Source organism: Melopsittacus undulatus, chromosome 1 (genome assembly GCF_012275295.1).
Source record: "Melopsittacus undulatus isolate bMelUnd1 chromosome 1, bMelUnd1.mat.Z, whole genome shotgun sequence".
Lineage (NCBI taxonomy): Eukaryota > Metazoa > Chordata > Aves > Psittaciformes > Psittaculidae > Melopsittacus > Melopsittacus undulatus.
The window spans coordinates 84,663,825-84,728,186 of record NC_047527.1 but is presented as its reverse complement, the minus strand read 5'-3'; the positions used below and the strand labels follow the sequence as shown (position 1 = coordinate 84,728,186).

The 64,362-nt window shown below is 39.7% G+C and overlaps 1 protein-coding gene across 1 annotated transcript; it reads left to right on the top strand.

The window, feature by feature from the left end:
• The first annotated feature begins 34,363 nt into the window (after positions 1-34,363).
• Positions 34,364-56,778, top strand: WRNIP1 (WRN helicase interacting protein 1). Its single transcript, XM_005149992.4, has 7 exons — positions 34,364-34,937; positions 43,713-43,904; positions 44,908-45,152; positions 49,241-49,470; positions 54,522-54,677; positions 55,463-55,542; positions 56,012-56,778. The coding sequence occupies exons 1-7, from the start codon at positions 34,404-34,406 to the stop codon at positions 56,270-56,272; spliced, it is 1,698 nt and encodes a 565-aa protein (XP_005150049.3). The 5' UTR covers positions 34,364-34,403; the 3' UTR covers positions 56,273-56,778.
• Positions 56,779-64,362: the final 7,584 nt, after the last annotated feature.

Sequence of the window (64,362 nt, the reverse complement as noted above, 5' to 3'; positions counted from 1 at the left end):
AAAGGCTGCCTTAGCCAAATGACTGTCACAGGTTGACCGACCACACATAGGTCACACTTGCGCTGTACTTCTTACAGAAATCAACATGTAGTCAGCCAGCTGGTTGGAAAACAGCCAGACTACTACTCTGCTCAAAGGATCAAGAGCTTCTTTTGTGATCCCAGTGTATTACTTCTTTTGCCAACTCCAGTTTCACCATCCTTTAAATGCGGAGCATGAGGGATAATTAAGTAAAGCACAGAGCGAGTTCTAAATATCTAACACACAAAATAACCTTTCAAAATTTCACCTGTTCACTAAATGAAGAATATGAAAGGTCTTCTCTTTATTTTTAGGTGCTGAAGATGTCTTTTGGAGTCAATCACATCTGAAGTTTTCAAGTTTCCAAAAGCATTCTCCCACAGTCATTTATGGCTCAGCATGTGGTCAGTGTTGATAAGGTAATCCAGGAGCTTGTTCTCCAGTTACCACAAGTTAATACAGGAAAAAAGTTCCTAGGTACATTTGTCACCTTATGAGAGCAGTGTGTAACTCTGAGTGAAAGGCAAATTACATCCATGCATGACCATAAAACATGGTTTGAAATCTCTCCTTTATGTAACAGACATTACCAAGAGGTGACCACCATATGTTATTGTGCCCAACATATTCACTGAGTGGACTGAAGGTTAAATGATTTTTAAATAGGAAACAGGATTGGGTGTGTGTGGGGAAATTAAAAATGGGAGTTTTAGGAATCCCTATTTCATGGGTAGAATAATATACAAGACAGCAGTTAAAAAAAAAAAAGAATCCCAAAGCAAAGATCATCATAACAGTTCTAGCAGAGAGCAGTTATATTTGAACCCCTTTGCCGCCTTCTGTTCATCTCTGTTAGAAGCATAAACTAAACCCTCCTGACAGTTTCACATCTGCAGAAGCCCCTGTTAGACATAAATTTCCAGGAGAGGTGTTTGCATGTCTGTAAAATGATCAGATTTGAACAACCATAGGAATTCACAGTGAGCTTCTCCCCTGTCCCTCACACTCCTTACACAAAAAAAAAGAGGTTAGTTAGACCTTGCCACCCATCCAGCTATGATACTTCTCTGGGGGTTTTCACAGGAGAAACCTGTCAGCCACAAGGATTCTTTCCAAAAGGAGCACTATTTTGTAAAAATAAGAAGGTGGGGGGGGAGAGGGGGGGTGGCAGGGAATGTGACGGGATATACAGATAGCAATGGTAAAATCATGTGTTATATTAGTGAACAGTCACATATGTTAAACATTTAGATCTCTCCTAACAGTTGTCCAGGGAAACATAATGTGAAATACCTCAAAAACCAATACTATAAACACTAATAAAAATTTTAAGCTCTGTGAGTTAAGTTCTATTATCAAGTATCATCTGTAAAGTCCTACTGATTTAGTATTATGCCACGACACACAAAAAATGCCAGACACTTTTAAAATGTAGAAAGTAAACTGTAAAACTGCTTCATTAAAAACTCATCAGTATATATTAGTAGTTCTGTTTGAAGCTGAAGTGAACTGGAAGAATGACCTGCTAGTTAGGGGCTAGAAAAGAGGAATAAATGAAAGAAAGTTAACATTAGCTTTCTGTCTGGGCTCAGAAAGCTCTTGCCAGTAACTTCTTCACAGCTGGGAATCTGTGAATGCTGCCTCTTTGGATACTGGAAATAATCTTTCATATTCAGATAACTTTCAAAAGTTCAGTAAGAACGAACTAAGGGATAGTATTCTGTAAAAAATAGTATTATTTTAAGTAGTGAACATTTCTTTCTTTGGGCAGTGGATTATTACCACAGCCACTTTATGAAATTACATAATATTATACGCAAATAATCTGAAATATTTTTAATAATCAAATACCTGGATGTACTTTTTCTAGTAACTGAATCTCATAGCAATTGTAGCTATCATTAATGAAAAAATAAGCCCATATAACAACTTTCTTATTTTAATCTCACAGATTCCTGCCATGATCATTGGATTTGCCCTGCACCGAAACTGCCAAAAAGTCTGTTGAAAAATAAGGGTAAAGCTGCAGCAGTAGTTAACCTTCACAAATTGAAAGCAAAAAAATGCAACCGATCAAAATACTGTAGAAATTCCACATATGCCTAGCATTGCTTAATATTACATTTCAGAATATTAACACTAGACCACCATGGCAGTGACAAAATCAGCCCAAAGACTGACACTAAACACTGGGAGTTTTTGTACAAAGGTGTAACACTTGCACTATACAATATAGTGTTAATCAACTGTGAAATTGGATGGCATTTAATTACCCGTCAAAAGAGTTTGATTTCTTCCATACAATTGCTACTTTTTTGCTGCTGAATTCTTTTAAGAACTACTGGTTTATATTTTAATGACTTAAGATCACTGTAAGATCATCCTTATATATCACTCACTCACTTTTCTGCTGACTTTTCACTTCTTTTTATTCCTTTCAGTGTCTATTTTGTGCCTTATATATCACTGCCCCATATACCTGCAACTTTCATGTTCCTTTTCCTTCCTTAAAAAATAATCCTCTCCAGCAATCTTGACCATCTTCTTGTCTTCAGCATTTACCCTATGGTTCATCTGTTACTCATCCTCTTAATGAAAATTCCAGCATAAACTAAGAAATGGCAGGGAATATAATCTACTTTTATGAAGTTCTACTTCATCATTCTAATACTGCATTTTTCACAAATAACCAAAAATAAAACCCACTTTTTTCTGAAAATCTGATCAAGAGAGATACAGATTTTGTTCTCAGATTAGCCATAGAGATGCACATTTTGTGCCTGGACTGGTCACAAGACCCGGAAGAAAAGTTCCAATAATATCTTTTATATGTGAATGATCAATTGTGCTTTACAGATAAATCATGTCTATATATTTCCCCACTGTGATAGCAGTCAGAAACTGTAGACATCTCTAGCAAAGGCTGTCCCCCTTAATCATTTAGAAGTAAGCTGGTTTTAGGAAGACCTTTATATCATTTACAGAATATTTCCATAGAAATCTCAGTAAGATTCAAATCTCAATAAGCCTCAAACAAGAAACAGTTTTAGATTTGGAGAACAGAAAAGCCACTATCTAAAATATTTGAGGACTGCTATATGCTAGTCACAGAGCAGAGAAATTACTGTACACAGTAGTGCACTAGTGAAAGTTAAAGCATGTCTGCTCTTTCTCTAGTACAAAACAGCTCCCTGGGAAACAATATAAGCTTACAGCTGCTTGGTTCTGAAACAGATTAGAAAGCAAGCATGAAAGCTATGAACCAGATTCAGAAAGTCATGCTGTTTACTGAAAGTTCATAGACGTCCATGATGGTAAAACAGATAAAACTATTCTTTTTCCTCTCCTCTTGTCCCTCCCACCCTTCCCAACCAAAAGGCATCAACATGGATCAGGGAACTTATCCAGAAAGATGCATTTCTACAATCAGCAGTCATATTGGACTGTCACTGTGGGGGCTGAAATAACTGTATGCCTAAGATTAAGTAACATACTGTGTCATAAGTGATACAACTTTATGCCACCCCTGGGGTCTGCCCAAAACACTAGTCTGGAACTCTGCTTAAGGTCAGAAAAGGAAACAACTTTATATAGGACAGGAGCATACAGCAAGAAAACCCTGGCACCGAACTTCATGAGGTAGGGCTAGGGAATTTACTGCTCCACAGGGCTCTCTGCATGCAACTACTCTACGACCTGTTAATTAATTATGAATTCTGACTTCCTTTACTATAATGTCCCTGGTAGCTAAGTATCCTGGAGATCCCCTAGTGATAAATGATGAGAGCAAGTCCCTGAAACAAACTGCAGAGAGATTCCAGTTACAGTTCAGCAATCAATCTGCAGATGCCATGTACTGACCTTTTAGATACATTGTCCCCTTCAAATTTTGAACCTCTCTGCAGGCATTCATATGACCATTTTTTTCAGGAAAAAAATAAAAGTTAATTTATCTGTATATGTCTCTGTAGAAATTATCTAGATCTTTGAAGAGAAAAATCACAGTGGAAAACACTACCTATGTTCTGGGGGCTAATACTCCATGTACTATGGAGCTCTGTATATCTCTTTCATGTGGAAAAGAATATGCACAGGAGAGGTAATCCACTGCAAGCTGCATGGTGCAGCATTTATACAGGCCAAGCCCAACTCACTCACACATGGCTTCCCACTATTAATGGGTTTCTTTGGGTGAGTAAGAACTGCACAGCCACCATAGTCAGCATCTGTCTGCTTAACAGCTGAAGTTCAAAGCACTTCACCATCAAAGTACACAATGTTCTTTCAGTGTGGGTTGGTCCCCACTATCATCATTTCCTGTGGTCAAGATATCACATGAAGAGTACCACCTCTGCTTAGCCACCCCAAATTTACTATATGAAAAACAAAACAAACCTCAAAACCCAGAGTTTCTTACGGCTGAAAAATACTGTGTGATAAATTACCCATTAATAGCCTAAAACTCTATTTCCAGGAAGCCTGTTTAAAGGAAAATTCCTGACTTTCTGAGGCTAAAGCAGAGGTGTCATAACTCTGAAACAGAGCAATGAAAGAAGTACTGTCTCCAGGTGCAGCAGGAGCTGTACCTCATTTCATCTGCTGGGTAGACTGGTTAAAATCTTTGGTTGCAATCCAAAACTTTCTGGCAGCTAGCATCCTGTATTAAAATTTATAAACCACGAAAGGCCTTTTCTTATAAAAAAGTTAATTCAGGATGGATAGGCTAAAAAGACTTGAAAGAGGCAGTCATCAGAAGTGGTTATATGGAAAATTGGATGTAAGTAACACCTTTCGCTCCATCAGGACATACTAAAAATACAGTAAATGTAATTTCAGTGGGAAAGGGAAACTGTATTGATTAAAAGATCTTTAAAAGAGCTGTGGAGAAGAGCCCCAGAGCTGCCTAGCCTGCTGGGAGGTAGAAGTTTTACAAAGGATGTATTATCTTTTCCAGAAGAAACACTGATAGCTCAGCTTCCTTCAAGCTGCAGATCTTACCTACCCATAATATCAAAGCCCTGGTCAGATACAGTGGACATCCTCAGGGGTGGCTGCCTACTCAACAGGCAGTACCAATAGAAAGAGCAGTTGAAATCCATGCGTGCCTTGGGCTGTCAGTCTGTGATCACCCAGCTTTATGAAACTAACCTTTAAAAAGAAAAGGTAATTATCTTTGGGTTTATTATGAAATAACCTATTTTCTTTGCTGTAAGAATACTGCAGAGATAACACTGAGGCTAGTGAAGGCCCAGTATGGCAGCCAGAGGAATGTAGTGCTCTTCTGCAGAATTACTGCTGATTCATTTTCAGTTGTGGTGGGTTTGTTCCTGCTGTCATCTATAAGACCAGCTACAGGAGTGCAGAAGTGGGAAGGAAGGTTTGGGGTTTTCTGTTTGTTTGGGTTTTTTTTAAATACCAGTAAACACTCTCTGTGACTACTATTAGCTTATTTCTCCATCATATCCTCACTACAAAAATTATTTTATCCTGCTTCATTGCTAAGGCACTGCACCCGAACCAGGAGCCCACTCATTCTGTAGGTGAGCCAGGACATCGGTTATTTATCTAGGCAGGCTCTGCTGAAGCAAGCATTTTTTTTACCAGTATGACTGCAACCAGAGTTAGAATTAAGCAGACTAAGTAAGTAAACCAGCAGAAAAAGCTGAATGCAGAAAATACCCTGATCCATCTTTTCTTCTTGAAAGTCTAGTGTCAAAAAAAAATGAAATAATTGGCACATTCATATTCAGCATAAATATCAGAATCCAGGACTGCTTAAAAGAAGGAAAAGCACCACAAGATGCATATACTGGAGACCAGTGTTTTTAGGGAAGAGGTAATTTGAGCTGTTTTTATTTGTAGTGTTGGCTAATTCTGGTGACTACTTGTTGATACTTCAAAAGATCATATCTTTTGCCTGGCAAATTTCCATAGCATACCTTTACGCTTTAGGGATGAAGAATTCAAAGGAAGTTTGTTATATAAAATTTAACTTCTATATGAAAAAGCCCTAAAATCCAGGAAGTATTACTTTTTTTTTTTCCACTTTGATCTGCTTGTTTTATATCAATACAAATAGTTCATTCTGCTCAATTTCATATGACTGAATAAATGGACATGAATAAAGGTCACAGAAATCTTCCTCCCTGTTTTCCTGTCCTGCCCAGGATGCACATACTAATAGCATGGCACTGGTTGATATTCTTCGAGCAGAAATGCCTTTTAGTTACATGTCTTCTTTTGTAGCTGTTTTCTTCCCCCTAGAATGTTAATTCCAAAATTAAACACAGCAAGTTCTCAGACTTCTAGCTGAACTTTGAAAGCCATTGCAATTGTCACCTATTTTTGTCTCCTTTAACTCCCACATATTTCAACTAAATGATCATTCCAGATGCCCAGCCACTGGGCTGTAAAGATTAGCCATATTCAGTGCCAAGCCTTTACAATCATCCTCTGTGGCAATTTTTCAATTTTCAATTACCTGATGAGATGTAAAAAGCACCATGGTACCTGGCAGGACACCACTATATAAACCAAGCTGAGATTCACCCAGTATCTTCTTTAATAAAGCCTTTTTGTTTTAATTTATTAGGCTCTAATAGCTCATCTTGAAAATTCCCAAAACATAAGTCTTGGCTTTAATGCTGTGAGAAATTTCAAATTAATCTATTTACAGGGAAAAAAAATCTGTTTTGTGTGTGCTAAATATATTTGTATCACCACTTACACAAAAGCTGAGGAGAGAACTCTTGCTGACGATTACCTGCCTTTGCTAATTGAATAAAAGTCACTCAGAAGTCATCAACTTCTAAGGAAGGCTCTTATATCAGAGATTTCATAGTCTTTTTGTAGCTACATGCAAGCCTTTGAGTCAAGGGAGGACTTCCCTTGCAGATGCAGGGAGTCTGGGCAGAATTTACCTTGCAGATGCTTCTCTCATCTTCAAAAGCCTGCCGTCACACTGGCAGATGCACCTCTGCACACTTATGTCTTTTCTCCTGTGCTTTCACTTCAGTTTATGACACCCTTCAGGCAGTCGAGAACCAGCAAATCAGCAAACATGCTTTAATGGAGATGAGTGAGTAATACAAGGTAGGATGCACTCAATGGGAAGAATCAGAAGTCCTGAGAAATTGAGTTGTGAATGAACTCCTGTTTAATATACAGAAGGGTCCCAAAAAAGTAGTGTGTGACCAGATACTGTGGGAGAGAAACTCTGATATTGCACATTTTTCATCTTCTCAGTGCTCTTCTTGGGAAGCAGTGTTCCTTAAGGCAGGCCAGGAGTAAAATAACAGCTGCATCATTCTGTAAAGAAGATGAGCTAAGTTTTTATTTCATAGAAATACTTCAGGCAAACTGCTTTCAGAGGTCAGTTTGGGCATCTGATGAGCACAATGACCCAAAAAACACACAGCTGAAATACCGCACTTATAACTGAAACACTATTTCCCTACCTTAATGTGCAAGCTAAGTAAAATCATGTAAGATTTAAAGTTCTCAGCCTTTTAGCCAACTGGCTAAGCAAAATGAGAGCTTCCTTTGGCCAGCCATAGATTCTCTTCTCCCAGACATAAGTTTCTTTTCATAGAAATTTTATCAACATGTAGCGCTGGATAAGGCTGCAGTTTGAATAAACAATAAAGTACACCAGTGTTACAGAAGTTGGCTAAATAAAACAGAGTCTGGCATTACTGACACATTAATATTCCACTGCTGAAACAGTGTGCTGTAGCCTGTAAATGCTGAAGAATCTTTTTTATTATTATTATTACTTGTTTTTTTTTTTTTAATATTTTATTAGCGCTACAGTGCCTGCGGAGAAGCCTCACTTCCCTACCCCATTGTATCTCTTATAAAATTGCAGTCCTACCTCTTAAATCCCTGATTTCATGCAACTACCAGAGTTTTCTCTTTTCTTTTTTTTAACTTCCAGAAAGTGTGATGCAGTCTTTCATTAGACTTTGAAGAACTCCAGTAGTCAGCCTTTTTAGAGTCCAGAATGAAAGCCTTGTGTTAACAGAATGGCTTGCAAATAGCTTTAACTAGCTCACAAGTGACGAAAGCCAGGTATTTTTCCCAGAAAGTACAGAAGAACCAAACCAATGGACTCCATCTGCCTACTCCAGCTCAGCATTTGTATCACTTCTTTGCTCACAGTGTGCTTTCCTGTTGTCAACTGCTCCAAATTAAACTTCATTTACAGTGCACACCTGCAGTCTACTGAAGTGGAGGCTTTAACTCTTTGTTAAGTCAATGCCATGGGATTCAGCACTATTTTTATGAGGAAGATTTTAAGCTAAAGACACCAGAACTGAAGTATGATCCACTTAGGAAGGAACTTTCACACAGGCGGCCAGAGCAGGTGCTAGGCAACCTTTCCTGACAGCAGTCGTGTTTTGGTATGCTTCAACATCTGATATCATTATGTGCATCCAGAAGTCTTTCTGACCACTCTTTCAAAGGTCTTTGGGGAAAAGTTTTGCCTGCTGTTCATACTTACTTGTGAACTTCTGAACTGCCTACTTGAACAGTCAGGTGAAAACAACTGCTGCTATGTTGTAGGAGTGGGAACCTTTCAGAAGCTGAAGAGAAGAGGTCATCCTCTGAACAACTCATGCAGGACCCCAGCTGCATGCACTGGCAAACAAACGTAGTTTCTTGGAGAATCAGGTGGTCAGAGCAAGCACTTCCCTCAGGAGAGCCTCAGTGCTCACCTAGAAACTTGTCCAGCAAAAAGGAAGAGAGGCAAGAGTTTGTACCCTTACCTTTTCCACTTGCCCCATGCAGTTGGCCCAATCACTAAATGGATTCCTTATCTTATCTGAGAACAGAAAACGGGATGACAATATTTAGTCAGCATGGTCTGCCTGCACCTGTAACTTCCCTCTGCTCCTGCTATAGGTTAACTCTAACTTTGCATTGTTAAAATGCAAAGAAAAAGGGAACAGAAATGTTAGGACTCTTATGGCCTTGTACAGATGACCACAGTGAACATCCTGTGTTAGGCAGTGGTATAACATTTAATAAAACTCCATAAATAGGAAAACGTAAGAAAATTCGCATTCCCTAGGAGCCAGATCTTTTGCATTTCTTGATGTGTTTTCAGACTAAACTGCTACATATTTTTTGTATTTTTTTAAAAACAAACAAACAAAGCAACATAATAATGCTTAGAATAAGTTTGCTGTATTTATGTTAATGAAAGATCAGGTCTGGATTCCAGAGTGTCTAGTGACTCTGATTCTAGGACAGGGAAACACGAGAAGAGCAGTCCTGTTATGAAACAAACTCTCCTCTTACCTCAAAGGCCTTCTCCTCTCTTCCCCTGACCTATCCTCATCTGCTCACTTCTTCTATTTACGGAACTCCATTAACGTTACTCGCTCTAATCTGATCACAAGATTTTGGGCTCCATGCAGAAGCTGCCTGGCCAATGTCCATGGCCTCTGCCTTGTGGAAGGGCAGAGTGGAGGATCAAAATGGTCCCTTCTTACTTCACACAGCTGGTAGAAGCTTATTTTATAGGCACTTTTTTACCCTTTTAAATTCTGTCATATCTTTGGGATTACAGATACAACTCACGCCCTATTGCCTATCTGAAGGGAACATATAGGTAGATAAAGCCCTATTGATACTCCTGTGCAGACTTACTCTCCTCCTCAGCAGGACAGTAAGCTATTAGTACTATTACAGTAGTTAAAGCTGGACATAAACACAAGGAAAATGAAGATACAGAACATTTAAACCACACAAATCTCAACTCTAGCCATCTAAAAGATGTTTAGTTCAAGGTAAGAATCCTCTACAGTCAAGGGAGAGAAAAAGTGAGCAATGTCTACAGGACAGTTCAACCCCATGTTACCATGGATGACAAATGGGAGGAAGCATCTCTGGTGGTACTTCTCTCCCTCCTGACTAAAGGAGGAGACCAGCTACAATTAGATACCTAGGTTTACAAGGACTATGGGCAAGGGCTAAGGCTAATCTCACCTTTTGCCCTCACTTAGAAAACTGTTATAACTGTGTGTAGACAACAGTCCATCATCATCACAGAAACCTGAATTACAACTTTCAGCATTGTCAAAATTATGTCTGCCCTCATCCTGGCAAAAGCCAGTCCTGTAACCCTGCTCCTTCTGAACTGTTGGGATAGGTTCCAATTAAGAAAGAACAATAACACGTTCTATTCTCGTCTCAAAACATCAAGCCTTTGATTTTGTGAGTGGATGCAGTGGGTGGTGTTTCTGTCATGACTCCTATCAATGTATCTCTTCTGAATGTTGCTTGGAGAACTGGCATCGGCAGGAATCATGAATTAGACCTTTCCCTAAGGGTATGAAATGCCTGAGGGCTGATCAGAAATCACACATTATTACCTCACTCTGCCTACACAACATGAGCATTGCAAAATGATTATTCCTTTTGAAATATCTGATTTTCACTGTTTGGAAAGGCAATTTTCATGAGCTGGAAAAAATCCATGTTCTTTGGAAAGGTAAGGCAATTTCACATAGAACTCTCACTTTGCAATCAGGCCAGGCTGTTCAATTTCTTGTTAGTCTGCTCAGCTGGTTTTATGGCCTCATAAACCAGTTAATTCCTCTCTCTCTCTCACTTGCTCTCTTTTTTCTTTTTGTATTTTTTAAAGAAACATGCTGTTTCTAACTAATGATTTTGCCTTAATCTCAGTACTCACTGAAAAGTCATACATATGCCTGAAAGTAGTTTCATGGCTCTGGAAAATTGTGATTGCTGTGACAAGATGAATGGGGAATGACTGACTGCCATTTCTCCTGGTGCAATAGGATGAAGACACTCAACGCAGATATTGCACATCAGTTTCAAATGAGAAAGAGCAGATTCTCACACTAATTACTTGTTGTGGAGGTTACTGCCAAAGGATATTGTGAGGACAGTGGGGTAAATGGAGAGATAAAAAGGCACTGGAGAAAATTAAAAAGGATAGCTTCATTGGCAGCAACAGTGAAGATGTAACTGCTGGCCATAGGCTGCTGTACTACTGTCTGAAGCTAAGAGGGTCTCACCAGGAAAGAATCTCACCTCATGTCCCCCAGTTTTAGATACTGCTGATAGCCACCTGCAGCTGGGATGCTATCTGACCTCTAAACACAGAAAATTCACTTAAACACCCCTGATTAATTGCTCATAACCATTTCTTTCTGCCACTAGAACATAGTGGTGATATTCATTACTTTTAGGTCTGTCCTACTTCAGAGCATGGAAGATTTCAGGCTCTTTGGCTTCTCTCCCATCCTTGCACCTGGGAACATTTGGAAGTCTTGTCATGACCTCATTCACCTTTCTGTCTGTGAGATTGATTTCCTGATTGCTGCTTTTTTTTTTTTACCTACATTTTTCATGTGATACTATGGAAAATGAGCTGTGATTACCAGGGGCACAAGTCTCTAGTCCCTGACCAACCCATGATCCAGTGTGAGAATTAAAAATAGTTGTCACTGGAGCTAACCAGAGAATTTTGAAACAAAATACCGGAATGTGCTGGAAAATGATGGCTCATGAAAACAGAAGACTTTGATGGGCGCATGAAGATGTGCTACTTCCAACTAAAATTAACTGGGGAAGAAGGAAAAGCAAAGCTTGCAACCTTACTGGAATAAAGCATTTCTACTTTTCATTTCAGTGCAGATTTTTATATTGCAGCTCTCTCTTCAGGAACACAGAATGATTACAGTGAAACCAAAAACCTTAAGAAATTAGGTAGATTATAAATTTCTTTGCAAATTAATTTCAACCAGCTTGCCTAGTCAAAGGCTCTGTTAGCTTCTGGAACCTAGTGACTGAACTGAATATGTGAAACAGAATCATCTAAATTTGACATAAAAAGACTATTTTATGTGCAGCTGGAGGTTTTTGTTTTAAATGCTAGCCTGTGTTGAACAGAGCACGCTGAGTTAAGGCAGACCATGATACTCTGACAACAGATGTAATTGTTATGATCTGCACAGCTTTTTTTAATATTTCTTCTTTTTTATTCTTCTATTACCCTGTACTACTATTTCTTGCCATTTTCCTTAAAGGATATGGTTTCTTAACATCATGTGTCGGCCACAGTGTCCGCAGAGTACAGCCAAATCCTTGAATTCTTCGGTTTTGCTGTACTAGCTGTTTTGAATTTACTTGAGTGGTAAACATGCCACAATAGGGGACATCACCATATATCAAGTAGCTGTGATCAGGCAGATCAGGTACCAGTAATTTTCCTAACAGAGTTCCAGTGTCAGAGATCAAGCACAGGGGATCAGATATCTGCATTACCACCATCCAGAATCAAGTGTCATGGATCAGGACTATAACTGCAAGGAATGAAGTGTCATGTGTGGCAGAGCAGGAAGCAGATACCACCCTGGACCTTAGTGGTAAGGTCTGTGTCTCTGTACCTTCACCACTGGGCGTTGAGGATTAACACAGCAAAGGCAAAGGTGATTAAATGATTGTTCTCTTAGGGGACCCTAATGCCTTTTTGCCAAATATTGATTTTATCATCTAGGGGTGTCTCTGGGCAAGCAATACCCGCAATACTGTGTGTGCAGTTAATCTTTTCAGACATTGCTAGTCATGTGTTTGACTTATTGTTCAATATACAATTACTTATGAATTTTTTAAGGAAAATATTCTTAATGCATGTAGAGACAAGGGAAAATCCAGGCATATTCCGTCATCCAAGGTGGGATAGATGACACTCTCTAAGGTAGGCATCAGAAGTGCCTTGTACAGTATCATCCACTCCTTGACAATGATTACCTGGAGGCACAAATCTTGTTTCTGCCCTTCTTCATCTTGAGCTGGGAAGTAAGGTTGATGAATGCAAGCAACTTTAATGTTTTGGGGTTTTTTTATGCTGATATACAGTCACAAATCAGTAGATTTTAGGGTAGGATGAGCAGCTTATAATCATGTTCCTAATTAGCTTGCATTAATTCCTTAAGATTATGCTGTGATTACCAAGAATCCCTCAGAAAACAGCTTGTTGTCAAGATGCTGACCACTGCTGAACCAAAAAAGGAAACACCATTGTCCTCAGGAGGCACTCGTGGAAAGACCTGACATGAGTAGGTTCACAGAGAACATGCAAAACTCTGGTTTGAAGCCATGACACATTTTGATAGTGCTTGGCATTAAGTACTTGGTATATGAGCCATCTGTAAATCCCATCTATTATTAGCAGGGATAAAGGAATATGTCTGGAGCCATTTAAGGAGCAGAAACAATTGGAGAGGGGTGGACTTGTTATAGTTAGCATTCATATCACTGAACACCATGTTTAGAAGGTTTCCTAAACTCACAAGACTCATCATCATCTGCAGGTACTTCAGTTTCCAGCTAGCTTTGATATAAATGGTTTATAAACCAGAACAGAGGAGGCAGCTATCGCTATTGCATCATTACATCTTGTGTCACAGGTCTGCACCTTTGTCATTCCAACACCTGCTGTGCTGCTGTCAACTAGTCTCCTTTGAAGCTGCTCTGACACCATCAACATCTCTTCAGAGGTCCACAGCCCCTCAGAGGGGCATGAAACCTGACGTCTGTGTTCCACTGCACAGAAATTACCAGTGAAACCTTACAGGGTAGGCAGCACATGCCTGTCACTGCAAAACCAACCGCGGTTATGTCTATTGCCAGTTCTTCACCTCAAATCCAATGTGAGTCCTGTGCTGGCCTGGAAAATCAAACGAATGGGCTATTATTATACATGTTTATTCCACAGCTATTAGATATATGCACTCAAGTTCCAGGAATTTGCAGGGTTCACACGGAGCAGCCTACTGAGATATTCTCAGGATGTTAACTGGCTCCTTGCCAGCATGGCACCCAAATTCCCTGTCTTTTAGGACTTGAATATTCCCATTTACAAGCATAGTTGCCCTCTTGCAGCCCAGAGTAAGGAAACCAGAAACGTGGTCAAGAAGGATGACACCCTCTATTCTTTTACAAGGACACCAGGATCTTTCATTCCCAGGTACTGTGGTTGTGGAAAAGGTATGAAAAGCCTCTTAAAGGAAATGCAGCAGTACCCAACTGATCCCTTTTGGAAGGATTAATGACAAAGCCAGACCAAGCACAGTTTGCAGAAGACTGTTTCATGCTTTATCTTTCAGTAGGCTGCTCTTCTGTGTTAGCTTGTTTCCAAATTTTAGCCCAACTTACCCCATTCTGACAATCTCTCAAGTACCATCCCAAAGAAAGTCTCTGAGAATTAGAGGCCCATTATAATCAGCAAAACCTGGTTCATAAAGTCAGCAAACAAGACTTCTTTTGCAAATCCTGCACCTGATCTTCATACCTGGTGTGGTTTTTTTTTTTGTTTCTCCATCTAGATATTTCCAGGAAAAGACAACTCCCATTATAAGCTCGTTGTCAACTCAGAATACATATACCCAAGTCATGCACATGTGAATTTACATTCACAGCAGCTGTCTGAAGCCTGATGATTTCTGATCCCTTGTGTGTCTACCACAGAGCACATTTACTTGGTATATGAAGTGTAAAAGAATGAAAATCATCTGGGAAAGGCAAGTGATTCCTGTATCATATTAACCCAAAGAAATTTCCTCCCCACCCCTATAAAACCACAGAATCCAGTTCAATTTTCATTCCTGCGGATAGCTTTCTATTTTCTACAGGGAAAGGTCAGTAATGCTAAGGAACAGAATTAAAGAATGCCAGTCACTTGACAGCAATCAGGCTAATCTGTGCTGCCCACAATAAAGAAGTCAGCATAGGCAAAGATGACTTCTATCAAAATTGCTATGAAGGACTCTAAAGCATGTAGGAATATTCTGCCTTATAGAACATGGAATATCTTCTCTTCAACCCCAGTGCCATATTCCAGCATCACCAATTCTAAAAATGTACTCTTTCATGCTATTTACGAGTCTGGACTAATCAGATGGCTAATTCATATCAGAATCAACCCTTAACATAGAGCACTGAAGAAGCCAGCTTAAGTGAAATGAAAAAAGTCCTCAATGAACAACAGATGAAAGACTTTGTAAATATATGGGAAAGCCAGGCAGGCAGATATGAAAGGAGCTGAAAGGAATTGTGAGCATTGAGGAGACTACAGAAAATAAGATTTCTGAGGGGAGGAAGACCGGAACTGATCTAACACTATTATACCAGGAAACACATAATCAGCAAAGTCTCATATGCATGATGGCTTCAGTATGTTTGTTGTCAACTATTGTCAATCCAAAAAAAAGCAAGAAGATCCTGAGAGCAGAAAGAGCAGAAAGAAGAAAAACCCAAGACTTTCAAAAACATCAACAACAGAAACAAGGTACTAAACATGATAAAGAAATCTGAATGTAATAAGCTTTATAGGGCTGGAACCTGCATCAGCTAAATCCCCTGAAGAGCGACTTTCAGACAAAATCGGGAGCTAGGATATTCTTCCAAAAAGGGTTTTTTCACCACTAGAGGTCACTGTAAACTGTAGTTACTCCTTATGAGTCGCTCAAAAGAAAAAAAACTCAAGTTATCTAGCATCCACATTTTGAGGTGAGACAGAACAGAAACATCACTTGTAGGGTATTTGGAAAATACACATAGCTAACCAGGGAGGACTTCTCTTTGCTGGAGACATACTTCTTCTTGTTTCAACTTATTCCAAGAAAAGCATTTGCAGACTGCGAAGAGTTTAGACGTGTGCCAGCATATACACAGGGACCAGTTTTGCATCTGTAAGCCTGCCTCTCTCACTGGTCTTGCAGAGAGTCTTCCTTAACACGGGCAGGCTAGCAAGAGGTAAGGTGATGGGGACACAATGGGAGACCTACTCCTGAAGCTCATAAAAATCATGGTTTTGGAGTTTTGTTTTGTTTTTTCCCTTAGAAAATGAACATAGGATTATCTGCATTAGGATCTCTAAAAGGAGACAAATGTTTGGCAACACCTCCTAGTAAAAACATAAGCCTGCTAGGCTTAAGGGTTTACATCCTGTGTAATTCATAGATCACAGTTTGTCTGAATGAGATTTTCTTTTCTCTTTTCATTGAATTCAGGTAACTATTATCTTTCAAACAATTTCTAGCCCACCCCACTCAATCAGATAGCAATGCATATACACTATATGCATTACAGACACTAAACTGGTGCTCAGACAGTAAAGGAACATTAGTCAAAGTTCCTGCCTCTGATATTGTAGGAGTCCTACTGATATGAATATCAGAAGGAACAGATGATGTTCACAAAACAGAGGCGCTGGGTCACTTATAGGGAAAATAAGCACGAAAACACCGGAAAAGAATAATGAAATGAGCTCAGCTAGCTCTCAACTGGTTAAGAAAAAAAAAAAAAATCTAACTTCATCAACCAAAGAATGTACATTTCAGGGATAAAACTGAAACTCCTATTTGACCACAATTCTGACAATGAATTAGTGGCAGCTGGAGTAGCTTTATCTGAAAAGCACATTTTATTTACTGAAATTCCACTTTATGATGGGAAAAGGAATCATCCTAATGCAGGATATTTTCTGCTCATTGGAACACCACAGACCAACTCTTGGCTTGTCTCAATCAGAATAACTCCAAAGGAGTTTGGCCTGGTTTGATCTAAATGGAGAACTTCTGTAAAAAGTGAAGCAATCTGCGTCTGTGACAAATAAAGAAGAAATTAAAATGAAGCCAACCTTTTTTTGCTCCTCTGGTTTATCTTTTACCTTTCCCTTTATTCTTTTGCACTCTAACCTATTTCAAGGAATCAGCAACAGAAGCCTTATTGATGGTACAGCAAAACCCTAACAAAAAACAAAACCCTGTGCATTAAAGCATTATACAGGTTAAGCAAAAACTAGCTACAATGACAAGTTGACTGAACAGTAACTTCATTGCTTTGCTGTCCCATTCTCCTTTTGGTTTTATTTACATATAGAATATAAGCTTCTAGAAAGAATTCTTTACTGGATGTATGCTCAGACAACCTCAACACATAATACCTAAGAACCCTGATTTAACAAAGCATTTCAGCACATGCTTAACTTAAAGCATGTGAATAGATTTACTGTAAGTAATGTGTAATCCACATAGTGAAATATCTCCAGCCATATCCTCTAGCATGTCATTTTAGCTCACAGGAAGGTAGAAAATCCCAGCTTTCCACTGGAACAAACAGGACTCACTTATTTACAATTATAATTGACCAACACATAGGAGTACTTCAGATGACTTATGCAGTTCATAAAGGTACACTTCAGTTTCATCTAGTTCTTTCTAACACTCTTGTGGACAACAGTGCAGTACCACAAAGAGCAAACATGCCTTTAGAGGCTGAGAAGGAAAAAAAAAAAACAAACCAGAGAGTGAAAAATGGCTAAACAGATGCTCCAGAGCACTGTTTTATGCTGGTTTTTCTATATAATGCTTATTTAGCATAAATCTCGGTGTTTCATTTGACATTCAAATTAATTCCTACTCCAAACTCATGCTGATAAAACTTGTATATAACACTACAGACATGCACTTCTCTTCTTGACCTTCTTTGCATTCATGGAGCCCTATAAATTGTTATGATTTCCAAGCTAAAGCACAAAATGCAGTTTCTAAAGTCAAATGTAAGTGAAAGCTTTTTTTACTATTTTTAAGAGTCCATTTTTTTTCCTTGGTGTCTGCTAAAGATTTTGGAAAACCATTCAAAGTTCCAGACACTGCATATATTAAGAGTATGATTCCAGATGCAGGAGATCCTGGGAACTATGGTAGACTTGCTGATCTGGAAATAGAGATTAAATCATTATTGCCAACTCATATTCTTTCAATTAAGCTTTCCACTGATTTTGGAGCCCAGAGATAGCTAAGAAGCCAATTTTCTCTGCCACAGTCACATGATGCTGAAATGGAGATGACTGAAGAATTTGTGGGGAGGAAAAATAAGATTTCACACATTCTTGGCAAATGTTAGCTAATAACATAAAGGCTTTCATACAACATATGTCAGAGAACACAATTCCAGATATAAGTAACTGGTCTGATAAGGAAGACATTTCTTTCATTGCAAAGGGTCACACTGCAATTCACAGTATGCCTCAGGCCCCGGCCTGGAAGCTAGAACGTCTGGCTTGCAGCCCTGCTTCTGTCACAGATCCGCTGGGTGACCTTGGGTGCTTCTTTCTATCCCTCTGAGATCCTGCTTCTCTGTCTAGCTCTGTAACAGCCTGCCTGCCTAGACCATCAGGTCTGACAAGACAAATGTCACTCACAGTGTCCATAAATAATCACTAATGCAGCAAAACTTTGTATTGCCTAAGGACACAAGGAGCAAATGCTCATCCTAAGCTGGCCTCCTGAGATATCCAACCATGCATGAAGTTACTACTAATGAAGCAGAGGGACAGCACAGACACAAGCCAGGAATAGTGCAAAGTGGTGTCACATAAGCTTTCTTTATAAGTCACACACTAGCCCTTACAAATATTTTGAATCAATCTGCTGGCAATTGAGGGCAGCTAGAAAATATTTCAGAGGGATTCTTTAAGATCATTAAATAAAATCTGCTTGACTTGTTAAGAATTGTGACCATGAATTCCTAGTTAATGAGTTTTATGCTTGTTCTCTGGAGTAGCTGTCTGATAAACGTAAACATTTTTTAGTAAATGACTTACATTTGAACTTAGAACTTGTATTTGTTGAATAACTTTATTTGAAGATTTCTAATACAGATTTTATTATGTAGCATTATGTGTACAGCACCTTACAGCAAGGAAAGAAAGTGCTGCAAATACTGTGTTTAACAAAACCAGTGATTAACATGACAGAAGAGGTAGTAGTTGTATGTGAAACCAGAGCAATGAGGGGAATATGCCTTCAAATACATGGGAAATTTAAGTATAAATAATACCTTTGCATGTGTCTCTATTTTAACAGACAGTGAGTTATATAAAACTAAAACTGAAGTGTGTACACAACAGAATTTAAAGATACAGATCTTTGATGCAGTGCTGGAAAGCCACAACAGGGAGACAGATCTGCCTTTTAATGGCTAGAATATTGTCTTGAAAGCCCAGCTTAGAGGATTAGAATAGACTGAAATAAAAAATACCTCTTTATAGAAACAGAAGTGAATAGATTTAGTCAATTTGTCTGATTTATTTGTCTTAATCTTTTGAATATCTGAAGGGAGGCTATAGGGATGCTAGGGAGGGACTGTTCATTAGGAACTGTAGTGATAGGACGAAGCATAACAGGTTAAAACTTAAACAGGGGAAGATTAGATTGGATATGAGGAAGTTCTTTACTGTGAGGGTGGTGAGGCACTGGAATGGGTTGCCCAGGGAGGTTGTCAATGCTCCATCCCTGGTGGTGTTCAAGGCCAGGCTGGACAGAGCCTTGGGTGACATGGTTTAGTGTGAGGTGTCCCTGCCCATTGGCAGGGGGATTGGAACTAGATGATCTTAAGGTCCTTTCCAACCCTAACCATCCTATGATTCTATAATATTGTTAGCTTACTCATTGTAGCGGTATTATATGGACTTACATTTAGACTGTCCAACTCTAAATTTAGATTCCCTCACAAGCAAGCTACATTTCCATACCATACATTTTTATTTTTACAGAATAGGTTTCTTATGTAACCATAATAAAGTCCTGTTATGAGCTGGAAGAAATACATAGGATAAGTATAAACATGAGATCTAGGAAGCCTCTGCAATGGTCTCAAATCAGGACCAAGACTCTTTAGGCAATTTCTCCAGATTTAAAACTACTAAACATGGGGCTACTACGAATTTCAGAGAGACAGTAAAAAGTGTTTGGTTTGACAAAAGCAACAAATCTCACAGTGAACAAGTCCTTCAAAATGCAATGATGATATTAAGGGCTGCAGCATCATCAAAGGTCACCAGAAAATCATCCTGTGCCTTCTTGTCTTACTGACAGTAGTTAAAAGGCTGTAATTTTCTCCTACCATCTTCAACTACGGTCACTGTTGAAGAGACAAGGTCAACTGGATAGGCTTATAACTAGACGGGGTCATAGCTGAAATTAAACCTATCTGCCCACATATCTACTCCATCACTGCTTAGTCCAGGCATGGAGTTAGCGAGATCTTGTGTTCCAGTATATCTGCTTAGTTAACCTTGAAGACAGGCAAATGTGGAAAAAATACTATCTCTTTTTAGTACCAATAACAAATTCCTTTACATGTATTATAACAACATCCCGTGTCTTTCTTTAGCACAAGGTCATATTATAGAACCCCATTTTAATTTCTCTCAGGAATTTAATTTCTAAATGTCAATCAAGCACTTAAAGTACTTGAGTGCATAGTATTTAAAAAAATCTCCACTTACATACTATACAATGCATACCTAACAAACAGTTATGTTTTCAGTATCAGCAGTTAAGGGATTTGTTTAACTCAGGAGTGAAGAACAATTTCCAGCAAACACAGATGGACCAAACACCAAGAATTACATTGGATTGTCCATATAAGGGGAGAAATGAAGATCCTCAGCCCCTCAAAACATTCATTATATGTGAGGTTTCTGTTCAAGGTGAGAGAAATGTGACCTCTCCTATGCAATTGCCCTTGTTTGGTATCCTCATGCTGCACTCAGCACTGGAAAGTCACTTCTATTGCACTGTGACTTCTGCTAAACATGTCCACTAGACATTTCACAAGGGTGCCAGAAAAGAAAGATCACAGGGTCAGTCTGAATGTATCTCCCTGCACCTCCGTGTGTATTACAAATTGGCTGGGTAGGTAAGCTGTAACAAGACACCTCTGAATGATCATGACCAAAAGAATTCCTTGTTAAGCCATGCATCTAAGGTCAGAGAAGAGCTTTTAAGGGAAGACAGACAAAGTTCAATATTTTTTACCCCGAAATAAATATCTATGCCTTTGTTGTATCAAAACTGACGTGATTATCATATGTTTCAACAGTCACATATTCCAAAGGTTATGCTTAACCCCTCACCACAGTATTCATAGGATCTAAATGAAAACCAAAGAGAATGAACTGGGGAAGGAAGGAATGGAGTTATGCAAATGACACCAGAAAGATAAAGAAACATCAAGGAGCTGCTAGAGATTTTTGAAATTTTAGAACCTGGACCAAATGGTGTGTAGGACCTTTGTAAAGTAATCAGCATTCATGAAATGGTTGAGATCCACCAGTCTGAGGGTTTGGAGGCATGCCTTCACTCAGATCTCGGCATATAGCTATGTAAAGAGGATACTAGATAGAGAGTCAGCAATTTCATTTCCATATTACAGATGTCTTTGTACAGATGTCACCAACTGAGAGCATGACCTGAGGAGACCTTCGTCCACCTCTATACCCTTTTCTTATTTCATTTCTCCTTATCACTCCAGCCATGTGTCCAAACCTTCACAGGTCTGAGAGGCACAGGACACACACATATCAGCATGCAGAGAAACAAGGGAACTCTAGGAACAGTTCACTTGCAGTTGACAACAATACTTTTCTAGAAAGAGAGGGGAAGGATGTGTCTGAAGTGGACATGCCATGGGGTCCTGAAATGACACAGCAGTCTTGGTCTCAGGCATTGGCTCATTTCCTCCCAAAGATAAGGATTCATATTATCCAGGAGTCCCTGCACAAGCACAGCCCTACTGCCAGTCCCTGGCAAGGACACTTGTCCTACTCTTGAAAGGTTTCTGAGTCTATGACAGCTTTCAATGTATGACGATTTATAAGCTAGCCTGGGAAACTTGCACTTCATGAGAGACCTTTTAACTCAAAAGAATTAACGTAACTTATACGCAGAGCAATAAAAACCCAAATGTCTGACAGATGTTGCCACTTCGTGTTTCCAAAGTGGGTTCATGATGAGTGCAAGAAAACTGGCAAAGAGCTCTGACAGCCACTGACCTATGAAAAATTCAGGAAAATAAATACTTTAGTGCTGATAAGGACTAGAAGGCAATCTCTGGTAGTCTCAACACAGGGTATTTTAAAATCTGCTTTGCAATGGTTATAGTTCTCTTGCTAACAAACAAAATTTAATACACTGGTGTTAGGTCTTAAAAACTGGAAAATAAATCGACAGTAGCAAAATAGTAAGGTACAAAATAAAAATAGGATATTGGAATGAAATAATTTTTTTTTGCCTTAGAAACTACAATTCCCCCAAGAAAAAAAAAAAAAAAGTGCAAAACCCTAGTGAGCTAGGCATATATTAAAACTGGACCTTTTTTCCACCTCATCTGTGAGTGCAGTAGCAGCTTCAGACTGCATCAGAGACAAAATGCGAACCACCAAACATAGAGTTGATGTATTTTATTTGTCAGTGAAACTATAAAGAACAGAGTGCTAGGATGCTTTTTACATATTTATTGTTTATATTCTCTTTACCACTCTTTTTCTCTCTTGCATGAAACACACACTTCTACACTGTTAGCAGTTTCGGTAATTGAATGTGACTGAAGTTCAGATTCAACACAGCTGCATATCACGGATAACATTCTTGCCAGAATGGTAGTGAACAGTTAGCTCTTCATCTTCAAGTTGGCTAAAGAATGTGCTTAACTGACACTACCAAACAACTTAACATGTATAAATACATTTCTAACATTTTTTTACTTTGAGTGTCCCTTTGTTTTTTCCTTTCTTTATAATTATCCATGCATATATGTCATAGAAGCAGAATCAGTATAAATGGAAACAGCATCAAAAACCTTAATAAAATCTGGCTGGTTTGCTTTTATTGAAAAAAAATAGATTTCTGAAAAAACAATTTTTATGATGGATTAGAGGATATTCATATAATGAGCTTCTTAGGTCATCATGTAAGAGTATTCAAAGAATTCTATACTATTTTCTTTTATTTCTTTATGAATCTTATTAATCTTGAGTTCTGCAAGTTCCTCAAAATGTGTGAAAAATTCTAATATATATTCGCACACTAGGTCATGGCTCTTTTGGCTAATAGAACTAGAACAATATGCAAGTTTAACATTGCAGATTTTTCAGATCTCAAACCTTTGACATGAAATCAGTTTTGAGATTCTGTCTGTGGATCTCTTCTTAGAAAGAAAGAAAAATCTCATTTTCAGCAAAAATTAAAATCCTAAGCATTCTGGGAATCTACGTCCTTGGAGCTGCTTTATAACAAGTGTCTTGTTTTCTGCCTTTCTAAACTCACATATTTCTTTAAGCAATGTTTCCAGTTGAGAACTCTCCTAAAAACTCTTCAGTTAAAACATGATGGGTAATCATTGCACTCTATTACTTTCTGGAAAATTACAGCAAGCATACATAGTATTTTTGGCTGTAACATCCAGTGACGTAATAACTAGTGACAGGACTTCTTTGGAGAGATAATGCTAGGTTCACTTGATGACAGCAGGAAAATAAAGAGCCTTACTGGGGATTTCCTAGTCCCACAACAAAAATGACTGGCAACCTTGCTTCCACTGTGGCCAAAAAGGGTAACCTTGACGGAGTCCCTTGTACATCACCCAGCAGAGGTCACTAGAGGATGCAACATCATGTTTTTAGGCAAGACAAAGCACTTCAACAGCAAGAGGAGATATGCACCGTCCTGAAAAGTACATCAGCTGACTCAGATTTACTGCCGGACAGGTTCTCATAAAATAGAGGAATACGTGCCGCTCCGTGAAAGAACATATATGTTTAACTGGCTACATTCGACCGCAAGCAGCACTCATCCAGTTAGACAATATCGATACTGATCTGTGAAATGTATCTATCAAAAAAATATCTACTACCTGTGCATTTCCAGATGCAGGGATCTCTTTCTTTCTTCCACTGCTTAACACAGTCCAAAAGGTGTGCCAGAGATATGAAGCCAAAAAGGAGAAACTACCTGCAATCCAGGCAGCATTTCTTTGCAGGGCTAGATCCATCCTTTTATTTTTAATCAACTGGTTAACTTGGTTCTCCTGCTCTAGCAGATACAATTTGGCAGGCACCCTCAAAACCTTCCCCAGCTCTGTAAGTACCACCTAACTAGACAAGGCTTGAACACCCAGCAGGATCCCTTCTCACACTTCAACACATTCCCTGAACCTATAAGGAAAAGAAGTGATAGCCTTCTGACAAATGTGAAACAGGTGCAGGGATCTACAAGAGATATGTACTGCACGGACTTGAAAGGCAATTACTCTGACATCCCAGAACTTCTCAAATGAAAGCAAACTGTTAGCTCATCCCTCTGCTACCAACTGAGGGATCATCTTTTTTCTGAGGAGTCATCTTTTTTCTTCCCATATAACAGAAATGGGAAAGCAAAAATCACCCAAAAACCAAAATTCAAGACAATCACTTAAAATGTGTCATGGTGCACATAGAGAGAAAGGTTGGTTTGAAATACCATGGCTTGACAGTCTATAGTCCCTTCTGTTCCTGTGCTTGCACTCTACATTGTTCCCATATCCAAACCACCACCATGCAGAAAGCAAGTCCTAGCTGTTCCCCTATCTCATATCCAGTATCTGCTCACCTGTCAACTATCAAGTCCTTGACTGAAAGAATGGAAGTACCACATAGATGTGAGACTTCCAATATCATCAGTATCTCTTTCTTCCCCTAGAATTTCCAGAAACAGATAGACTGTTCCTGCTGAATTTTTCCAAGCAATTCAATGTGTTGCAAATTCTGCATGGAAAATTTCAGCTTGAGCAGCCAAAACCTGGAAAATATTTAAATAACTGAAAACAGGGCCTTTAAATTAGAAATGGCAAGCAACTTTAATAAAAAATCCTTCTACCAGCTGCACTATAAGGAAAGGAAAGCTCTTCTATTTCTAAAGTTAGAAAACTAAAAATTTGAGGAACAAAGCGTATCATGGTATATTGTCTAATATACAGAGAGGTATGTATGAGGATTGTGAAGGACCACTATGTAAGGCTGTAGGTCTATATATAAAGAAGGAATCCTTATCTGTAAGGGTTATACATATCACTGTAAAAGAGGAAGCAAAAAGAAATTGTGCCATTTCTGCTCCGCTTGCGTATTTATCTGATCAGAGGTGAATAAGCAAAGAATTTAAAACACTCCCTCTCGCTCTGGAGAAATGTAAGTACCAGAAATCTTAAGAACTAAAAAGTCACAAATTAAACTACAAAAATCATGACATCATTTGAAACAAAATCACTCTCAAGTCACATTTCAAGTTATTATGTAGTTGTTATGTTGGAGAGGGTGGGCTTATGGTTTTTTTTCAGTCAGAAAAACTTTATACTTCTCTTTTTCTTTCTGAGAAAGATATATATTCCAAGCATGGAAACTGGGAGTATTAAGGAAAACAAAGCTGCCTGAAATCATGCCACATGACAACAGAGTGCCATGAACTTGGAACCTGAAGAATGCACCGCAGAAAGGATATTCTGCAAAGCTACAAGAGGATGAGGCTGGCAACATGATGCCTGATGACAACATTTCAAGTGAGCTGAAAAAGAGGTTTGTTAAGCAAAAAACTGAGCCCAAACCTGGCTGAAGTCCACTCGTATTTTTCTGCCCATAACAAGCCAAACTTTAGACACGGTGCTTCGACTTCAAGGCTGAAGAAAGCCTTGAGGGTTTTGATCATTCATTTTGAAGTCTTCATTAGTTAAGGAGTCTTACTTCAAGCACAGAGAATCTCTTTCAGAATTTTGTTAAACAGGTGTTCTTGATTAAATTTTTAGAACAAGAAATAGGTTTCTGTCAAAATACTTAGATCAATATCTTGAATATTGTTTGGGAGAACAGGAAAGTTATTTTTGGTTAATTATGCAACAGTGATAATTTTTAACCTGTTGAAAATACTGTCATGACTCTGACCTCCCCTTGAAAAAGGAACTTGCAAAGGTATTGTTACCACCATGATCGTTATCAACACAGGCTGCAGAGAAAGTAACTGCTAGAGGAATTGTGCTCAAAGGAGACAAGGCTGACCACATTCTAACTGGAGACACGGAAATAGTGGACAATTACCTATCCCCAGGCCAAGCTTAACTGAACATAAAATACTGAGTATATCCAATAGTTCCAGATGGGCTATGTATTTTATAACTGATCCTTAAACTGCTTTCAGAATATCACCAAAGGGATACTTTAGCATGGAAAATTGTATTTCCAACTCAAGAATCAAAATACCAATAAAATATTTTTTCACCTTAAAAGATATATATATATAATAATAATAATTAGGGAAACATACCTGTCCTGAACTAAATTGTCTCCAGCTGTCTCCAGAGCTTAAAAATGAATTGGCATACCAAATGTCTATTCAAATAAAACTAGCTAGTGGGAGGTTTAATCCTCATTAAAAGAGCAGGACAGAAACCCTGAAACACATCAGCAAGGGAAGAGTAGCTCTGCTTCTTGCCACTTCTGTCCTTTCAAGGAGGGCTGCAAGGGCAGCAGAGCTACTGGAGGCTATTGCTTATAAAATAGTATCTGCAAATAACAAAGTCATATTTTTAGCAAATGTTAGTATTTGCATTTATGTTTTCTAATAATGGGAAAAACTCAATTCTGGTACATAAGACTGTGATTTAACTAATCTAATACATCTCAGCCTATGAACTGAAGTGCAGTAAATTAGCAGAGTACAACTCTGCAAATGTAAGCTAAAATCATAGTAAAAGAAGCATTTAAAGCAATGAGCTTTACCAGTGGATTTTCTTTCCATTTTACAGCAGACTGAATCTGAGCTCTAGCTAAAGGTCCTTTGCAATGCTAACTCCTCCAAAGGAAAGCTTGCTCATGTACAGGCACAGCAAGCATCTCTACTGTCACAGCGTATTGCCCAAAGGAACGTACTGGCACCACATAGCAATAAGGAAAAAAGATGGACAGTAAGCCAAGGTAATGGTAATTTGCCTTGTAGAAGCAAAATGGTAAGACACAGAAACCCTAAGGTTACACTATCAACTAGTAAGAGCTTCAACCACAGGAACTACAGTTGTAGCTGTAGCTCACTAGGTTGTGAGAACTTTAAGAACAGTGGCATTATGTTTACAGAAAGACCCTGAATTTCAAATCTGTTTCCCTGGGTGGTCTTCCAGAGTTCAGAAAGCTTTGAAACTTTGCTTAGGACAAGATTTGTCAAATGTTTATTTAATTTTGATCTCCTGAAAAAGTGGTCATGTAATTATTACCCAACATGAGTGGGTTACTTTTGTTATTAACTAAGTAAACAGGAGCCTAGGAGCTTCTATAGTTCTGAATATTGCTAACTGAAAAAAATCAAGCTGCATGCATCTGAATCATGGAACCAGGGTTTAAAAACAAGTCACTGACTGTGAGGAAGACAACTTTACAGCATTTAAAACTGAACAGTCATTTAGGAGAGGGAGTTTGTGTCCTAATTTCAACAGCAATTCAAAACTGAACAATCTGAATTGCATTCTCGCACCCATCATTATCCAGGTAAGAGCCAGAAGGAAAAGACTGCGGGTGTGCTGACCAACAGCATGCAGCTTTGGCTGAGCCATCAGAAGCAGTCTAGGTGGGGAACATGGAGCTCATTGGGAGGTAATACAGCTGGGCAAATCGTGTGGAGTTTCACTATCAATTTACGTGTGCATAAACTGGTGCTGTTGTCAGAAGAGGTGGTTTCACCTTCTCATACCTGCTTGTCCCTACCCTGTGCTATCCCCTCCCTTGGACCAGAACCGCACAACAGGTCAGGACAGAGTTGGATTTTGATTCCTTTTTTGATTTGTTTCTCTCACATGAAACCCATTCCTATAAAACAGAACATGTTTCACTTGTTCATGCATAATCTGATGCAAAATTTCATGTTTGTTCCTGAAGACAGAACTTAGCCGATATACAAAGGCATGTGTTGCCAACTATACAAAAGAGGGGCAAGAGGACATTCTTAGCAAAACACATGTAACACAGAAAAAGAGCAGTTTTGTCATGAGTTATTTCGACACGCTGTCTCCAAGAGCAAAGTGGTCGTGGTGGAGAGCTGCTGTGGCAAAGAGTGCCATCTAGAGGACAGAGGCACCCCAGCTTCTTGACAATACCAAGACGTACACTAATTACACCGTAAAGTCATTATCCGTCATTGACTGTCAACAATTGCTGGGTTTCCTTTCTGTAGTTGTATTTTAATGGCTCTGAAATACTTTTTTTGTTGTCGTTTAGATGAGATTTTGTTTTTTTTTTTTTTACAGAATATACTGTGATGAAAAATGAAAAATGTTTTACTTATTTTAGAAATAAAAGTTTTTGAGGAGGTGGATAATATTCTTCTTTAATTATAATAAGTTAGTTTCAGACAGCATTATTTTTTTTTTCCAGCAAGTACACACTTTGACTGCTTTCTCTTACATAGTCCCTTCAGTTGTAGCCCACTCTCATGAAGTAAATAGATGTTTTGTCACTGCTTTCAAAGGGAGCAGGACTCCACCCACAGAAATTACATACGGATGCCCACAAGCATACACATGCAAACAGTTACACCTAAGCAAAGTTTACTGCATTTTCTGCCAGCATAATTTTCTTTCCTTCCTTTCCTGATTGTACAATATAAAACTGCTTGTCAGGGAAGCAGACCAACCTGAGGCTTTTTAAAGGAAGGTCTTGGTTTTCCTTTCATAAACATTAACAGCACAGTTAGGGCCCAATTGGGTATCCGACTGAGTAATTCCCAAAAACTTTGTGTGAAAGGTAAGTTCCAAAAAACTTAGTAGACATGTAACTGATGTTTATGTATCTGGAGGCTTCATTCCAGTGAGGTATGTTATCAGAGTTCAATGGGACTGCCTTTCATCTCTGAAGTCTTGCCCCCAGAAGACTGATGAGCTAAAATGGGAACACAGAGCTATTTCTCCAGCTTGCAACTAGCCACCAGCTGTCTGTCTTCCAAGCGTATTCCTTTCTCTTCTCCTGTTCCTCCAGATTCTCCCTGGCTTTTCTTACCAGACTCTTTAACAAAGAGCAATTCCAACCATTAGACTGAAGAAACAAACCATCAATACAATGGGTTAGAGATTTTGCAGAAGTGGAGGGAATCGCACCACCTCAGCTACTACCTGCAATACATCACCAAACTGATACACATTAACACAAAAGCAAAGCAGCTCTCATAGCGTTTTCCCTGACCCTAAAGAGACAAAATTCAGAGGAAGAGAGCTACTTGACAGCAACAACCGTTTTTACTTTCTTACCTGTGCAAGTTGTGATTTTCACACCGGAAGAAAAATATCTTAAAAGAGCCAGTAATGCCCTCCAAACTTCAACAACCCAGATTTATCTATTTTTAATTCTCATTTTCATTGTAACACTAAATGAAACTCTCTAAACTTAACATGTCCCACTTAGATGAGACATGCTATGCTCAGTTTGTTTTAATATATAGATCATTTTATCTACATAGTAAATGTTGTAGTAGCTTACTGGAATAATTTTGTACAAAAGTGACCCAGCAGTTTAAGAAATACCAAAAGTTCAGCTTCCTCAGTTGTGAACGGAAATGAAAACATCATGAAATTTATACTAATGCTCCAGGGTATCATCTGAACACAAAAATATTCAGAATATTTGAAGAACTGCTATACTATATCAGTACAAACAGCCACAGCACCAATTTTTCGAGTCTTTTACTGAATTGCTGTCTAAAGTTAATTTACCATTGCCCTATTGCAAGCAGATTTTCTCAGTTCCTATTTAAATGATGTGTCAATAAAAATACTGGATCCTCGAGACTCTCCCATAGAAAAAGCATAATACAAGAAGATGTGTTGCTATTTCTAAAAAGATTTTGGCTGATGACAGGGTCATTTCCCTGCCAGAGATGACATACTGTGGTGCCCAGCACTGTTCTTACTGGATGCAGGTGTAGCATAGACAACACTTGGCCCTGCAAGAATGACACACAGCACATAGCCATGCCCTACTCCTTAGTTAACAGGGAGCAAAGGACAAAGCTGCCTGACTTCCTCTGGAAAATATGCTCTTTCCATGGGATTTATTCAGTCCCCACTAACTCCAGAGCTGTTAGATAGGACTAACATTTTCAAAACATGAATCCAACAAAATTCCTATTTACCTCCTGATCTTGAAGAGCTGCAGAACCACACAACTTCTTCAAAATTTCTGAATATAAGTCCAGCTATAAATAAACCCCCAGAATAAAAGCATATGTGCTTGTTTTTATGAATCAAAAAAATTAAAAGATGCTGACCAGCCTCCCACAGCTGCAATGCATTTTCACAGATGATAACGAAAAATTTAACTCTACTGGGAAACACATATAGTAAGCTCTTTAAGTAGCATAAAGAAGAAAGGGACAGTGTTTTGAGAAGACAAAATTAATCATGCAATTAGTTAGTTACCTTTTCATCTTCTGTCCCAGGATCTGATTCACTGACTTTTTCTTCCTGGAAGCTAGTTCTCTCCATTTTTTCCATGCTCTGAAAAAAGGCTGTTTTTTCTAGTCGGTTTCTGTTATATTGTGTATTGATCTCTTCCAGCCTGTTGATCTTCAGTAGCTTCATGCTATGCCCAGTTAATGTACTCTCTGTTTTCCTCTCTACCTTAGATGCGTAAACCAGTGAACACTCATAACTTCTGATTTCTCCTCCTTCTTGGCTGTACAAAAGAAAGACAAATAAGAGGTACCAGTGTTATTCATGCATTTTAGCTTAGAAAACCTCTGTAGTTGCTCTAATTTGTATTTCAACTGTCCTTCTTTATACTTTCTGAACCAATACCCCAATACAGAGTTAACAGTGCCAGCTGTTCACAGATGCTGTTCTACCTACTCACCTACATTCAACACTAGATAATTCTAGTAGGCCACAAGACAAATCTAATTTAACTCATTCACTGAAACCTTTTAGCTCTATCAAATCAATACATATTGCTGTAGCTTGCAGACCTTGCTCATGGATCAAGCCCCACCTTTTAACCACTTTGGTGGTTCTCTGTTGCTCAATGTGTTCTCCTTCCCTCTGGTGCAGTTCCAGCAAGTTGACATTTGAGGACCCCATTATTCAGTCCACTAAGACTTTTTATATCAAACAAAGTGATTTAGGCCTGAACACAAGTCCTTCCCTCTCTTCCCACTATCCTATACCACGAGAATAGGTAATTGCCAAAATGATGATTACTCTGAGTCCTCTGTTAAAGGCTGCAAAAGACTGAAGCCTCCAGGTAGGTTCCTTCCTACTGCAGGCCTTCACAATGTGCCTACTACTTTTATGATGTAGAATTATCAAAGTTTGTCTAATGGTAAGATTGTCTAGAAAGTTATTGCAAGTCAAGCTTTTAGTTTTGATTAATTCGCTGTAGAAGGGCTTTTATATTCCACAGCAAGGTGGATTCCCCTGCCCAAGTAACCACTTGGTTACACTTGGAAAATATGTCCTTTTGCACAACTAATTTTAAAAGAGAAACTACTCTAAAATTTCACTTAACAATTCTGTGTAGACTCAGGAAATAAAGGACAAGAATATTTTGTTGTTACTGCAACCCTTCATTCACAGTACTGGAAACCCAGCTACAAAAGCATGGTGCTAATGCTTTAGCTGCATAAAGCTGAATCTGGTCAATTTCATTACACAGTTCTTGTTTTTCATTTTAACTTGCATAAATACCATAAACTATATGGTTTAATTAAGAATGTATAAACAGCCTTACAGTCATTATCAGCACAGAGAAACAGCTTTCAATGTCCAACCAGAGACCCAATTAAATCAGTTATTTTTACCTGAACACCTTCCAACAGAAAATGCTCCTGTGTTTTGACCCCACATCTGTGTACACATGTAACAGATTAGATGTATACCTACATCAGCTAACTGCACTGCCTATAGTTAACCCTCCAAACTCTTCCCATATGCCATCACATGTGATACAGGAGGTGACTTGCTAGTGGTGATGTTTATAGATGATGGACAGCAAAAGAGAGTGCAACCCTGCAGCTTGCAAATGAGTCTTCCAGAAGGAATCCTGAGACCATGTTATTTCAGCCCTACAGCATGCTTTTAATATGAAAGGCAGGGACATCAGCATGGGACTGAAGACATTCATCATGTGGAGAAGTCATGCAACTGGTATGTTAAGATGTCAGGTTTGCTGCTTCCATCCTCTGTCACCAGCTTTCATGCTCTGACATCCTTTTCCATCCCCTTCAGGTGGAAAGACACTTTACAAGATTTTCTTCCCATTTCTCAAGAGCAGGTTCTTGAGTTTTCCTAAATGTACTGACAATTGCACGTGGCATACCTCATGAGCTCAGTATAACCTTTCAGCCATTATTCTACAGAACCTTTGACCTACTCCACATCAAGGGGTGAATCCAAAGCTGTCAGAAAAAAAAGTGTGATGTTTCCAGATGCCTGCCCCCTGTCTCCATGACTCCAGCTACCCAAATCTCACAGGGTTTTAGAACAACCTAGCTCTGAAAGCTACTTCTGGCCTGGCATGACTGCAACCAAGGAAAGTTGATTCAGGCTTTCCATAACTCTTCAAAGAGCACTTCATCCTCTAGGTTATGATCACCAAATGCGGCCATCCATCTAAGGAGAATGACACGTCCTAATGAAAGGACATGTTGTTCCTTCAAGCTGACCAATAGCTCAGTTATCTGGGAAAATATTAATGGGATGGAAAGCCTGAAGGTATTACTGGGCTCTGTTACCAAGCAGAGACAAGGATTGAGTCCAAACATGACTGCCCTCTCCCCCATCATTACCTTAATACATCCCTGAAACAATAAGCTAAACAACAGAAACTTTCTGAGGTACACACAGCAAATCTGTTTGCAAGTGCCTCCTCCACAGTCACAGAGAAGCAAACCCACCCTGGTCACATGTCATTGAGTAATGGGAAGCTATGTCCTTCTACTTTATTAAACGGGAAAAGGAAAAAAAAAAAAGTTCAAATGGGTGTTGATCTGTTTTCCCCAAAGGTGGGTGAAAACCTTCCCCCATCAGTTAGGTTCCCTACCTCTGTCCTGGGACATGCTTTCTTCTGGGCCATCTTCAGCAAGCGAATCTTTCTCTTTAAGCAAAATAGCTTGCTTTATGAAGTACATCTGCAGTTACATCCTCAGAAACCAGAGACACATCATAAAAAGACAGAAACTTGCCCAGCTGTATGCACAAGGGGTATATACGCACAGTCCTACTGCTTTTGCTACCCAGGAGCAGGAAAAATATATATTTTTGCACAATAAAAATATAAAGTAACAAGATTTGTACAATAAAAAATAAACAATGCAGTAAATGTTTATAAAACTGGTCAGAAATGAAAACAGGCAGGCAAATAGTTATCAGCCAAAAAGAACCTACATATAACCCCTTTTTCTTTCATCACCTGTTTTTCGACCACAACCCCTTCACAGCCAGAACTAGGTATACATGACAGGCTGTAAAGCTCTTCACACAAAGCTTGGTCCTTGGACTCCATCTTCACTTCAAATAAAAACTTTCTTTCTGACCCATTGGCTGTTTGCAAAACAGCCATTCTGAAAATTCAAGCCTGAGGACAAGTACCATTAGCCAGTGCCAGACTTGTTTACCTCCTGGTACATCTTGACATTAGTTTGACCTGAATTTTACAAGCTGGAAATAATGATGTCACAGTATATAATTAAAACTAAATATACAGTTTAAGAAAGAAAACAAGTTGTAATGTGGAAAGAATTGCCAGTGGGTCATGTTCAGGTGGTAAATAAGGGTGCAAATGGTACCACTCACTATGCTTTTCTTTCAAATACAACCTGCCCTGCATTCTGTATAATACAAGAGATGTATTTTCTTTATTTAAACAAACCAATTCATTGGTAGATCTTCAACTGAGAATGAAGTTTCCACATTTCAATGAACAAATGACCAGGTGGATCCCTAAATACACAGACCTTAATAATATTGATCAGTGTAACCCTGAAGCAGCTGCACCACACTTCAGGCCATTTGAACCAGGCCAGTGTGGCCACATCCTTCTCCCACCCCTTCCCCAGGCTTGCCTGCACAACCCCATTGAGGCATCGCACTGCTTGGAAACCTGCACACCAGAAAGCCACAGTGACAGCCTCCACTGCCCTAGAATTACAGACCACAGAGACACTGCACATCCCAAACAGATTTTTCAATGTCTTACATCAAGGTGGAAAACCAGTAGCATGGGCTACATATGGGCTAAAAGGCATCTGCCTCTGAGGACCTGGCATAGGCACGCCCTGGCATACAGGGGCAGAGGGTAGCCTCCCCTCAGAACGCCATGTCTGTGGGGACACTGTCCCCTTCCTCCCCTCGAAGTCTGCGGAGCGGGAAGATCGCACCCGCCTCCTCACGCGACTAGGGGCGGGAGCGGGGCCGGGCGGACTACAGCTCCCGAAGGGCTGCGGGAGCTGAAGGCCGGCGGCCTCGCTTCCTGCTCCGGCCCTGCGGCGCACCAGCTCCCGATGGAGGTGGCTGAGGATGAGCAGTTGGTGCGGTGCCCTGTGTGCCTGCGGGAGCTGCCTGGCGCGCACATTAACTCGCACCTAGACTCGTGCTTGCAGGGCGGGGAGGATGAGGTGGAGCCGGGCCCGTCGACAACCTGCAAGCGGCAGCGCTTCACCGCTGCCCCGTCGGGTAGCCAGGTAGAGGGGGAGCCGGAGGAGGCCGGCCAGGCCACCGGCTCGTCCTTCCTTCACAAGGGCCGTGGCGGCGGGCAGAGCCCCGGAGCCCCTAGCAGGAAGAGCTGGACGGGGCGGGAGGAGGCCGCCGCAGTGAAGCCGGAGGATGGAGGCTCGGCGGGTAGCGGGCCGGCGCCGCGCAGAACCCTGGCGCAGAAGCTGGAGGAGAAACCTCTGGCCGAGCGGCTGCGGCCGAGCGCGCTGGGGGATTACGTGGGGCAGGAGCGGGTGTTGGGAGCGCAGACCCTGCTGCGGAGCCTGCTGGAATCACATGAAATCCCCTCCCTCATCCTCTGGGGACCACCGGGCTGCGGCAAGGTGAGTGTCGCCGCCGGGCCCTGCTGCCGCTGCTTGCTCTGCCCGGGCAGGCGGCGACTGGCGACCAGCCACGGGTGCACCCCGCGCAGTGGGTTTGGATGCTTCGGCCCTTCTCTGTTCCATGTGGCGCTCGGGGCTGATGGACTTAAAAAGTGGGACCTGTTTATCTTCGAGCTCGCCTTTTTTTCTTTTTTTTTGCCCTCTGGCTTCTTGGTTTCTTTTGTAATGGCTTAACTGATGCCCACTAGGTTTCACTTAGATTACAAATTACACAACCTACCTCCTGAATGAAATAGAAGTGGCCCTCCCTCACTTGAGCCCCAGTCCCTATAGCTTGCACTTCGTTTGCACAGGCCCCTGTCGGTTTCAGATAACTGAGCTTTTGTAAACTCCAAAACCATTACATAAAACGCAGGCCGTGCTTAGGTAATTTAAAATCAGCATCAAACAGGATCTGTAAAACATTTAGGAAATTGGATGAGATAGGAGCAGGTTACTACAGCACAGTTTGCAAGAGCAAGTTTTGGTTTAGTCACACATTCTGGCCCCTGACAGAAGGCAGTAGTATGGAAGGGAGCTGGTGCTGTGGCCAGGCATGCAGTACCAGGCACACATTCATCTTTAAACATACACATTGAAACTGACGGGTCTTTGCAGGATCTAACTGATGTACTGTCTTGTTCTGCCTCTTTTAAGATGGCAGGAGCAGAATGGTGAACCCCAGAAGGCAGTGTAATTACAGCACAGCAATGAAGGGATCCACAGCTGTGGTGAAGGAAGGACCAAACAAATGCCTCAGGTGTGGTCAGGAGGGAGCACTCAAAGATCTTGCCTTCATATTGTCTTTTTTTCGCTGTGTTTCAGATTGGAGGTGACGGGGGAAGCTAAGCAAGCAAAATACATGGTTGTCTCTGCCAGTCTAATATGTGCACAGTGCTGAGTTTTTCATACTGTGTATATATATATATATGCTATATGTGAGAGCATGTGTGGGATATCTGGGAAGGGTAAGAGAATAACAAATTAATACAGCAGAAAAGTTGAGGACAGCAACACCTTGTACTTCTCTTACTTGAAGATAAAAAGAGACTATATATGGTATTTAATAATAATGACAGCTAATCACAGTTGATAAGGACCAGGTATGAAAATAATCGATAGATGAGTACTGTTAGCAATGATGCAGTGGGTTGTTTGGGCTGGATAACATACACCTGAAAAGAAACAGCTGGTGAACTTAAATAATTGTCACTTCCCTTAAAATAATAAGGTAATATTAGAAAGAAAGACATCAGAGGAAGTAAGGGCTATTCCTAAAAACTCTATGAAGGGCAGGTGGATTGAGAGAAGATAGATGGCCAGAAAGAGAAGTATAATCAAATTGTCTAATAAATTGGAATATAACTTACTGAATGAATAACAGGTACAGGGACCAGCTACTATATTTAGTCATATTCTTCTGCCTTTGCTTTCTTGTTACCTATGTCAACAGTGTGTGCTTGCTCTTTCTTAAAGACCTTTCTCCTTAGGAAAAAAATGCTGTGGTGGTAAAAAAATTGAATTTGGTGTTCTTTGGGTTGTGATCTGATTAACTCATTTTTTTGCTACGGAAATGCTTTTTCATGAGTTTGTGCCAGCTTATAATTGTGGTTTAGGTCTTCTTTAGGTCTTCTTTTGTGACTTTGGATAAGAAGTGATCTGTTTCATGCCTGGGATAACACAGGTTTCACTCTCGTGACCTGTCTTCCTCACCCATATGCCTTATGTAGAGTTATAATTAGTAAGCTCACTTCTCACAGAATTTAAATTCTGCTGCACATCAGTCATCTGATTTGCATCAAGACTGTGCCTTTTGTCCCATCAAGGAACACTTCCATAATTTATCAGTTACATTTTCTCTCTCCGAGTACTTAAGTGTTGGGTAACTCATTCATTCTGAGTTACTCCTTCTCAGCGAACAGTCTTGAAGCTACATGATTTCAGCTAGCTCTTGACAGACTCTCCATTCCTGTCTGAACCAGCAATTCCTGCTGCAAAAGTTGAATTTTCCCTTTCACCTGTACTTATCAGTATTTCTAGGATGATGCTGGAGTATAGTTTCATCTCAGGCCTTCTGTTCTGTAAATCATATTGTCTGTCTTGAGTTAATAGCTGAAAGTTCTTTTACTTGGGTGTTATTTGTTAAATTTCTGTCCTCACAGATTTAACATGCAAGGCAACATAGTTCCCCTAAAGATGGAAGAAGTCTGTGGTTGCCTGCCTGCCTCATTCACTTACTATCATGTATAAGGTGTCTAAGAAGGCATTTCCTGAGGAAGTAACCTGTGAGGATGAACAGATGAAAAGCCTATTTCTCTTCTGATGTGAAGATTCACAAAATGTAGTGCTTGAAAGTTGGAACATCTTGTGAAGGAGAAAGAAATATTCTCACCTCCTCAAGACCTATGACTAGACTGATAGTCAAAATCTACTTTCATTAAGTGCAGTCTTTTTTAATGGGAGAAATATTAAGAAATAATTGCATTTTGCATAGCTTCAAATGTAAAAAGCTCACATGTTAAGTTCCGCCCATCAAGAAAATAGTCTTGTATTACAGAGGAGGTGCTAAAATAGGAATATAAGTAAGTATGTTGGTCTAAATTCAGAAGTGCTGTATAAGATAGTCATAGACTCCTTAAGCCTCTTCACACTCTTGCTACCCATGGAATCGGGTTATTGCAGCCTATCTATGTCTTCTTCCATTTTTACAGCCAAGTGCCATGCTAACCAATCCTTCTTTTGAGAAAGGTAGAGCAGGGTTAAGTAAAAAAGATATAATAGCTGGAGATGGAATTAATTCTTTGGGCTAAATTTCAGATTAATTGATGTGGTACTCATCAGCCTGAACCTTTATAAGAAATAATAGTTCAGCAGATGTTTTCTAAAGAAGAGATTAATCTTGGGTGTTAAACTGCTATAAATGCAGGATTTCATGTTGTAGGTTAAGAGTATTTTTGGAGAATTTTTATCATGAAAACAATAAAGCAGAAGTATCCGAGTAAAAATATGTGTGCTTTGTACTGGTCTGCCCAAACTGATTTCATTCTCAGCTGCACTTCGATATTCAAGAAGCACAATCACAATTTTAAAGGCAAAATCAGGGTACTTCTGTTGTAGATTTATTTTCTTCTAAGTTTTCATCTGTATTGAATCTTCTTATTTTAAGGGAGCATGATCTTTACTTTTAATTTGTTATTCTGATTTCTTAGGAAGCCGAAGTGTTCTAAGTGAAAAGGTTTTGACTCTGCTTTTGTTTTTTACTTTTGTCACTATTAAGTGTTGAACACAAGAACATATTTTCTGCTTTCAAGAAGCTGACTAGACACAGGCCAGAAGAAACACTGCCTCAAAGAGATGCCATGGTTATTAGCTTAGGAACAGTTACCTTGTTCATCCTGACTATGCAGGTTTTTAAAAGCCTGTATGAATCCTAGTGTAATCTGAGTAAGCCATACTGTGATTTATGACGCCTTAATACAGGGATTTAGATTTTTGCTTGTCTGTTGTGGGACACCAATTTTAGTAAAGAGTTAGCAGAGGGGACACAGCGAAACTTGAGCACTGAATAATTTTGCTGACACAGATATGGTTTAAGACTTATAAACCTGAACATTCTGTATTTAAAGACTGTAAACATTCCCTTTTACATTTGCTGTTTATCAAGAAAAACATGTAGGCAGCAACCTACAAAAGATAAGTCAAAGAATATTCATGCATACTTTCCTGGGGTCTGCTCTGCAGTCTAGCACTAAGGTAAAATATGCCATGGTTGATATGAGTGTACAACATTAAAACACCCAGTAGATGGTCTGCAGTTGCTGTGAAGTCTCCACTGAGTTTATATTTTATTTCTAGGACACCTTTGTATTTCTTTTGTCTTTTATTGAAGACTTGCTATATGACACATTGAAACACAGGCAGCAAATCCAACTTTATATTTTTTTCTTGCATATTTATTATCAGCTGTTCCCTCCAGAGTTTTGCATTTTGCTGATTCAAGAGATAACCTAAATAGATATTTGATTACTTGAATATATTTCATCTGCTCTTACTCATATAGCTTGGGGCCTGATTTGAACTATTTGAAATAATGAGTTCCTCTCTGATTACCATGAGATTTTTAACTGAGAATGCATAATGTCTTTACAGTAGTATAGAGTGAAACTCCAGAACAACTCTGAAAAATGGGATTGTCTTTGCAGTTGCCTGGGAGCAGTCTTCGAATACAGTATCCTTGATTTTGTTTATGCCAATCTAAATCAAGAATACAGTAGCTCTGTGGGAGCAGAAAAGTGTGAGGACAGCTACAATTGTACTTACAAAGTAGTTAGAATAAAAAGAGGTAAATCTAGATGCAGCAAACAGAGGTACTGCTCCCTTTCAGTTAACGTTATGCAATGACCTTGCATCTGTTTATGCTTGGTTGAACTTAGATTCTGCAAGTGCAGTAAACCACATGCTGTTGCTGTTGTTCAGTGACACCTTATTCCTCCAGTAGTCTCCCAGTGGGCTATTTGGGGTGTGAGGAACCAAACAGGATGGGTAAGAATAGCATCTGCCCTTATATAAATGCCAACTGCTGCCACATTTGATTGTGTTTATCTCTATAGACAGTGTCCCTGGGCCTCATCCGTCATCTATCCTGACAGTTTCCTTTAGACACAGTGTGTCTCTGATGTAGTGTGGTAGCTTGAAGTCAGCTCAGCAGTGTTGGGTAAGACAGACTCCAGCTTTTTAAGCTGCGTCCTGAGAACTGCTCCCCTGACTGGCATCCAAGGATGATGGTGCTGTTGGAGCTCACTGAAGGCCATGAGATAGAGAGTGGCCTTTGCCAACTACTTGTCAGCCACAGTATGGCCCTAATGCCCTCAAAGGGAGGATTGAGGTTGAGAAGAGGCAACAACATGTAACTAAAGATACAGAAATCCTGGCCAGAATAAAGGAAGAGGGAAAAGCACAGGGAAAGTCATGGTCAGAGGGCAGCAGAAGAAAGCAGGATGCCAGTTCACAGCTCTGATAATGTAATTTAGGTGCTACAAGTCTTTAGATATAGCTAGCTTATTGGGCTTGTGTTTTGCACTAGGCTAACAGTTTTTATCAACCCTGCCACAAACGTAATTTACACTGTGGCTTGCTCTGGAACAAACCAGAAGAGCTGCTTGCTGGGGAAGCTTGATGCCAGCTATATTATCCTGCTCAGGACTAACCCATGTTGAGCTGCAGTCTATGTGCTAGTGCAGATCTGTGTCAGTTCTGGTTTGGTCACCTAAATGTAGCAGACCATACAACCTTCCAGACTTGTTGGGAGAAGCATGTATGTTGGAAGGGCCCACCCAGGTGCCAGGACAGCTTTTACGTCACTGTGTTCCTGTGAAGTGTGGCATGAACATCAACTCATGAAAAGGCTGTGAGAGGTGAAAAGGGTTGTGAGCTTGGACCAGAATGACTGTGAGCTGTCCTGTGCACTTTGCAGGAGCTCTCTGACATGACTGCTGAGCACAGTATAGATGCAAGCTAAGAGACCATGCATTTTCTGTGACTGATATCTACAATGGCAATTTTGCTAAATTTATTTAAGAATGAATAAGGCATGTCTTCATGAACAGGCAACCACAGATAGATCCCTAAACCTGGTCTACCTGATCTTCCACCAGAGTGAGGTAAGGACCTCAGTTTTCACAGTCAGCTTCTTACTGGAGTCTTTTTGACTGTGATCTGACCATATGCACTAATGTCTTCCCAATTTTTTCAGTTCCACTTTCTGAAGACAGCTGGGCAATACAGCTGTTTATTTCTGGAAGGGGCTTTGGTGAGCTGATGCAGTTTAATTGCCTGGTAAAGAGGTGCAAAAATGAAAAAAACACCTTACAGTTAATGTTAATCATTGAACATCAGAATCAGAAAGACAGGCTTAGTTTATACTTGCTTTTTACTGTTTTCTTCCAGGCATTCGTGTGAGGTTGCACTGACTAGTGGTAACACAGAGAATAGGGAAATATGTTACACTCAAAATGGCTTAATCAGGGGAACTTGTGGATATACAGAAAATTCTTGTCTCCTAGCACAAACATCCAACTAAACACAACAACAAATTGATCGATTTATCACTCTGACAGCAGGAGGTGCTTGGAGCCAAGCAGATTTTGTGAGTTACTGTGATTTCATCCACAACTGGTATCAAAGCCTGGAAGAGCTGGGAGCATAGTTGCTGGGAGTGGGCTGGTATTTTGTTTGGCAGGGTTTTACATATAATGGACAGTCTGCAGCCTTTGGGAAAGAATATTCTTATTCAGGCTGGTGTGAAGAAGTTTGCAGGATGGTGGAGGAGAGTATTGGTAGTTAAAGTGTTTGTGTAATGGATCTGAAAATAAGTGACTACAGGCTCAGTTCATTGGTGAGTAATGGTTCATGAGTTTCTTGGTGGATGTGTTTCCACATTTCAGAACACCCTTATTCCATATCAGATTTTCAGTTTTCTTATCCCTCAAATACAATGCCCCTGAATTTAGGGAGAGAAACTAGGGATTTAGCATGCAGGTTGCGGTTCTGTGCTAGTACTTTCCTGCTTAGGCTACCCTGCTTAAGTCTCCACTGGGTTATATGTTCCCTAGGTTGTAACCTGATAGTAACAAAAAGGGAGAAAACAGCATAGCATGTTACTGAATTTTGCTTAAAGTGGTAGGAGAAAAAACAGCATTAAAAAAAATGGAGTGTATGAAAAATAAAAAGCTTTCAGAGGACTAGGGAAAGTTCAGCCTGAATGGGATGGGCAGTTGACCGAGAAGTTTGCTGAGTGGGAGAGGTACATGCTGGTTGGGAGCTATACAGCAGTTTTCAAGTAGGTTTTTGGTCTAATAGTAATTTTCAAACAAACCTCTTAGCTTTTTTTTTCTTTTTTTTTTCCTAAATTAGGATTAGAAATACGGACTTCTGTGCATATGTTTAAAAACCATTCCTGGCTGCCTTTTTGAAACAGTAAATCCATCTGTGACCTGGCGAATGAGGGCCAGGATGCAGTATGAGCTACCAGTTCTGGCGGAGCTACAAGAATAGTCACTTGATTATTCACCACCACTTTTAGAGAAGTAAGAAGTACATTTTTCCTTTTTCATCCTCAGATTTGATGTATTGGGGGTTTCCATGCTTTCAGTAATTTTTAAGGCATGGGTGCATTCTGAATCAAGGCCCTTTTGTAAGGAAACACCAACTTTGGTTTTATTTTGATAGTTTAGTTTCAAAAATAATTTCACTTCTGATTTTCACTTTCCCAGATCTTCCTGATTTCTGTAGGCTTTGCTGCAAATGCTTTCCAACATGTCTTTCCAGTCATGTCTTCCTAGCAATATATGGAAGGGAAGTACTGGTGCTCTGAGCTCCAGGGGATGAAAGAGGATCTAACACAGGATGCGAGTCTTGTATTGGGATGTGAAGTGGCACCTGTTCTGAACACAATCAGGAAGCCCTTGCTAAAGCTAAAGGAAGAATAAATAGTGACACATCCTCCCCCTTAGCCTGCCTTTCCCCATCTTGGGCTGGGTGCCATTCCAGGGATGAGGAGATACATTAAAGAGACAGCAGTGTTGCAGACACCACTGGTAGCTATGTAGTAGGTGGTTGCTTCTGCAGCCTCCCTGCAAGAGGATCAGGTTAGCAGCACCTGCTGCTTTAACTGCAGTACTTGGAATATCTTCTGAAGTGGTTTGTCAGCACCTGTCCCTCTCCTCATCTGCTGAGGCTCTCCTGTCTTCAGTCTTCCAGGGCGGCTCCTTTAGAGTGAGCTTAGTGGCAAAATGTCCTGTTTTTCTCTAGCAGTACTTTCCAATGGAGATGTGCTCTGCTTGGGACATGCAGATATGCCTGCCTTTACTCAGGTTTTGAAGGAAAATTTAAAAATTACACCTGTGAAGTGTTCAGGTATAGTAAACCTGCCTGGGAGGCAGTATGCAAGGTTTCTTCTCTGCTTTGGTGGGCTTAGTGAAATTCTCTACAGATAAATATTTGCAAAAGTTATCTTTAAGGAAAGAAAACAAACACAGCTGCTCACTAAAACTTGCCAGTGGTTTAAGTTAGCTGCCTTTTACTTCCCTAGGCCAGCATTTGATTACTGTTGATACTTTAGAGAGTTATATTTTCTTAAGTGTACATATAATTTTTCAGTACTAACATTCTCATGCTTTTGTAAAGAATTGCTGTTTGATTCATTTCATTTTTATCTGCAGTGGAGATAGGAGAGGCTTTAGTTAACAACACTGTGGCTTTTGATTTCTTAAATGTGGTTGCACTGTAAACTCTTCTACAGGTGTCTCGGGGTAGTCCAGATCTTTATCTGTTAACACGTTATGTAGACATATTATGTAGACATACATGCAGAATATCTGCACAGTGAATTACAGTCAGCCTGTCTTCTGTGACAGAAATGTAGTTGGCAAAGATTTCTTCTTCCATGGTAAAGGAGACAGCTGTCATTGCTGGCCTTTTCAGTATTGAAACTGAATAGGTTTGGTACGTAAAACTGCAGGCATTAGAAATGCAGCAGTGGAATTGGCAGCTACCTCTAGCAGGAAGTTTTTAAGTCTTCTGTGTTCTAGAATGGTATGAACTAAAATACTTTATAAACTGTGAATGCTATCTCTTATGTCCAGAATATATAGCTTTGTTTTTCACATACTTCCTTCAGATGAGTACTTTCTGTGTCCAAAAAGATTTTTACAGAGCTTTGTCCTGTTGCTGTTTCAGACTACACTGGCACACATCATAGCCAACAGCAGCAGAAAGAACGGCACGTGGTTCGTGACACTGTCAGCCACCAGTGCCAGGACAACTGATATTCGAGATGTCATCAGCCAAGCTCAGAATGAAAAAAAACTCTTCAAAAGAAAAACCATCCTCTTTATTGATGAGATCCATCGTTTCAATAAATCTCAGCAGGTATTGTACTACACCGCTTTTTGAAAAAAGCCTTTGCCAACACTGCTGTAAAATTTTCTCCCTTTACCTTAATATGAAAGCTCACTTTGGGCTTTTGATTTTAATGTGAACTATTTTAGTAGATGAACTGGGGAGAAACATAAAAATTAAGTTCCATAAGTAACTCCCAGTCTGTGTTTAATTATAGTGATTCAAAGGTTTACATGAAAGGCTGAGCTACTCTTATAGTCGACTTATGTGCCAGGCTTTACATGAAGTTTTTCTGAAATTTTATTTCTGCAAAGTCATGTTAGTAATGTTTTCTGCACACCTCTTCATTTCAGCCTCCACTGTGGGGGTAGCACTTTGCATTACTTTTTAAAAAGGTCTGGAATGTGAATGTGCTGTTGTGGGTATGTGTTTTAATGTTGTTCCCTCTTCTCCGTGAGAAAAAAGGAGGCATGGCATGGTACTTCAGGATAACCCATTGCTGCAGCCGTCACTTCGGTGTTTATTTCCTTTTTCCTTTCCTAAGTTTTCTTTAGTCATACCATGGAAAGCTTGAATTCTGTATTAAAAGTTACAGTTATTGAGCTATACTGCAACATTCCTATACTTTTCTGAGCCATGCTGTAGGATTATGTAGGGAGCTGTAGCCCTAAAGGTGAAGTAGCCCTATTATTTGTTATATTTGATAAGACAATTTCACCATATCCTGTTTGTCAAGCAATAAACCAAAGTCACAAAAATAAACTAAAAATTTGCAGTTTTTTATGTGTTTTCTGGTAGAGTCATTCTCAGTACAAGTGTGAGTTATTAAGGTGAACAGCCTGTAATGTGCTGTGTGTATGAAATTAAATCATTTAGATAGCTGAGCTGATGAGCTGCCTTGTCAGTGAGGTTATTTGTCATACCAACAGGGAACCCAAAGACTCAAGACACAAAAAATGTAGCCTACTCACATGGTATGTTTCAGATTGTCATTGATGGAGATCAGCTTTTTCTGCTTCCCTCCCATCCTCAGGACACTTTCCTTCCTCACGTTGAGCGTGGGACGTTGACTCTGATAGGAGCGACCACTGAAAACCCTTCTTTCCAAGTCAACGCAGCTCTTCTGAGTCGATGCCGGGTGATTGTCCTGGAGAAGCTCTCAGTTGAAGCGATTGAGGCGATTCTGATGCGGGCTGTCAGGTCCTTAGGGGTCCAGATTTTGGGCCAGGGTGATCAGCACAGCAGCTCTGCGACTGGCAGCAGCAGTGAGAGCTCAGAGTGAGTACTTTATGGGCTGCAGGGTGTTAATGCACACAGCCTGAGGAATTGACTGCCTGCCAGGGAGAGAATGAAGCAGTTGGGGGTGGGAAGAGAAACCCTAGCCACTTCTGATAGTAAAGAAAAAAAACAGCAGCATATGGTAGGGGCAGGGGGTGACAGGAGAGAGAGAATTCAAAGCACTGGCTCTCTCCATCCAAAACATAATCTCACCGTCTGGATTAGGAGAGAGTTGTATACTTGGATATGTAGCTCCTGACTCACCCTCCTAGGATATTTAAATCTGTTCTGCTGCTGAGGAAGCCTCTAACTATTTATTTTTCATGTTCTAATTGGGTTACTTTTTGCTGCTGGTTGTAAAAGTGTCACATTGCTATTAAGTGGTGGATGGGGCATCCCCTTTTAATTTAATGTAGAAGTTCCTGACAAAAGTTTGTTGTTTCCTGAGAATGCTTTTTTTTTAATAAGATTAAGAAGGATTCTACTGTTCTTCAGCTGCAGAAGTCCTGTGGCATGTTTCATGGTATACCGTGAGGAGAGGGGGCTGTTGCTGTTGAGGTGTTAGACTGTTTTAAGGTAGACTTTGTTTTTCTCAGTTCCTTGCTGCCCAAACCAGATAAAGTCATGTTAAACATTTGGGAGAGTTCTAGAAAAAGCAAGGTCCAGATTTGTCTGTAAAGGATGTTATCGTCCTTCTGAAATGGCTAGCTGCCAAGTAAGAATAATGCTTGGTACTGTGCTATTTTCATGCAAGTTGTTACACTTCCTTGATGTTGTCGCTTGCCTGTACTCCTGGTAATTTAGTGTATTGACATGGTGGTAATTGGGTGGGTGCTCCATATGAAATAAGTGAGAGGGAATCAACTTTATCACAGAATGGAAGCCCTAAGAGTTGCTAACCTGAACGCTGAGGTCAGGGCAGGGAAGGAAAGCTATTCAGTTTATATTTTTAGGGTACACTGTCTCATGGTTTACTCATTTGTAGCTTTTACATACCGCATTAATGTGAATTTTAGAAGAGAGACCAGTACTGCGTGTCAGCCTTAATGTAATGGCACAGCTGTGGTTGTGGCTACACCCTAACTGAGGTTCGGAGACTTTCCTTTCTGTACAGGATTAGAGTACAAGGCATAGTTTCAGCTGCAGTTGTTTGGGTTTGGGTTTCGCTAGACTCTTAGTATCTTTAACCTTCCGTTAGCTATGGATGATTTAAACAGCCCAGTGTGGTGCTTCATCAAACTGAAAGAAATACAGCAGTTACACTGTCAGGCTGTCACAGTTTCAGAAATCTATCCATGGAGAGAGAGGGCCCCACTCCAATGGATAACATGGGAGACAACCATTTAAAAATAAAAATGTGGTTGTTCAGAATTTGGAGTGTTTGTTGCTGTTGTGTAAGTCTCTTTGCTGCCCATAATTCTGGTCTGTAGTTGATCTATATTGTTGCTGGTAAATTTGTCTTTTTATAAGCCATTCTGTCCCTTGCTGTGCTTCTGGTTTCGAACTCTTTATTAATTCCTTGCTTTACTGTACATACCATTTCTGTTCCTTCATTTCCCCTCCACCTACTACTCTGCAGGAGCAGCTGTGTCTTGCTTTTTACCTCTTTACCTCCCTGCCTCTATGAAGGGGTGCTTTCATTACATGCAGACAGGTAACAGTGTCCTGAGGAATGAAAGTCACCAATTACAGTTGAACTGGTTGTTCACTATGCTTACCTTTGTTCCAGAGTTAGAAAGTGGCATGTCCACTTTAAAAGTACTGCATAGATACAACCAAAATGCCCAAGAGATGTGTACATTGAATTTTGTGTTTCATTTAATGTATGAGTCTCCCACCCCAAACCATGGAAGTGTCATATGAAGTTGTGGATGTACTGCTTGGCTTCAGTTTATCACTGCAGTATCACATCACTTGTCTGATATGATGGCTGATCTAGATGAGATTTTGAAGAGGATAATTCTTTGTGGTCTCTTCTGTTACCTTGAGGAATAGGTGGGGGTGAATCTTCTATAGTCTCTACAGACATCTTCTGTGCTCGAAGAGAATGCAGCTATCACTGAGTGACTCAATAGGTTTCATCTTCGCTGCACTCCATGCACACACAACAGTTATCAAAAGGAAAGTGTATTCTACCCAAATCTCTTTCCTTACATGTTCTTGGTGGCTTTTTCTTATCCCAGTTTTCCACCATTGCCACAGGTCTCTGATAAGGTTAGGTCACCTGGCTTCTGTTTCATCCTGCTGTGGTCTTTTCTTGCTGGAAAGCTAAAATAGAACCAGCAGGTGATACCTGCTTTGTATGTTGTGTCTTTGTATGTCATCATGCTCCTAAAGCTTCTCTGACAGCTTTTTGCATTAGTCACTTGATTTTATTAGCATAAAATGCACTTTTTGTTGTATTTTCATCAACCTTACTGCCAGCAAATTGTGCTTTTTAAAGCCTGCAGCAGATTACGCTGAAAGGTGGGGGAATGTGAAAGGAAGAAACATACCTGTGAAGAAGTAAGGAAAAGTCAATGTTAAATACACTTTATATTGCTGAAACTTTGCTTGTGCTTTCTGAAGTTTTACATTCAGTAATAGCACAAACTGTACCAGCTGTACACTGATACACTACACTTGTACTGTGGCTGTGATGGAGGAAATAAAATTATTCTGTTCTTGGCTTTTTATTTTCATCATTCAAGTGCTGCCTTCAAGAGTGGGATATCTAATTCAAGTTGGACAGTAAACTGAATGGTGGATTAAAGTATTTGAAGTTAGATAGCACAGAAGGTGCACAACTAAGGGAAATGAAAGGATCCCTAGTTTCCTGTTGGCAAGCCCAAATATCATGCAGTTCACCTTGTTAGTAGCTGTATTACAAGTACTGACAGGTTTTGAATTCATTATTTTGTAAATCACAATGTTAAAGATGGGCTTCTTTTGGGTGTTGACTGTTCAGTACCTTTATGAAAATCATTCGGTTTTTGGAACATCTATCCAATTTCCTTGCAGGAAATAGAGTTGCTGAGATGAGAGGCAACATTCAAAAACAGTGCTGTAAGGTAGTGAACCATGTGTATCATACTGCAGTATTTCAGATGTAGAACTGTATTTACCTGTAGAAGTGTTGCAGTCTGTTGAGTGAATGTGTGAGAATAATTGTACTGAGAAAGTAAAAAAGTACTGATTTATATGTGAAAAAGAAACAATGGGTACTTTATCTCATGTTCTGCTCTTTATTCTTAAATCTCTCATTATACAGGTTCTCCTTGCTTGGACTTCCTTCTATTTACTCTCTGATATTGCTCACACTTTCTTGTCACTGGTTCAAATACTGCAGTGTTATACAGGTTTTCTGGGTACTTCATCATAGATTTCATGTTGGTTCTTGGCACATAACGCTCTTGAGGGTTTGGAGATAAGAAGGAACTGGTAGAAAGATTTATTATCCTGTAGTAGTTGTTTTCCATTCCTTAAGCTCAAGCGAGTGATGGATCACATGGCATCCCATGTGCCTTGTTTATGTTTTTGTCTCCAAGTATCACCAGTTACAAGTACCAACATTGAACACTGGCATCCAGTGGGTGTTCAGTGTTAATTTTGGAGAGTCCTAGATTGAAACTGAGGAGACAGGAATACAACTCAACTTTCTTGCCCTGCTTCTAATTGTCAAATAAATGGTAAAAGTGCTTCAAGGCCTCAGCACAGTACCTGACTTTTAGTGCTCTCAACTCTTCCCCTTCACTTGCTGAGTGCAGTTGTGGGTATCAGTGTATGGAAGCCTCAAGGACATGGTGTTCTGGAAAAAGCAAACAAAGGGCATATTCCTTGCAGATGAAGCCTTCACTCTGTCCTGCTGTATCCAGACTGTTTGGTCTGTGTGCAGCATTATTTGGTTTTGTTCCCTGCTTATGGAGGTATTAGTAGCAGGATGTCTGTGTGTAGTGCCTGCCAGGTTTTTAAAAATAGCCTTTGCTTTCTTTGTTGTCTTCTTTCATTGCATATAGAGAAATCCTGTGCCTATCTGTAGTGCAGAGGTGTGAATGTTGCTCCGTGATTTTCAAGGAATGTAATAACAGTGTATGGTTATTTTGTTGCAGACTCCCAGTGTACATAGAGGAGAAGGCTCTAAAAACCCTACCCTACCTGTGCGACGGTGATGCAAGGACTGGACTGAATGGACTCCAGTTAGCAGTTCAGGCCAGATTAGCAATGGGGAAGACCACTCCTCTGAATATTCCCAAAGGTGGTTCTACAGATGGCATTCTGATAACAGAAGAGGATGTAAAGGAAGGGCTACAGCAATCTCACATCCTGTATGACCGAGCAGGTGAGTACCTGATACAGTTTCTGATGTGCAGCGTTCTCAAGAACTGATAATCTCTGTAATTCCTGTTTCTTCTCCCCCTTTCATACTAGCTCCTCTAATGAAATAGTGATTGTACTGAAATTTGGACTAGAAATTACTTTTTCCTTTATGGTGTGGCAGGCTTACCCAGAAATTCCTTCTGAACAGGGTTTCCCCTTGCTATTTAGGAAATGTGAGTTGGCTGAAAGACCTTTTCTGCCCAGCAAATGATTGCATGTGAAATTATTTGTTCTTCAGGGTTATTAGAATATTATCTTCAAGGGTTGCAGTGCAAAGAATAAGAAGTACTTGGATGAGGTGATTTGTTCTTGGAGGGCTGGAAATCTTCCATTGTACTTTGAAAGTCTCGGAAGTGCTTACATTTCCAACAGTGCTATGTGAAAACCTGAGCAGTTTGTTTTTAGAGTTGCTTTTTAAGGTAGTGAATTTTCTGACTTGCTTAAGGCAGGTTACATAAATGTAGCTGCATTTAAAGCTTCCTAATGTGATAACCACTCCTGCTAAATAGTGACTCAGCAATGTTAGGCATCAAAATAGTTGGCCACTATGTCATTTTGTGTGAGAGTGTTAAAAATTGGAGAGTGAATTTTAGAGAGTACATGAATCCACTTGAATGCATATGCTAATTCTTCAACAATACATGAATCACCATCAGTGTAGTATCAAATGATTATGCCAAGCACTATTTGGAGAACTGATTGACTTCTGTTCTGCCACTGTATCTGATATGCTTTATTAACTGTCACTACTCAAAATCCATGCTAAGACATTTCTCAAGGTTGGTTGTAACACATATGTCTTTGCAGCCCTCTTGCAACAAAGAGGAAATGATGGCTCATTTTCAGGAAAGTCAGCTGGGCAGATACTGGTATGATGGCAGCTGAGAAGCTGAGAGTAGGCAGGGGGAGGGAGAAGAAGAATTTTATGGGGTCTGTGGCAGGAAGAATTCTGATTAGGAGGAAGTGGAAAATCTGACCAGTTTATTGGTGCGAGTCCCATCATGCACATGTCCCTTGTGAGCTTGCTGTCGCCTTGTGGCCGCTGTTAACACAGAATTCTTGGCTGTGTCTGTTGCTTCCAGTCCTCCTACCACTCTTTGCTCTGCTAGAGACGGGACAGAGTGTCTCTTTCTGAGGCTTATAGCAAGTGTAGGTAGTATGTGTGAGTTCTTTCTCCATAACAGAAATCCTTCAAGTTCTGTGTAGTATGTTTTGGGTTTGGGTTTTTTTGTCAGAGTTTTTCAGAGAGGGGTGAGAGCAGTGACAGTTCTGTTTTTCTTGATTGTCTTGAATGCCAGAGAGCCTGCCACAGATATTGGCACATTAACAGGTTGCCCCGGTACATGCCTTTACAAAATTTCTCACTTCCCTGGAGTAGGCATGTCTTGAATGACAGATTTTTGTCGATACCAGGGATAGCTGTTTGTCATTTTATGTACAGAGGTCTTCTGGATAGAGGCTACTGTATAAATAAAGATATCTTTGTATTGTGTTTTAGCTACTACTTTTTGAATCATCATTGTGGTGGTGGAGTTTACAGTCCTCTAATATAAAATGTTTCAACATGAAAAAACAGGAACGTGACGCTGTCTAATCGTGATAGGAGCAGCATACATTTGAATGTAGTGTGTTCACGTAGAAAGCACCAAATAATTGCTTAGTGTTTAATCAGGAGTGTGTAAATATGGAATTTTGATTTTTATATAATTATTTTTTGAAACAGTCTTTAAAAGTTGCCAGGTAAGCGTAGCTGGGCATTCTTTTATGTACTTCACCAAGTAGTCTGGGAAGGAAATGATTTGTAATCCAGTCAATAGGCTGTTGTTCTGATCTGCGTGTAAACACCTAAAGACAAGATCCTTCTGCAGATAATCTATGCATTTTAGCTGAAAGGACAAAGAAACAGCTCTAGTCAAATTTCACTGCCAGCAATGGCCTACAGCCCTCGCAGTGTGAGAGGAAACAAACTCTTCATATTTTAGCTTTTAATTGCAATTTTAAAAAATTTAAATTTTGGAGAAGGTTAAAGTTTATATTAAAGTTTAACTGCAAATGGACAACAAATAGGCTTTTAAGATAGAGCTGTGTTGTCTCTTCTTCCTCTTATGTATAAAATTAGATAACACTGATTTTATCGAAAATACCAAAGATAAATATCAAAATAACTGTAGGATTTTGTCCTGCTGGCTGTGCAGTAACATAACTTCAGTTATGGTAAGCATATCTTACCACTTATGGTAAAGACTGGGAATATGTTAAGGTGAGGTCAGTTTGTTCTGTAATTTGGAACATGTTTGTTGCTTCCACTTCTATGGAGGAGGAAAGGGAAGGTGTCTCATACCATTATATTTTTTGCCAGCTTTATTGTTTTCTGCAAAAGTCTTTTTATCCATGTCATCGCTTTAGTCTTTCTTCCAAGGCTTTCTTCTGTCTTTTGTCGATAAGCAGTTGATGTTTACTTTTGGCTAAGACAGAAACAATGAAATGGGGATGTGATTTTACTTTTGCCCACTACCTGATAAATACGGATTGCTTAAGGAGTCCAGATATTAATTATGGTCAGTGAATGAGGCCTTTTCCCCATCTTCTACCAGTAAGACTTTAGAGAAATCAGTATCTTAAATTAACTGGAGAACCCTTTGTGAGTGTGTAAAGCAATTTAGAGGGATAAATCAACAAAATTTATGCATTACACACAAGAAAATCCTGTCCTCCACAAAGCCTCTTGTGTACTGTCTTGTTTCTCTTCAGAAAGGTATTTGCCTCTGTGGAAGCTGCATAGAGTAAATGTATTTTGAGTCCAAAAATTCATTAGAGTTTTAATTTCAAGAGGCATCTGGGATGCAGAACAGCAGTTATAGATAAGCTTGCATGTGTCTGTCTCTCCACTGAATCAATAAGGCCAAAATCTGTGTTGGCTAACCAGCCTGAGAAACAGAGCTAGTAAGTAAAGGTCTCTAAAAAGTTCTACTTTTTTTTCACTGCTTCTGGTATCTCACATAGAATATAAGTAATAGTTTACATTTATTTTTTTTAAAAATCATAAAACATCTTTGTCCAATGCATGTAACTGTTTTGTCTTTAATCAAAATTGCATTTAAGGTAAAATTGCAGTTTTGTTGAAGTCCTACTCAACAAAAGTATTTTGTTGTGTAAATATTGTCATTATGTTGATGACTTGGTCACCAACGTTAGGTTTGTGAGAAAAGGAGATAAAGGGAGAAAGCTGTCCCCTTCTGCAGCTTACATACTCTGAAGTCCCCTGCAGATTTATCTCTAGACCCAACCTATCTGCTGGATTTCCTTAGCCTCTTCAGCTGGTTTCCCCAAATATGACACTTTACAGTAGCCCAGACAGCATATAAAAGCACTCCAGAAAAAAAAACTCTAGGTGAGTGCAATCTCTGGAGATATTTAAAGGCCATCTTCCCTACTTTTAAGAGACCAGGAGACGCCTCTTCCAAGAGGATGATGTGAGTTCAGCTGCTTGGGTTTATTGGTACTAACTCAAGTGTTATGACGGAGCACAGACATGCTGTTTGTGTTGGCACGAGTAATGACTGCATACCACACGGCTCTTTGTGTGGAGTCCTAGCAAAAATAGCTGTCTGCCAGCCTGCATACACCAGCAGCGCATGTGTTGAATTCCCAACAGAACCACACTGCAGCGTGAACGTGATGCAGCAAGATGGACCCAGTTTCTGACCTGAGAAGCGGAGGTCTTGCTGGCTGTCAAAGGAGCAGTTGCAGTGGTATCTGGGCTTTGGTTTTCAAACTCATGCATGCAGCCTTTTATTCTGCAGGGTTTACAAGTGACAGTGATGTGTTCTCTTTCTTCCCTCAGGCTGTAAATCCTTTTAGCCATAGGAAGAAGAGAAATATTAACAGATGGCTGTGCATGCAGCCAGTTGCCTTTATAAGACATGCTTAGCTGTGAGCCAAGGAATGCCAGGCACTTTAAAAAATAAAAAAGGCAGCATATGTGGAAAGTTTAATAATATTGCAGCAAAATACTCTTAGGAGTTTGATTAAGAGAAATGCATAAGAATCAAAACCAGCTGAAGAGAGAAAAATTACAAGCAGGAAGGGTCTCGTTCAGTATTTGTAATGTTGACAACCTGTTGACTGTAGCCCTGAAAGATCTGTGGAATGGCTTTGTTTCTCCTTGGAGTCCCTATCAGATTTTACATTAAAAAAAATAAATATATATATATATATATTCCTTGTAATCTGTTCAGTCTTTCCACTCCTTATTAGCAGTCTGGCATTTCAGGTTTTGTTTGTTTCAGCTGCTTACAGTTTCCAGGACCCTTCTTGGGGAGAGGTGCCTACAACTGAACTTGATGTTTCTTAGGGGTTTGCCAGGGCTGTGTGCTGCAGTGCTGTTCCTTCAAATTGTGTAATGTGCCACCATTGTATATCCACAGCAACATTTCATGTTTTCCCTTTATAATACAGCAAACTCATGTTTGATTTACTACACTCCTTACTTTTGAGTTTTAGTTGATGTGAAATTAGTTTTTCTGAAATACCACTGCTGTATAGTACTGAATTTCTGTGATTCTTCTGTTGTCTTCTTAGAGCTGTGTGCCATGTCCAAAAGCAACAGTCAGTGGTTTGTATGTGCTCGTACTTTACTCTGTCAGTTAGGAAATGTTTATACAGTCATCTTCCTAACTGCTTAAAATACCTGTATTTTTTCTTTTGGAGAAAGGGTATCAGGATACTAAAATGAAATTGTTTTCCTTGCAGTGTTTAAGAAAAACACCCTCCTTTTCATCTGCAGTTGCTTTATTATGCTTATGTGGTTAGTGAAATGATCTGTATGGCAAAGCATGAAGGTGTTGAAAACATTAAATGAACACCATAATCATGTATGCCCAAAAACAATTTGAAAAAGGAGGTTATGTTTTCCTGTTGTGATCCAGTAAAATACATTCTGTTCCCTTGAATGCCTTTCACTTAATTTTCTCCTAATGGTTTTCTGCATCTCTTCTCTCCCATTCTAAACAGGAGAAGAACAGTACAATTGCATCTCTGCCCTGCATCATTCTCTGAGAGGCTCAGATGAAAATGCTTCCCTTTACTGGCTTGGTCGAATGCTTGAAGGTGGTGAGGATCCACTCTATGTGGCAAGGAGGCTGGTGAGGTTTGCAAGTGAAGATATAGGTCAGTTTTCACAGTATTTCATGTTGGAATATTATGTTGAGTGAAGATCTCTCTGGCTTCTGGTTTTCAAAAACTGGCTTTTGAAAATAGTATCTAACAAAAACATTGTATGTTCAGAGACCTACCTACGTGTGAAAAAAATATTTTTGAGGTCAGGTTTTGGCAATGTATTAATATGGTTTCTTCTAAGCTCTGGTATTTATTATTCTGGTCACCAGTAAACTTGTGTCATAGGGTATGTGTACTTCAGGGATATCTGGGGTTTTTTTTAATGGCTCTGGAGGGTGAATGCCTACCCTGAATTGCAAATCTCAGATTTGATAACTGGCTCCATAGTTGTAAAGGCATCTTGACACCAACTTACCCAAAATAAGACATGCAGCAACACTTTTAGCATGTATGTCATGAGTGAAGAGTTATGAGGTCTAGGGAAGTTGCATCTAGTTGTGTAATAAAATATAGCGATATTTCCCCATTTCTTTCTCAGTTCCAAAAAGTGAATCACACACGGGCAGCTACTGCTCAGGCTGCCACCATGTGGCGACAGATTCAGTCTGCAAATCATACCCATGACTTAGACCTTTCTTTTTTGGAGGAGGAGGGAGAGGGTGGAAAGAAAAAGGAAGGCTGTGGATGGAGTGAGTATATCTTATGTACTACAAAGTATTGTAGAGAAGTTCCAACATCTGAGAAACAAACTTCGAAATGTGCATCTTACAGAAGTTAAAAAAAGGAGAGAGTTTTAAACTGACTTTAAGGCACTTTTGTCTGAATCATTTTTGTAGGGCTGGCAGATCCTCTGGCTTTAACACAAGCAGTTGCTGCTTATCAAGGTTGTCACTTTATTGGAATGCCAGAATGTGAGGTAAAGGCTTCATTAATTCACTGATTTAAAAGTACTGCAAACTGTAAAACTTATATGTAATTATAGAAAGAAATAGAGATTATAAGGACAAGGTGAATTTAATTGCCAGATCATTCAGCATGCCCCTTTTTTGCTGAGAATGTTGTAGCTCTTAAAATAGATGTTCTAGTTTGAAATAAAATTCACTGCATATTTCTTGTTAAAATGTTAACTAATGTCATTTTGCTCTGTCCATTTTTTTCTTTGTTATAAATAAAATAATCTGATATTCTAAAGTTGCTGTTATTTTCCAGTAGTGAAAATCATTAAGGGCTGTATTATTAAATAATAATAATCAAACTACAGTAGCAGGCAGAGATCAATTTAAACACATAATCCCTGTCATGCTACACAAACAACCTAAATAACAAATCTATTCCCAAGCAGCTTAAGAAAAGACACTTAACAATTTACCTTTTCTTGTTTCCAGGTGATTCTAGCACAGTGTGTAGTGTACTTTGCCAGAGCACCCAAGTCTATAGAGGTGTACAGGGCATATAACAAAGTCAAAGAATGTCTGAGAATGCACACGGGACCTCTGCCACCTGTTCCACTGCACCTGAGAAATGCCCCAACAACGCTCATGGAGAATTTGGGCAAAGGCTGTAAATACAACCCCGCATACAAGGAACCTGTAGAGCAAGACTTTCTACCAGAGGAGTTAAAAGGAACAGACTTCTTCAAGGAATGAAGAACATGACCATCTTGCTCAGAATGGGTTTTGATTATATGACTCATACCTCTGTATCGGGATGGAAATTCCCCTTACAGTCTCAGCCATGTATTATTGTGGTTGAAAGTATTAAGCCACTAAGCCTTTCAGATACTTTCTTATCCTTCTGGTTTTACTGCTGTTATTCTTTAGGTGTTTTGTAAAGAATTGCAGTTAGGCAACAGAGAGTACAAAAAAAGCTTTATCAGTACAGTGCTGTCTCCCTCTTATTCAAAGAAAATGGAGAAAAAGAAAGGCTTGTGGCTTTGGCTCTTGCTGTTAGATGAGAGGGGTATCATTGTGCTGCTTTTTAAAGTCAGTATCTGCTTCAGATTTTGTGAATGTTTATTTTCTGGAAAAGTAGTGAATTGTATCCCCTCTGCTAAGATACAGCAAACAAAATATAATTACAGTGTAATTCTTGTTCTTGTGATGTTCCAGAGATAAGTTTTGTACAAAATTGATTAAACCAGTAAAGTTGTTAAACATAGTGTCTATGCATTTGTTTAAATATTTGTATGACAGTGTTGTGGTTTTGAAAGTTTAATGTTCCTTTATCATCCCTACCTTCCAGAGCAATTTTAAATTATTTTGGAAGTAGAATAGTCATGAAAGCAGCTGAATTATGTTAGTTTTTGAACTTACATTTTTTATTGTGTGCTGACATTTTAGGAAGTGCTTTCGCAAAGGAAGTTCTTGTTAGTGAAACACACTTTCAGTTATGCATTGGGAATTCTATTACCTTTGAATTGGAAGGCTGAGAAACAAATTGATGTGTTGCTGTAATGGAGAGTTTGGCTTCCTCTTCCTACTGAAAATGTATCCCCATCCAAGATAGCTGCTGACTGAACATTTCACCAAGCAGAATGTACAGTCATGGCACTGTCCCTCATGCTGACAACATTCCTTCACTTAAGTGGCAATTATTTTTCTTCACCTCAGTCCTCCTTAAGTGTGCTGTGGTCCAGTGTGCTGAAAAGCCAGTAACTGCTAAAACAGCCTGTGGCTGTGCTAACTAGCAGTTGGGAAGCAGAAGAGGACTATGTTTGGCTAGAATTACAGCAGATAATTAGTGGAGAAGATATTTGTTAATGACATGCTGGACAGCCACTGGGGCAACTGTCCACACTTGTCATATAGTGGCCACTATAAGGATGTGTGTCTTGGCTGCAAATTGCTACCTACACAGTAGAGCATTGCAGTTACGGCTGGATTTGCTTGGTAACTACTCAGGATTTGCTTGCTTCGTGTCTTATACACATTTTTACTGGGTCTGTACTGGTTAGCTGATGGACTGCAAGGATTCCTGTCCTGATCCTGCTTAGTTTATGAAATGCGATGAGGCCAAAAGTTATGCTTTATGTATAGCATCTGATCTTTGCTGATCAGCTGAGAATGCCACATACCTGCTAAAAGAAGAAGGTGGCTGTGCTGACTTCCCTGAGAAGTGTGAGAAGGTTACTAACTCTCCTCCAAAAGGACTACATCCCGGATTTATTTTTTTCTTTACAGTATTGAATCATTTAGTTTTTTTCTCATCTGTTACATTTGCTGAACTGGTGCTTCATTTCACATTTACAGTATTGCATTTTTAACAGTATTAAAAATTTTAGCTACCTAATTTAATTTGTAAATAAATATTTATTTTTTTGGCAAAAGAAAACTGCTTTGCTTTGGAGCTATACAGGGCTTTTTGCACCTCCCTGCAGCTATACCTGTGGTATGATCCAGCCAGCTACCTGGTACGCACAAATTGCAGGCAGGTATTTCTTGACAGCAGAGGTATTTGGTGCTGTGTGGAGCTTAGATCAGAGGGGTTGCCACAGCCGACACATCTGGAGTTCATTCAAAGTAACTTTAGCAGAGCAGGTCTGTGGTCTGAGAATGTGGTTCCAAGTCCAGAAACCAACTTTAGCTTTCCTGCAGCAGGAAATTCAGATGATGACTTATGTTTCAAGATAGATTGCTGGACCTTGGCCTTGATCAAAGGTTTTCAATATACAACCTTCAAAACATTATGATTACTGTCTTCTCTCAACCAAAAGGTGATTGTGTTAGAGATTTCATTTTGTTGTGAGGCTTCCAGGTTGGTAGTGATCATACTAAGTTCTGTGTGACAAAAATGTAGGATTTAAACCAAAGACTATGGTGTAACCAAAATGTTTCAGAAATTAAACCAATTACATGTCTGTGTACTGTTAGAGGGTTTGAGTCAGATTCCTTAAACATTTCTATGTGCTCTCCTTCCTCAAATAAGTGCCCCTTTTTTCACAGCAAGATGGTTTTGTAGGCTAGGGACTATTATTCTGAGTTTGTGTCTGCTGTCAAGATACGTAGAAAGATGGGAACAGAGATGAAAACAGGTGTTATATTAATCCATAATCTCTTGGCAATATTACTTGCACTGTCAATCAATGTTCATCCTAATTCTTAAGACACAGAACTGATGTAAATGTTTAAGTGGCCTGTGATTTGTAAGCTGACCATAGCTTGAAAAACAAATCAGATCAATGGACTGGTAAATTTCAACATGTTTGTTTGTCTTACGGCTGTACCACAGGTTGTTGTGCTTCCCTTTGATGCGACTGACAGAAATGTTGGGCCAATGAAGTCTGAGGTATTTTTCCATTCTTATTTTCTTCTATTAGTTAAAAGAATGGGATAACCTCACCAGCTGTTCTTAACATTGTGAGTACCTACTAATGCCTAAATCCAATTCACTATAACATTTTACCTAAGGGAAACCCCAGATGGTAGTTTCTTGCCTTCAGGTGACAGAAATCTTCACTCAAAGCCTTAAGTTTCTGTTTACGGCTCTTTGATCACGTCTTAGGTAATTAAACTTCCCTTGTTGCAACAAACCGTGTTCTAGCTATTGCAGCAAAAGTTGCACAGAAGTTTTACAGAACAGCAATCTTGTTTTCCCCCATTTGCATATTTAGTGCCCCCTGTTCCAGAGCAGCTTGAAGCATTCAAAGTGGGCCTGATCAAAATCCTCTGTGGTGGTCTGTATTTAGCAAGGACTTGATGGAGTTCAGATGGTAGAAGTAAGGCTTTCCAAATCTGCAAGAGCTACGATTTACATTCTGTACTATGATTTACATTCTGTGGCATGCCTATGAGAAATCATTGTCTAGAAGAGAGGCCACATTCATTAGTTACAGACCACTAGTGGGCTATAATTGTTTTTTCAAGACCAGTTTACCTCAGGATTTATTTACTAACAAGCCCTGAAGACAGTCATTAGAAACATGGATTTATTTTGCTTTGCTGGGTTGGTATTTGGAGGACATAAAATGTTGCTATTTGGGTCAGGTATTAGAGGACATTCTTGTTGCATGTTTATGGAGGATGCTAGGCAGGGGCTTTAGTGATGAGGAATAACCACAAAGTGTGAAGACAGGTTTAGAATTACTAGCAAGACATTTCAGACTCTTGGTAATGTTAGCTTTTATATATTGCAAGAAGTTGCAACTACCAAGATAATTCAGCTGTAAAATATGTCACAACTATTCTATTCTGGGGTTGGACACATGTTGTCAAAGGTTTTGGTCAACAGCTGCCCTGTCTTGTCTAAGCAGTGGGTTATAAAACTGGCAACAGGTTTGGTATGCCTCGGCAGCATCTCATGAGCTTTTGAAAGCTGTGAGCAAAGTATCTTTCTAAAGTTGAGTTATAAGCTTCATTTATGTATATTTGCATGTTTTTCTTTTTAACCCATAGTTCACTTGTTTTTGCTCTTTGGTTGGAACTTTCTTGTTGTCTGAATTAATGCAATAGTTGATTAGATTAGTATTTTTATCCTGGTAGTTTTTTGAAAGGCATATGGAGAAATAAGGCAAGATGGGGTCATGATAGGGTCACCTTGAAAAGTTAATGGGCTTTGACTCTATACAAGTCCAGGTTAGGGAAAGTTTTGATAACCTGTAGAGTTGTGCTAGGAATCTTGTCTAGTGCTTACCTGGGAGCTTTTGAGCACTGTGTGGAGGAATATGTGGGTTGAGGTAGAAGTAAGGGTAGATGACTCCTGATTGCTGAGATGTAGCTGAAATTACATGGAGGAGTAATAGCGTGAGGAGGCACCTCTGAAACACTGGTCCAGAATAATTCAAGCAGCCAGGACTGTGATCAGCACTGACCATGACACCGAAATCACAGAATTGGGATGGGAGCTCTTGAACAGGTCTCCCAAAGCAGCTCGCTCAGGACTAGGGCAGAACAGCAGTGCTGATCTCTGTGCCTACTGCTGAGATGAGCTCAGCCTGCAAGAAGGGAGCTGATCAGGCATAGCATGGGGTGAGACAGAGTCCTGGGTTTCCATAAACTTGTCTGTTGTGTATTTGATGTGGAAGAGAGGAAGGAGGTTTCATCAAGTGGCTCTTGCATTGGTCACAATTGCTTTTTCCATGTATACGATGTTTCCCATGGTTCTTTGTATGGTTTTCCATTTTTTTTTTTCCACAGGAAGAAAATAAAAAATAATAAATAGAACTTGGTGGCCTTACTATGGAGACTTCATTAATAATTTTCCAGTAGCAGAAATACTCTGGCTAGGAACCTAAATCAGTTGTATTCATTATGCCTGTGAATTCCCCAGTGGACCCTGGTCTCTCCCATCACCAGGTCATGCAGCATGGCTGGGGCTCTGCAGGCTTTCCGCTGCGTTACAAGATGAGAGCCAAAGTGTTAAAGGGATCTCACCAAGTGCTCTGGGGTGGCTAACACACAGGACACAGGCAATTGCCAACAGGTAAGCCAATAGCTCACCTGTTACTTGAGGTATATGCAGGCTAATACTTTCCCTTGTTACTAAGTTTACTGCATATGCTGGGTAGTTTGCCTTGTGCTCATCTCCTTCCCCTACTCCTCCTGTTCATTGGAAACTATCAGGTGTCTCCTCTCATGCTCCAGTTTCAGAGCAGGCTTGGTCAGGATATATTTTCCACTGCTGAAGAAAATAAAAGCAGTTGTGTGCTCACCTTCAGAGGGCAGCACAGCTTGGCAACATGTTCAGAGATGCTTTTTAATTCCTTGGCCCCTGGTTGTTTTTTCTCAGTCCTGAATGAGAAGAGATTGTGCCCCTCAGGACAGCTCCATCAGACAGTCCAGTCTAATGGGCTACTAAAATGTTAGCAACAAGAAGATAAAGTTTCAAACCCATCATGCTTTATGGCCTCTTTCAAAGCAAAGTACTATTTTCCATTTTCTGCACTCTCTCGTACTGATGTGCATCTCTTTCATACTCCCTCTAAAGAGGGTCACCTCCACTGTTTGAGGAATTCCCATGCCCCATTAAAAAAGTCTATTGGCACCAGATGTGCTCAAAATGGACATTTCAACCTGTACCATTTCCAGACCCTCTGAAACAGTCCAAAGCAAAACTGTCCATTTTTTCTCAGGACAATGTATAAAGTCTCCATAAATAATGAAGTATATTTCTTTGTTTTCTAGCACGCACCTTCTGAAGTTCACTTCAGGGCAGGAATGGTCGCTTCTGAAGAGTCATACTACCAGTGTGTTTATTCATCTTCAGCTTGTAGAGCTTTAAAGAAATAACAAATATTGCAGTGCCACCCAAGCCTGGGGATGAGATTTGGATCCCATCAGGTGACAGTTGCTTCCATTGTAAGGAGCACCACCAAAATCTGCTGTACCACAATCTTTTTCTCTTATACAAGGCATTCCATCAAGGAATAATGCAGACCATGAGAAAGGCCATGCCACAGTCCATGCTGGGCAATTCAGTACATGTGAGAAACAGCCTGAAATTCTTTATTGCTTCCATTACTTAGCCAGTTTGACTCTTGCAGATAAAAAAACTGGATGATACGGCTGGTATGGAATTGTCCAGGCTTTTATACTAAATATTTATATGAAATCATGACTTTTGTTCTAAGATTCCCTCATAGCAGCCTTCCAGTATCTGAAGGGCACCTACAGAGATGCTGGAGAGGGACTCTTCATTAGGAACTGTAGTGATAGGACCAGGGTAATGGGTTGAAACTTAAACAGCAGAGGTTTAGATTGGATATAAGGAAGAAATTCTTTACTGTTAGGGTGGTGAGGCAGTGGAATGGGTTGCCCAGGGAGGTTGTCAATGCTCCATCCCTGGCAGTGTTCAAGGCCAGGTTGGATGAAGCCCTGTGTGATATGGTTTAGTGTGAGGTGTCCCTGCCCATGGCAGGGGGGTTGGAACTAGATGATATTAAGGTCCTTTCCAACCCTAACTATGATTCTAAGATTCTTGCACTGTTTTCTCATGTACAAAGAGTTTAAATCCTTGTTAACCACTAGGTTGCATTTATTTCTGTGAGTGTCTCCTCTTGTGTTGAGAAAGAGTTCTCAGCCAAAATGACTATTATCTCCTATGACTTAAAAATAAAAGTGATTGTACAAGCTGGTTGTTTAGAGTTTCATTTAACCTGAAGGTACAACATTCTCTGGCTGATGTGATGAATTCATCATCTGAATTGCTAGCAGCCACTGTGCATGTTCAGCCTGTTTCCAGACAGTCTGAGCTCTCCAGGACTTGGCTGTGTTTTTTGACTTCTATTAAGTAGTCAGGGATTGCATATGCCCCTGAATGAACACAGATTAGAATACGTATTTAGCTGGCACCATAAGGTGACATGACAGAGCTAGAAAGATTCACTACAGTAAAAAAACCAAACAAACCAACCCAAAAGCCTGTTTATGATTTCAACAGTACCTTTTTTCCTTAATAGGTTCAAGTGAATTACACTGGTCTTATCCTTTCTAATGAAAAGATATTAAAAAATCAAGACAAATATCTGTCCCTAAGCAACCTGATCAGGTTTATGTACTTTACCAGGATTTTGGTCATATATAAATACATAAAACCATTAACAGTGAAAGTATTACCAAACATCCCCTGAGTTTACTCATCTCTATAAATTTTTTCTCCAGGACAAAGTGACTTAAACCCCAGCAATATCTGTCCTCCTTATCTGCACTATGGTATTTACTATCCAGGAAGAGCAAGTTAAACTGTATGAATCAGACAGAAAGCAGCCAAGCAGTGGTGGGTGGTGGGATTTTTTGTTTTAAATTACTGAAATCAAAGGGCTATGGTAGAGAGTCTATGTAAGCAGTTGTACAAAGTCCGGCTTACTCATCACACCACAGTGAGCAAATACTGCTCTGAGTTTTGGATTATTATAAAGCCTGTTGTAAAGTCCTTCACATGAGCTAGCTGAAGCAGCATTTTATTTTTTAGAAATGTGAGTACATTTGACATTCCAGTTTTCCCTGTTGGAGTCAGCCTTTGCCAGTCACTTGTTCTGACAGAAGTGCAGGAAAAGAAAGAAGCATTAAGGAAAACACTCACAACTGCCTTATTGTGAGACATGAATTATGTGAGAGTAATATTTGCCAATAGACTTGTTGTTTCGGTTAGGTTTTTTTAATGGTTAAATGTGAAGCTGATTTTTTTGAGTCTTAATTGCTGATATTTTGTGCATTCCGTCTGTAGAAAGCCAAATTTAACTCAGTGTAATAGTTCAGGTACTGAATACTGAGACCAATGTAATAAAGAAATACATGAGTATATAAAGCTACTGTAATTTGTACTATTATGCAAGGTTTTATCTTTCTTCTGATCTCCTGGTAATCACAGCCCTAAAAGCTTTCAGACATCATGTATCTAGCATGCATTAATTGAGATTAAGCACATAAAGATAAGGATGTAATTACAATGGAGCTTTTGAGCCTAAAGTAAAAAAATCCATCTGTGGCAGCAGAAGCCTTATTTGCTAAAAGGCTGAAGACAAATGCCCAGAAACCCCATACTAATGCAAATGTCAAAGCTTTCCACATTTTCACATGGGTTTTGTGCTAATATTTTTCTGACTTAATTGCAAAGCACTGGGTTTTCAGAGCATTCAACACAAAACCAGTTACATTCACATCTGCAATCTGCAATACACACTCTCCTTTACATCTTCACCAGGACCTTTGCAACTGAGGTATTGCCAACACTTGGGAACATGTTTACTAATGTACAGACCAAGTGCCTGTGTCATTTCATAAACTGTTGCTCTCTTCCTGTT

What these genes read in the sequence shown, in the direction of transcription:
- WRNIP1 (XM_005149992.4), top strand. Translation starts at nt 34,404, where the DNA reads ATGGAGGTGGCTGAGGATGAGCAGTTGGTGCGGTGCCCTGTGTGCCTG. An exon ending in GTTTCAATAAATCTCAGCAG is followed by an intron (nt 43,905 to 44,907) that starts GTATTGTACTAC and finishes TCCCATCCTCAG; the next exon opens with GACACTTTCCTTCCTCACGT. An exon ending in AGCAGCAGTGAGAGCTCAGA is followed by an intron (nt 45,153 to 49,240) that starts GTGAGTACTTTA and finishes ATTTTGTTGCAG; the next exon opens with ACTCCCAGTGTACATAGAGG.